General features: G+C 43.2%; 1 protein-coding gene and 6 non-coding genes across 7 annotated transcripts; 5 read left to right on the plus strand and 2 right to left on the minus strand.

Moving 5' to 3' along the window:
• Positions 1–14116: 14116 nt before the first annotated feature.
• trnak-uuu lies at positions 14117–14189 on the plus strand. The gene has a single exon. It is a non-coding gene; the product is annotated as a tRNA-Lys (tRNA).
• Positions 14190–25613: 11424 nt separating this feature from the next.
• On the minus strand, positions 25614–25686 carry trnak-uuu. Its single transcript has one exon. It is a non-coding gene; the product is annotated as a tRNA-Lys (tRNA).
• Positions 25687–27894: 2208 nt separating this feature from the next.
• Positions 27895–27971, plus strand: trnak-uuu. The gene has a single exon. It is a non-coding gene; the product is annotated as a tRNA-Lys (tRNA).
• Positions 27972–40034: 12063 nt separating this feature from the next.
• trnas-acu lies at positions 40035–40108 on the plus strand. Its single transcript has one exon. It is a non-coding gene; the product is annotated as a tRNA-Ser (tRNA).
• A 1048-nt stretch (positions 40109–41156) lies between these two features.
• Positions 41157–41230, plus strand: trnak-uuu. Its single transcript has one exon. It is a non-coding gene; the product is annotated as a tRNA-Lys (tRNA).
• A 15373-nt stretch (positions 41231–56603) lies between these two features.
• LOC119968006 (C-C chemokine receptor type 5-like) lies at positions 56604–62909 on the minus strand. Its single transcript, XM_038801107.1, has 2 exons — positions 62819–62909; positions 56604–57532 (listed from the first exon to the last, which is right to left on the minus strand). Exons 1-2 carry the CDS (start codon positions 62907–62909, stop codon positions 56604–56606), a joined length of 1020 nt encoding a protein of 339 aa, XP_038657035.1.
• Positions 62910–69892: 6983 nt separating this feature from the next.
• On the plus strand, positions 69893–69966 carry trnat-ugu. Its single transcript has one exon. It is a non-coding gene; the product is annotated as a tRNA-Thr (tRNA).
• Positions 69967–72089: the final 2123 nt, after the last annotated feature.

Consider the following 72089-nt stretch of genomic DNA (forward strand, 5'->3'; position numbering starts at 1 on the left):
GTCAGATATCCAGTGAAACGCATATCATTGTTTTCATGTGCTGAGTCCAAGTTAGTAATCTGGGTGTTATTTTAGATTGATAAACACTGATACAGAATAAGACATAGGCACTGTGGTTTGGTGATCCACTACATTTAGTCACCTCATTCAGTAGAATTCTACAGCGACAGGGAACCGACTAATGCCTTCTTCTCATAGCTGCGATGTTCTTCTCATTGGTTTCCTGCTTCGCTATTTGATTCAACGGGACATAACATTACACTGAATGAAACAATTGTAACCTGGAGCAGTAGATGCAGCAGAATATAACCACACGGAGAATTCCCAAATTTTATTGCATTCATATTATTGAAGTGTGAGTGTATAACTGTAATAATTCGACCAAAGTTACCATAACAAGAATTCATCCACAGAATAATAGCACAAACACCACATACACGGGCTTAATTAACAAAATTTGTCTGTGGTACTTACCAGGCACACCAACAATTGCAAGAATCGGATAAAATATTTTTCTGACCCATTGAATTGGTCGATGCATTTTTGCGCCAATTCAATCTGTCCCTTTGAGCAGTCGACTGTGTTTTGTATTAAAGTCTGGGTGATATATTCCCTTTGCTCTAACTTTATACACTCCAGGATCTCCATGGAGTTACTGAGATTGCAAAATTATTCAGATTGTTTTTTATCTGAAAAGTTTAACACACAGATTACGACATCTGTGATAATTCTCTGTTGAGGTAATGTACATTGAGGCATCGGGATTTAATTGAACCACATTATTCCTCATTGACTGGACACATTCTAATAATTGGAAGGTGTGTTAAACAGCGATGGGGATTTTCCAGTAAACATCATGATCTCATACTGTCTCAGATATTTTTCATATAAATTTAAAATTCATATAAATATAAAGTTACTGTACCCAAATTGTTTTCAAGTAAGGAGAAATGTAGCCTGGCCTATCCCTGCATCTTTGTGTTTTGAGGGTGAGATCCACGCAGACACCTGGAGAATGTATACTGTTTCAGAGGTGGCATTCATTCTGATTGACCATTCTGTCATTAAATCCCTAACATCAGAGTCTCTTTTCAGACACTCTGTATTCGGAAAGGTGGCTGTTCTATTTACCTGGCCCAATTCATTTCAATTATTATTTGAATGGAAACAAATGACATCATGTTTGTAACTCTGCTGTTGGCCATTCTGTCCATTTGTCAATGTCGGCTCCCTGCAAAACCAACTCAGCTCAACTCACTTTCCAACCTCCTCATCGCTGTTTTGTGAATTGTTCCTTTTTCAATTTAATTCTGATTGAATATGGTTTCGCCACATTCTCAGGCCGTTCATTTTAAATTCTAACTATGCACCTTGTAAAGCCACCAGAGAAGGAGTGTAACAACGGTTCAGCAAACTTATTCCGGAGATCACTGTTTTAGGGAGACAGCTTGGGCAACCTCGGCCTCTATTCTCTCGAGTTTCGAAGAATCGGAGGTAACAGCATTGAAACCAAAAGAGTCCTTAGATCAAAGGACAGGTTAGATGCAGGTACGATGTTTCCAAAGTTTGTTGAGTCGAGGGGCACAATTTCACAATATAATGAATGGCACTTTTGAACAAGGTGAGTCGGAATTTCTTCACATAGAAGACTGTTAATCTTTGAAATTGTCTCCCCCCCCCCCCCCCCACACCAGAGGGCTGTGGAAGATCACTAACTGAGTATGGATAACGTAGACATTCATACGTTTCAGACTGACAATAACGTTAGGGTATTCTCATGGTCTTCCCACAATTTAGCTTCTCAGTGTGCCCCGCATCTCTATCTCTCTCCAGCCCCCACCCTTCCAACATACACATAATGGCCTGGGCCCCACGCTGCAAGGCTCTGTGCTTCTTTTTTTCCTCAAAATTTAGGGTACCAAATTATTTTTTTTGCAAATAAGGGGCAATTGAATGTGGCCAATCTACCCACCCTTTGGCTTTGTGGTGGTGAGACCATGCAGATGCGGGGTACGGGGAGATTGTGCAAACTCCACACGGACAGTGACCCGAGGCCCGGGTTGAACCCGAGTCCATAGCGTTGTGAGGCAGCACAGCTAATCCTGTGCCGCCACCGCTGTGTGTCTAATTGAAGGTGCGCCGTTTCTCCATGGGAGACACACTATCCAATTTCTCTGGCTCCATCTTTGGCAGATTGCACACTGTCCGATATCACTGGCTCCATCCTCCCCGGGTTACACACTGCCTGATCACACTGGCTCCATCCTCCCCGAGTTAAACACTATCTGATCTCACTGGCTCCATCCTCCCCGGGTTATACACTGTCTGATCTCACTGGCTCCATCCTCCCCGGGTTACACACTATCTGATCTCACTGACTCCATCCTCCCCGGGTTACACACTGTCTGATCTCACTGACTCCATCCTCCCCGGGTTACACACGTTCTGATCTCACTGGCAAAATCCTCCCCGGGTTACACACTGTCTGATCTCACTGGCTCCATCCTTCCCGGGTTACACACTGTCTGATCTCACTGGCTCCATTCTCCCCGGGTTACACACTGTCTGATCTCACTGACTCCATCCTCCCTGGGTTACACAATGTCTGATCTCACTGACTCCATCCTCCCCGGGTTACACTGTCTGAACTCATTGGCCCCATCCTCCCCGGGTTACACACTGTCTGATCTCACTGTCTCCATCCTACCCGGGTTACACACTGTCCGATCTCACTGGCTCCATCCTCCCCGGGTTACACACTGTCTGATCTCACGGGCTCCATCCTCCCCGGTTTACACACGGTCTGAAATCACTGACTCCATCTTCCCCGTGTTACACACTGTCTGATCTCATCGACAACATCCTCCCTGTGTTACACACTGCCTGATCTCACTGGCTCCATCCTCCCCGGGTTACACACTGTCTGATCTCACTGGCCCCACCCTCCGCGTGTTACAAACTGTCTGATTTCACTGACTCCATCCTCCCCGAATTACACACTGTCTGATCTCACTGACCCCATCCTCCCCGGGTTACACACCGTCTGACCTCACTGGCTCCATCCTCCCCGGGTTACACACTGTCTGATAGGACTGGCTCCATCCTCCCCGGGTTACACACTGTCTGATCTCACTGGCTCCATTCTCCCCTGGTTACACACTGTCTGATCTCACTGGCTCCATCCTCACCGGGTTACACACTGTCTGATCTCACTGGCTCCATTCTCCCCGTGTTACACACTGTCTGATTTACTGACCCCATCCTCCCCGGGTTACACGCTGTCTGATCTCACTGGCTCCATCCTCCCCGGGTTACACACTGTCTGATCTCACTGGCTCCATCCTACCCGGGTTACACACTGTCTGATCTCACTGGCTCCATCCTCCCCGGGTTACACACTGTCTGATCTCACTGGCTACATCCTCCCCGGGTTACCCACTGTCTGAACTCACTGGCGCCATCCTCCCCGGTTTACACACTGTCTGAACTCACTGACTCCATCTTCACCGTGTTACACACTGATCTTACTGACTCCATCCTCCCTGGGTTACACACTGTCTGATCTCACTGGCCCCATCCTCCGCGGGTTACACACTGTCTGATCTCACTGGCTCCATCCTCCCCGGGTAACACACTGTCTGATCTCACTGGCTCCATCCTACCCGGGTTACACACTGTCTGATCTCACTGGCTCCATCCTCTCCGGGTTACACACTGTCTGATCTGACTGGCAAAATCCTCCCCGGGTTACACACTGTCTGATCTCACTGGCTCAATCCTCCCCAGGTTACACACTGTCTGATCTCACTGGCTCCATCCTCCCCGGGTTACACACTGTCTGATCTCACTGGCTCCATCCTCCCCGGGTTACACACTGTCTGATCTCACTGACTCCATCCTCCCCGTGTTACACACTGTCTGATCTCACGAAATCCATCCTCCCCGGGTTACCCACTGTCTGATCTCGCTGACTCCATCCTCCCTGGGTTACACAATGTCTGATCGCACTGACTCCATCCTCCCCGGGTTACACACTGTCTGAACTCACTGGCCCCATCCTCCCCGGGTTACACACTGTCTGATCTCACTGTCTCCATCCTACCCGGGTTACACACTGTCCGATCTCACTGGCTCCATCCTCCCCGGGTTACACACTGTCTGATCTCGCTGACTCCATCCTCCCTGGGTTACACAATGTCTGATCGCACTGACTCCATCCTCCCCGGGTTACACACTGTCTGAACTCACTGACTCCATCTTCCCCGTGTTACACACATTCTGATCTCACTGGATCCACCCTCCGCGTGTTACACACTGTCTGATCTCACTGACTCCATCCTCCCCGAATTACACACTTTCTGATCTCACTGACCCCATCCTCCCCGGGTTACACACCGTCTGATCTCACTGGTTCCATCCTCCCCGGGTTGCACACTGTCTGATCCGACTGGCTCCATCCTCCCCGGGTTACACACTGTCTGATCTCACTGGCTCCATTCTCCCCTGTTTACACACTGTCTGATCTCACTGGCTCCATCCTCCCCGGGTTACACACTGTCTGATCTCACTGGCTCCACCCTCCCCGGGTTACACACTGTCTGATCTCACTGGCTCCATCCTCACCGGATTACACACTGTCTGATCTCACTGGCTCCATCCTCCCCGGGTTACACACTGTCTGATCTCACTGACACCATCCTGCCCGGGTTACACACTGTCTGATCTCACTGGCTCCATCCTCCCCGGGTTACACACCGTCTGATCTCACTGGCGCCATCCTACACGGGTTACACACTGTCTGATCTCACTGACACCATCTTCCCCGGGTTACACACTGTCTGATCTCACTGGCTCCATTCTACCCGGGTTACACGCTGTCTGATCTCACTGGCTCCATCCTCCCCGCGTTACACACTGTCTGATCTCACTGGCTACATCCTCCCCGGGTTACCCACTGTCTGATCTCACTGGCTCCATCCTCCCCGGTTTACACCCTGTCTGATCTCACTGACTCCATCCTCCCTGGGTTACACACTGTCTGATCTCACTGGCTCCATCCTCCCCGGATTACACACTGTCTGATCTCACTGGCTCCATCCTCCCCGGGTAACACACTGTCTGATCACACTGTCTCCATCCGACCCGGGTTCCATACTGTCTGATCTCACTGGCTCCATCCTCCCCGGGTTACACACTGTCTGATGGGGCCTCACGGTAGCATGGTGGTTAGCATCAATGCTTCACAGCTCCAGGGTCCCAGGTTTGATTCCCGGCTGGGTCACTGTCTGTGCGGAGTCTGCATGTCCTCCCCGTGTGTGCGTGGGTTTCCTCCGGGTGCTCCGGTTTCCTCCCACAGTCCAAAGATGTGTGGGTTAGGTGGATTGGCCATGCTAAATTGCCCGTAGTGTAAGGTTAATGGGGGGATTGTTGGGTTACGGGTATACGGGTTACGTGGGTTTAAGAAGGGTGATAATTGCTCGGCACAACATCGAGGGCCGAAGGGCCTGTTCTGTGCTGTACTGTTCTATGTTCAATGATCTAACTGTCTCCATCCTCCCAAGGTTACACACTGTCTGATCTCACTGACCCCATCCTACCCGGGATACACACTGTCTGATCTCACTGACTCCATCCTCCCCGGGTTACACACTGTCTGATCTCACTGGCTCCATCCTCCCCGGGTTACACACTGTCTGATCTCACTGGCTGCATCCTCCCCGGGTTACCCACTGTCTGATCTCACTGGCTCCATCCTCCCCGGTTTACACCCTGTCTGATCTCACTGACTCCATCCTCCCTGGGTTACACACTGTCTGATCTCACTGGCCCCATCCTCCCCGGGTTACACACTGTCTGATCTCACTGGCTCCATCCCACCCGGGTTACACACTGTCTGATAGGACTGGCTCCATCCTCCCCGGGTTACACACTGTCTGATCTCACTGGCTCCATTCTCCCCTGGTTGCACACTGTCTGATCTCACTGGCTCCATCCTCACCGGGTTACACACTGTCTGATCTTACTGACCCCATCCTCCCCGGGTTACACGCTGTCTGATCTCACTGGCTCCATCCAACCCGGGTTGTACACTGTATGATCCGACTGCTCCATCCTCCCCGGGTTACACATTGTCTGATCTCACTGACTCCATCTTCCCCGGGTTACACACTGTCTGATCTCACTGGCTCCATCCTCCCCGGGTTACACACTGTCTGATCTCACTGGCTCCATCCTCCCTGGGTTACACACTGTCTGATCTCACTGGCTCCATCCTCCCCGGATTACACACTGTCTGATCTTACTGGCCCCATCCTCCCCGGGTTACACACTGTCTGATCTCACTGGCTCCATCCTCCCCGGGTTACACACTGTCTGATCTAACTGGCACAATCCTCCCCGGGTTACACACTGCCTGATCTCACTGGCTCCATCCTCCCCAGGTTACACACTGTCTGATCTCACTGACTCCATCCTCCCCGGGTTACACACTGTCTGATCTCACTGACTCCATCTTCCCCGTGTTACACACTGTCTGATCTCACGAAATCCATCCTCCCCAGGTTACACACTGTCTGATCTCGCTGACTCCATCCTCCCTGGGTTACACAATGTCTGATCTCACTGACTCCATCCTCCCCGGGTTACACACTGTCTGAACTCACTGGCTCCATCCTCCCCGGGTTACACTCTGTCTGATCTCACTGGCTCCACCCTCCCCGGATTACACACTGTCTGATCTCACTGGCTCCATCCTCCCCGGATAACACACTGTCTGATCACACTGTCTCCATCCGACCCGAGTTCCATACTGTCTGATCTCACTGGCTCCATCCTCCCCGTGTTACACACTGTCTGATGGGGCCTCACGGTAGCATGTGGTTAGCATCAATGCTTCACAGCTCCAGGGTCCCAGGATCGATTCCCGGCTGGGTCACTGTCTGGGCGGAGTCTGCACGTCCTCCCCGTGTGTGCGTGGGTTTCCTCCGGGTGCTCCGGTTTCCTCCCACAGTCCAAAGATGTGCGGGTTAGGTGGATTGGCCATGCTAAATTGCCCGTAGTGTAAGGTTAATGGGGGAATTGTTGGGTTACGGGTATACGGGTTACGTGGGTTTAAGTAGGGTGATAATTGCTCGGCACAACATCAAGGGCCGAAGGGCCTGTTCTGTGCTGTACTGTTCTATGTTCTATGATCTAACTGGCTCCATCCTCCCAAGGTTGCACACTGTCTGATCTCACTGACCCCATCCTCCCCGGATTACACACCGTCTGATCTCACTGGCTCCATCCTACCCGGGATACACACTGTCTGATCTCACTGACTCCATCTTCCCCGGGTTACACACTGTCTGATCTCACTGGCTCCATCCTACCCGGGTTACACACTGTCTGATCTCACTGGCTACATCCTCCCCGGGTTACACACTGTCTGATCTCACTGGCTCCATCCTCCCCGGTTTACACCCTGTCTGATCTCACTGACTCCATCCTCCCTGGGTTACACACTGTCTGATTTTACTGGCCCCATCCTCCCCGGGTTACACACTGTCTGATCTCACTGGCTCCATCCTCCCCGGGTAACACACTGTCTGATCTCACTGGCTACATCCTCCCCGGGATACACACTGTCTGATCTCACTGGCTCCATCCCACCCAGGTTACACACTGTCTGATCTCACTGGCTCCATCCTCCCCGGGTTACACACTGTCTGATCTCACTGGCTCCATCCTCCCCAGGTTGCACACTGTCTGATCTCACTGGCTCCATCCTCCCCGGGTTACACACTGTCTGATCTCACTGGCTCCATCCTCCCCGGGTTACACACTGTCTGATCTCACTGGCTCCATCCTCCCCGGGTTACACACTGTCTGATCTCACTGGCTCCATCCTCCCCGGATAACACACTGTCTGATCACACTGTCTCCATCCGACCCGAGTTCCATACTGTCTGATCTCACTGGCTCCATCCTCCCCGTGTTACACACTGTCTGATGGGGCCTCACGGTAGCATGGTGGTTAGCATCAATGCTTCACAGCTCCAGGGTCCCAGGTTCGATTCCCGGCTGGGTCACTGTCTGGGCGGAGTCTGCACGTCCTCCCCGTGTGTGCGTGGGTTTCCTCCGGGTGCTCCGGTTTCCTCCCACAGTCCAAAGATGTGCGGGTTAGGTGGATTGGCCATGCTAAATTGCCCGTAGTGTAAGGTTAATGGGGGAATTGTTGGGTTACGGGTATACGGGTAACGTGGGTTTAAGTAGGGTGATAATTGCTCGGCACAACATCGAGGGCCGAAGGGCCTGGTCTGTGCTGTACTGTTCTATGTTCTATGATCTAACTGGCTCCATCCTCCCAAGGTTGCACACTGTCTGATCTCACTGACCCCATCCTCCCCGGATTACACACCGTCTGATCTCACTGGCTCCATCCTACCCGGGATACACACTGTCTGATCTCACTGACTCCATCTTCCCCGGGTTACACACTGTCTGATCTCACTGGCTCCATCCTACCCGGGTTACACACTGTCTGATCTGACTGGCTACATCCTCCCCGGGTTACACACTGTCTGATCTCACTGGCTCCATCCTCCCCGGTTTACACCCTGTCTGATCTCACTGACTCCATCCTCCCTGGGTTACACACTGTCTGATCTTACTGGCCCCATCCTCCACGGGTTACACACTGTCTGATCTCACTGGCTCCATCCTCCCCGGGTAACACACTGTCTGATCTCACTGGCTACATCCTCCCCGGGATACACACTGTCTGATCTCACTGGCTCCATCCCACCCAGGTTACACACTGTCTGATCTCACTGGCTCCATCCTCCCCGGGTTCCACACTGTCTGATCTCACTGGCTCCACCCTCCCCGGGTTACACACTGTCTGATCTCACTGGCTCCATCCTCCCCGGGTTACACACTGTCTGATCGCACTGGCTCCATCCTCCCCGGGTTACACACTGTCTGATCTTACTGGCCCCGTCCTCCCCGGGTTACACACTGTTTGATCTCACTGACTCCATCCTCCCCGGGATAGACACAGTCTGATCTCACTGGCATTATCCTCCCGTTACACACTGTCTGATCTCACTGGCTCCATCCTCCCCGGGTTACACACTGTCTGAACTCACTGACTCCATCTTCCCCGTGTTACACACTGTCTGATCTCACTGGCTCCATCCTCCCCGGGTTACACACTGTCTGATCTCACTGCCTCTATTCTCCCCGGGTTACACACTGTCTGAACTCACTGACTCCATCTTCCCCGTGTTACACACTGTCTGATCTCACTGACTCCATCCTCCCTGGGTTACACACTGTCTGATCTCACTGACTCCATCGTCCCTGGGTTACACACTGTCTGATCTCACTGACTCCATCCTCCCTGGGTTACACACTGTCTGATCTCACTGGCTCCATCCTCCCCGGGTTACACACTGTCTGATCTCACTGGCTCCATCCTCCCCGGGTTACACATTGTCCGATCACACTGGCTCCATCCTCCCCGGGTTACACACTGTCTGATCTCACTGGCTCCATCCTCCCCGGGTTACACACTGTCTGATCTCACTGGCTCCATCCTCCCCGGTTTACACAATGTCTGATCTCACTGGCTCCATCCTCCCCGGGTTACACACTGTCTGATCTCACTGGCTCCATCCTCCCCGTATTACACACTGTCTGATGTTACTGGCCCCATCCTCCCCGGGTTACACACTGTCTGATCTCACATACAACATAGAACATAGAACACTACAGCGCAGTACGGGCCCTTCGGCCCTCGATGTTGCGCCGACCTGTGAAACCATCTGAAGCCTATCTGACCTACACTATTCCATTTTCATCCATATGTCTATCCAGTGACCACTTAAATACCCTTAAAGTTGGCGAGTCTACTACTATTGCAGGCAGGGCGTTCCACACCCCTACTACTCTCTGAGTAAAGAAACTGCCTCTGACATCTGTCCTATATCTCTCACCCCTCAATTTAAAGCTATGTCCCCTCGTGTTGGTCATCACCATCCGAGGAAAAAGACTCTCACTGTCCACCCTATCTAACCCTCTGACTATCTTATATGTCTCTATTAAGTCACCTCTCAGCCTTCTCCTCTCTAACGAAAACAACCTCAATTCCCTGAGCCTTTCCTCGTAAGACCTTCCCTCCATACCAGGCAACATCCTAGTAAATCTCCTCTGAACCCTTTCCAAAGCTTCCCATCCTTCCTATAATGTGGTGACCAGAACTGCACGCAGTACTCCAGGTGTGGCCGCACCAGAGTTATGTACAGCTGCAGCATGACCTTGTGGTTCCGAAACTCAATCCCCCTGCTTATAAAGGCTAGCACACCATATGCCTTCTTAACAGCCCTATTGACCTGGGTGGCAACTTTCAGGGATTTATGTACCTGGATGCCGAGATCTCTCTGTTCATCTACACTACCAAGAATCTTGCCATTAGCCCAGTACTCTGCATTCCTGTTACTCCTTCCAAAGTGAACCACCTCACACTTTTCCGCATTAAACTCCATCTGCCACCTCTCAGCCCAGCTCTGCAGCTTATCTATGTCCCTCTGTATCCTATAACATCCTTCAGCACTATCCACAACTCCACCGACCTTCGTGTCATCTGCAAATTTACTAACCCATCCTTCTACACCCTCTTCCAGGTCATTTATAAAAATGACAAACAGCAGTGGCCCCAAAACAGATCCTTGTGGTACACCACTAGTAACTGAACTCCAGGATGAACATTTGCCATCAACCATCACCCTCTGTCTTCTTTCAGCTAGCCAATTACTGATCCAAACCGCTAAATCACCTTCAATTCCATACTTCCTTATTTTCTGCAATAGCCTACCGTGGGGAACCTTATCAAACGCCTTACTGAAATCCATATACACCACATCAACAGCTTTACCCTGATCCATCTGTTTGGTCACCTTCTCAAAAAACTCAATAAGGTTTGTGAGACATGACCTACCCTTCACAAAACCGTGTTGAGTATCGCTAATCAACTTGTTCTTTTCAAGATGATTATAAACCCTATCTCTTATAACCTTTTCCAACATTTTACCCACAACCGAAGTAAGGCTCACAGGTCTATAATTACCAGGGTTGTCTCTACTCCCCTTCTTGAACAAGGGGACAACATTTGCTATCCTCCAGTCTTCCGGCACTATTCCTGTCGACAAAGACGACATAAAGATCAAGGACAAAGGCTCAGCAATCTCCTCCTTGGCGTCCCAGAGAATCCTAGGATAAATCCCATCTGGCCCAGGGGACTTATCTATTTTGACATTTTCTAAAATTGCTAACACCTCCTCCTTTTGAACCTCAATTCCATCTAGCCTGGTCGACTGAACCTGAGTGTTCTCCTCGACAACATTGTCTTTCTCCAGTGTAAACACTGACGAAAAATATCCATTTAATGCTTCCCCTATCTCCTCTGATTCCACACACAACTTTCCACTACTATCCTTGATTGGCCCTAATCTTACTCGAGTCATTCTTTTGTTCCTGATATACCTATAGAAAGCCTTAGGGTTTTCCTTGATCCTATCCGCCAACGACTTTTCGTGTCCTCTCCTCGCTCTTCTTAACTCTCCCTTTAGGTCCTTCCTGGCTAACTTGTAACTCTCAAGTGCCCTAACTGAGCCTTCATGTCTCATCCTAACATAAGCCTTCTTCTTCCTCTTGACAAGTGCTTCAACTTCCTTAGTAAACCACGGCTCCCTTGCTCGACAACTTCCTCCCTGCCTGACAGGTACATACTTATCAAGGACACGCAGTAGCTGTTCCTTGAAAAAGCTCCACATTTCGATTGTACCCATCCCCTGCAGTTTCCTTCCCCATCCTATACCTCCTAAATCTTGCCGAATAGCATCATAATTGCCTTTCCCCCAGCTATAATTCTTGCCTTGCTGTATATACCTATCCCTGCCCATTGCTAAAGTAAACATAACCGAGTTGTGATCACTATCACCAAAGTGCTCACCTACATCTAAATCTAACACCTGGCCGGGTTCATTACCCAGTACCAAATCCAATGTGGCCTCGCCCCTTGTTGGCCTGTCTACATACTGTGTCACTGGCTCCATCCTCCCCGGGTTACACACTGTCTGATCTCACTGGCTCCATCCTCCCCAGGTTACACACTGTCTGATCTCACGGGCTCCATCCTCCCCGGGTTACACACTGTCTGATCTCACAGGCTCCATCCTCCCCGGGTGACACACGGTCTAATCTCACTGACTCCATCCTCCCGGGTTACACACTCTGATCTCACTGACTCCACCCTCCCCGGGTTACACACTGTCTGATCTCACAGGCTCCATCCTCCCCGGGTTACACACTGTCTGATCTCACTGACTCCATCCTCCCGGGTTACACACTGTCTGATCTCACTGACTCCATCCTACCCGGGTTACACACTGTCTGATCTCACTGCATGCATCATCCCCGGGTTACACACAGTCTGATCTCATTGACTTCATCCACCCCGGGTTACACATTGTCTGATCTCTGCTTGTGAGGAAAATGAGCTGGAGAGGCTGAGTTAACAATGAAGAAAATTAAAAAGATACAATATGGGAGTTTGAAGTGAGCAATCAGGTACTTTTATGAATGGGACCTGGTAGCTCAGTCGGAAAAAAGAATTAAAAATGCAGGATGATTTATGAACAGTGGAAGAATCGTGACAATGTTGTCTTTGCCAAATTGCAACAGCCATCAATAAGTTTTGCTAGATTTTCGGTTAATGTAAAAACTCGCTCCTGGTCTTGTCCTGTCATTATACCACTATAGTTTTCTGGTCATGTTTAATCACTTCAAAATTCGTCAAATATTTCCTAATTGTTTACTTCTTCCTGCAGAACTGCTATAATTAATAACTTTCAGAAATAACTGCAATTTTTACAGTTTCAAAAGCCCATTGCAGATGATTATTTTAATTTGCACTCTCAATGTCAGCATGAGACATCAACAATACTGATGTTTAATCAAAATAATTGAAATCTCTTCTAAACTTGCAAACCCACTTTTAAGGTTGATGCTGTGGCTTAGATGGTTAGAGTGCCTGACTACTAAACAGAAGATCATGAGTTCAAGTCTCAGCTGTGTCTTTGGGTCAAAGCTAGGAGCCTGTGAAGAAATGCTCCCAATTCAATGGTGAATATAGAATATGTTGGCAAAATGTCTGGGGCATTAAACTTCTAGATTGCTTTACCTTGATTTTTGTGAAACTTTATTCAACATTCCAGAGCTCCCATATTTCATGCAACTTTCATTTTCCTCACCTACTCCATTGCATGTACTCCTCGCTTCAGCTCTGAGTAAAGATCACACGGATTTGAAACATTAACACTGTGTCTGGCTCCAAAGATATCCTCTCATTTTCTGAGCCTCAATCCTATCATTTTTAGCTTCTCACGCAGAGTCGCAGCTTCCGCAGTAATTTCCTTTGAATGCATGACAGGATTTACCTGAGGAATTCCAGAAGGAGCATTTTGACTGTTTCTCAGCGATATCTGTGAGCAACGATTGAATGATTAAATGCTTTACTCTGATGAAGAGTGACACAGCCTCGAAATATTAGCTTGGTTCTCTCTTCACAGATGCTGCCAGACCCACTGATATTTTCCATAATTTCCTGGTTTTTTTTCCCGATTTCGCATCCACAGTAATTTGCTTTTATCATGAACGATTTATGTTGCTGTATGTTAGCAAGAACGAATCGGGCGGGATCAATGATGGGACGTTTTCCATGAAGATGTCGTGCAGACACACTTTTACACCCTGAAACTTCAGATGACACCCTTTATTCTATCTCTAAAAATAGAATCTTATGTCTCTGTAGCTTCCCACTCATCTCTTATCAAACTAAATGTAATCTTCAATGTCTCGAAGTACCAGTGCAGGTCCCTGGGTAACAACAGTTGTCACATCACAAGTCACTGGTGAAAAGCAAGTACAAGCTGAAGAATTGGAGAAACGAAGCCAAAGGAAGGCTGCTGCTCTGCTTGTGATAAAATGAGCAGGAGAGGCTGAATTACCAAATAAAAAAATTCAAAAGGTACAATATGAGAGTTTTAAGTGAGCATTGAGGAATTTTTAAAAATGGGCCCTGGTAGCTCAGTCGGTAGAGCATCAAACTTTTAATCTGAGGGCCCAGTGTTCAAGTCCCTGTCAGGGTTTTCATTTTGTCTCAAGGCGCTTGCTTCCCAATGAACAGTAGGAAAAAAGTATAAAAAATGCAGGATGATTGATGAAAAGTGGAAGAATCGTGACAATGTTGTGTTTGCCAAATTGCAACAGACATCAAGAAGTTTTGCTAGATTATCGGTTAATGTACAAACTCGCTCCTGGTCTTGCCCTGCATTATACCACTATAGTTTTCTGGTCATGTTTAATCACTTCAAAATTCGTAAAATATTTCCTGTATACAGAACTGCTATAAATTAATAACTTTCAGAAATAACTGCAATTTTTACACTTTCAAAAGCCCATTGCAGATGAACATATTAATTTGCACTCTCAAAGTCAGCATAAGAAATCAACAATACTGGTGTTTAATCAAAATAATTGAAATCTGTTCTAAACTTGCAAGCCCACAATCGCAGTTGGTGCTGTGGCTTTGATGGTTAAAGCGCTTGTCTTGTGAACTGGAGTTCTTGAGTTCAAATTTCAGCAGTGCCTTTGGATCAAAGCTTGGAGCCTGTGAGGAAATGTTCCCAATTCAGTGGCGAATGCAGAACGCGTTGGCAAAATATCTGTGGCATCGAACTTCTAGTTTGCTTTACCTTGATTTTTGTCAAACTTTATTCAACCTTCCATAGCTCCCATATTTCATGCAACTTCCATTTTCCTCACCTACTCCATTGCATGTACTCCTCGCTTCAGCTCTGAGTAAAGATCACACGGATTTGAAACATTAACACTGTGTCTGGCTCCAAAGATATCCCCTCATTTTCTTACCCTCAATCCTATCATTTTTAGCTTCTCACGCAGAGTCGCAGCTTCCGCAGTATTTTCCTTTGAATGCATGACAGGATTTACCTGAGGAATTCCAGAAGGAACATTTTGATTGTTTCTCAGCGATATCTGTGAGCAACGATTGAATGATTAAATGCTTTACTCTGATGAAGAGTGACCCAGCCTCGAAATATTAGCTCGGTTCTCTCTTCACAGATGCTGCCAGACCCACTGATATTTTCCATCATTTCCTGTTTTTTTTTTTCAGATTTCACATCCACAGTAATTTGCTTTTATATTGAACGATTTATGTTGCTGCATGTTAGCAAGAACGAATCGGGCGGGATAAATGATGGGGCGTTTTCCATAAAGATGTGGTGCAGACACACTTTTGCACCCTGAAACTTTGCAATTTGCATAGTTTGCTCCTTTACTAGATGGGTTTACTTGTGTTCACGCTCTGCCACAACAAACATCAGATGACACCCTTTATTCTATCTCTAAAAATAAAATCTGTGTCTCTGTTGCTTCCCACTCATCTCTCACCAATCAAAATGTAATCTTCAATGTCTCGAAGTACCAGTGCAGGTCCCTCGGTAACAACAGTTGTCACATCACAAGTGTAGAAGTCAGGTATTTTAAATACACTTAATATAGGTAAAAAGGCAGTTTAGAGCATAAATATTAAATCCCAGTTTTAAGATGTTTGAAACATACAATTCCCAAACTCAGACATGAGTTTGGGAAAAACAGAACCACTGATAAAAACATCACATTCTTTCAAGGACAGCAGCTAAATCCCATGGGCTGTAAGGTGGAGTCATTAAAGGCTCCATTGTTCTGATTTCAGGCCACTTGTGATAACAGCCTGAACCACATTCCATAACGTATGCAAGCCGAAACATTTTAGACTGTGTCAAAAAACAGTTTAATAGTATGATGAGATGACTAACGTCTCAATTATTGCAGATAAGCAATAATTGGAAGTGGCGTTGCATCGTGAGGATGGACGGCTTGTTATCAAATCAAATGTGTTTTGAATATAGCTTAAACCATTTAGGATTATATTGGGGTGTGATCGGATCGCTTAAGACAGATATGAAAGAGTATATCCATGGATGATTTGGCCACCATTTTAGACAGAAAGAAAGAAAGACAGGAAGACAGAAAGACAGAAAGAGACAGAGAGAAAGGGACAGGAAAGAGACAAAGAGAACAAGACAGAAAGAGAGAGAGAGAGAGAAAGTAAAGGAAGAGAATTAGAAAAGAGTTCTGTATTCCTATTTCATTTTCCTACTTTGACTTCAGCCTTTGACTTTTAAAGTTGTGTTCAGGCTATTGTCTCAGAAGATAATTCCTGTGATTCTTTGAAGAAAATTAAATTGTCTACAAACTACCTTTTAAATCATTTTCAAGTTGTAACCAATGAACTTCAAATAAAACAATTCTTATTTGCACCTGACAAGTTTTTAACTTGAATTTCTACTGAGTTTCAGCAATGTCTCAAGAACAACCGGCAACCGTAAATTGAATAACCTTCACAAATAAAGAGATATAACACTTGGCGTAGTCAGGCAGCGGGGGAAGAGTTCTGAAACGACCTTCGGAGAGGTTCGGAAAGCTTCGTGAGAAATCGGAGGAGGACCAGGCCATGACGGAAGCTTCGGGAATAATCGGAAGAGATCGGAAGACAGTCGGAGTCCACGGCTAGACTGGGGTAAGAAATATCTTTTTCACCCATTAAAAGTCTTAAAGCCGCATCAATCAGTGCTTCGACCCCTGTAAAGGACATTCTTATAGACTGTATTAAATCAATGGTTGTTGAGACTAACGCAGCCTACATACAAAAAGTTAAGTGAAAGGTTGAATTTATGGCTGATCCAGTTGAAAGTATAGATTTAGACCCTTTAGAAGGCAGAAATTTACTCCCTACGACGGTAAAAGGAGGAACTGGGATACCAGATGTTTCCATTGAAGATATGTTGGGGGATTTTGGGTCTTTCTTTCGTAAACAATTTGACCTATGTGAAACCTCAAGAAAAATTGAATCAAAGTATAATATTCGCAGAGGACAGTGGTCCTTTGATAATATCAAGAGAGCACGGGGAAAAAGCACACGATTGCACAGTGCAGAACGTGTTAAATGGTCCCTGGCAATTATGGGACAATTACGCAGACAGCAAGAGATAATTAGTAAAAATAAAACTGATCATGAATATAGGACCACTAAAGGCCAACTAATTGCAGTTGTTGAAGAATTGCAAGATGCAAAAGCAAAACTTCAATCTGACGATGAAACTAGAACTGATTTGGAAAACAAAATCTCTGAACTCCAGCAGTTGCCTGTTCAAATAGCAGATGTACAAAATCAAATTTTTGAAGTGGAATCAAAAAACCAACAGCTGCAATCAAAAACTGAGCAAATTGAACTTGAAAAGTACAAGTTAATTGAAGAAAAATGTGTTTTAGAAAAAGAATTGCGAGATGCAGAATTCAGTTTTGAACAGGATGATGCCAAATGCCAACAGTTATCTGTTCTATTAGCAGAATTACAAAATCAAATTTTTGAAGTGGAATCAAAAAACCAAAAGCTGCAAGCAAAAACTGAGCAAATTGAACTTGAAAAGTACAAGGTAATGGAACAAAAATGTGTTTTAGAAAGAGAATTGCAAGCTGCAGAATCTAAACTTGAACATTATGATGAAATTGGAACTGAATTTCAAAACAAAACCTCTAAACTCCAGAAGTTATCTATTCAAACAGCAGAATTACAAGATCAAATTTTTGAAGTAGAGTCAAGATATCAAAGGTTGCAATCAAAAACTGAGCGAATTGAATATGATAATTGCAAGTTAATCGAAGAAAGATATGTTTTAAAAAAAGATTTAAACCCTGCCACTGAAAGCGGTAAGGTCCTAAAAGACTGGATTCAAACAGCAGCTGAAGTAACACAAACTCAACAAGCAGCCCACCTAGTGGCACAATTGGCAAATGCACAGCCGAGATCAAGTGTCATGAATAAATTAATTCCTCTGCCAAATGAATCAGACGAAGATAGTGTTCCTACAAAGCGTAATACTAAATTAATTCAACTAGCCCCTTTAAAACGCAAACGGGTTAGAGTTGGAAGCAAAAAAAAAGAGGAAGAAGGTGAAACTATCTCTAGAAACATATTTGATCATCAATGGACTCAGGAACCAGCAGAGCCTGCACAAATTGACGAATGGTCCAAAAATCTCCCACATCCTAAAAAGGGTGGTATGTCCACATGGAATGGAATTAACAGATTAAAATCCATTTACAGTCTCCACCCATTTGATGGAGTACAAGTTCTAACTATCATGCTTGGTATTCGCGTAATTTCAACCCTTAGAACTGAGGTGGAATATGCCCTTGGAGACGATTTGCAAAATTTAGACGCTGGTTGGCTAGCAATCAGGGATTGGCTATTAACATATCGCCCCCCGAGGACCGATTGGTCTAAGATCACATCTTGCATTCAAAAAAGTAATGAAGATATTCAGGATTTTGAGGACAGATTTTTACAGACTTGGATGGAATATTCGGGAATGACACTTACAGACGAAACTGACACATGGGATGCAAGCAATTTAAATCCATTAAAAACGGCTTTTGTAGCCGGTGTTAAACCTGAAGTTTCTGATGCCTTGAATTTGGTTTTACCATCTTGGGCCAAAACTGGCACATACCGAGACATAGTTGACCGGTGCATTCAGATAGATCGCGGTTTACGCAATTGGACAAGTACATCAGCAGTGACTAAAACACCACCACAAGATTCAGGGCAAACATGTACCCTGGCTCCATTAAAATCACGTAAGGAAAATATACCACAATGTCTTTACTGCGGTAAAGTAGGACACTGGATGGCAAAATGCTATCTTAAACCACGGATGGATTCGAGAGATGATAATGAGGTAGACAATTTTCACTACAATACATTTCCACCTCGTGGTCAACCACGTAATGCGCACAAACAAGATACACCTAGGGTAACGTTCCAACAAGACAGACCCAGACTTACGTACAGGGATTCTAAACCCTCCCAACCTTATCCACGTAGGGAGGAACCTTATCCACGTAGGGAGGAACCTTACCCACGTAGGGAGGAACCTTACCCACGTAGGGAGGAACCTTACCCACGTAGGGAGGAATCTTACACATGTAGGGAGAAATCTTACCCACATGGGGACGAACCGTACCCACGTAGGATTCTGCACGATGATAACAATGCTATGAATGAAATGTTAAACAGCTGCCCTCCAGCTCAAAGACGTTCTCTGTGTGATAATTCAAAAAACTACTAGACCCCACTCTTGATGATTCTCTCCATTTCTCTCTACATGCACTTTTGCAGCAGAAAAATGATGGATTATATATTTCATTAAGAGTGGAAGGTATTGATATTGATTTTCTATTTGATTCTGGAGCTGAACTTACCTGTGTTACTGAACAGAATGCTGCTTTCTTTCACCTGACTTCAGAGAAAATTGAAGCTTTGGCTGCAGGAGGAGACTCTGTCCCTCTTCGGAAGACTATACCACTGCTCTTAGAATTTGGACCACATCAACTGATAGCGTCAATATGGGTAGGTCCGGTAACACAAGCACTTCTAGGTATGGACATCTTATCACAACTAAATTCTTCACTCAATTTCAATAATGGGAAAATTACCAGGTCCATTAGACACATAAAAAAAGATGAAATACAACATCACCCAATTTGGGCAATTGACAAAAATGATTGTGGTCTTTTGAAAATGGACCCAGTTACTTTCATGGGATCAGCTCCACCTTGTACCAAACAATACCCCATTAGCAAAACGTCAATTCAAGGTATTCTACCTATAATAAAACAACTTGAAGAAAGGGATATTTTAGTGCGTATTCACAGTTCATCAAACAGCCCTGTATGGCCTGTGAAAAAGGCTAATGATACATGGCGCCTTACTATTGACTACAGAAAGGCAAATCAATTCATTGTCAGAAAAGCTCCTTTAGTGGCAGATCCGTCTACAATTTTTAACTCTTTAACTCCTGACCTTCAGTGGTTTTCAGTCATTGATATGGCAAATGGCTTCTGGTCAGTACCATTAGCTAAACAAGTACAACCATGGTTTGCTTTTACAGTCAATCGACAACAGTACACATGGACTAGACTACAGCAAGGTTTTTACAATAGCCCAACTGTTTACCACATGGCTCTGCAGAATCACATCAGGGAACTGCCTGATCTGCCTTAAACCATTATTCAGTATGTAGATGATGTTCTGTTAGCCTCCATCAATAAAGATGACCATGAAAAGGACTTACGGGTGGTCTTGAACCACCTCAGTGCAAATGGTCACAAAGCTAGCTTTGCAAAAGCACAAATTACCCAGGAAGAAGTTGTTTACTTGGGACAGAAAATTTCCAAAGGCAAAAGGGAACTTACTCAGAACAGAACAGCTGCCATCAAAGCAGCTAAAGAACCCTCAACTGTACAGGAAGTCAGATCTTTCTTGGGACTCTGTAATTTTAACAGAAATTGGATTGATTCTTATACTCAGTTATGCCAGCCATTGAATGATCTTCTAAAAGGAAACAGAAAATCAAAAGATCGAGTTAAACTCAATTCTGTACAAAAACAATCATTTCTGAATTTGAAAAAGGTTCTGTGTTCAGCGCCAGCCTTAGGTATTCCAAACAACGGAAAACCTTTTACCATGTTTGTTCATGAAAGAGATGGTTACATGACTGCAGTACTAGCTCAAGAACATGGTGATCAGTTAAGACCAGTTGGGTACTATTCCCTTAAACTTGACAATGTGGCACTAGCATTTGGCAGTTGCTTACGAGCCATGGAAGCTACATGTCGAGCTGTAATGATTACATCTGGACTTGTTCTAGACCAAAAGTTAATCATTAAATGTCCACATTCAGTCCATTCTCTATTATCCATGAACAGAGTGTCACAAGTTACATCAGCTAGATGGACTAGATGGACAGCAGTTTTGGAAGCTCCCAACCTATATTTTCACAAAGCCAGTCCTGTAAACCCATCGTCCTTGCTCCCGCTTCCCGAGGAACAAGGGAAGGGAGAGAGAGAAGTGCATGACTGTGTGAAAATAATAGAGGAAATGGAAGAAGTACGCTTAGTAGAAGAAGAGCCACTACAGAACCCAGATTTAATCCTATTCACAGATGGTTCCTCTTTTATTGACAAGGGTATCAGGAAAGCTGGGTGGGCAGTCACAAGCCCATACGAAGTATTAGCTGAAGGAAGTTTGCCCCCAGCTACATCAGCTCAGCAGGCCGAATTAAAGGCACTTACAGAAGCATGTCATGTGGCAAGAGATAAAACTGCTAACATCTATACTGACTCCAGATATGGTTTTGGAGTAGCACATGATGTTGGCCAACTGTGGAGAAAAAGAGGATTTCTCACAACAGCAGGTACACCTATCCGAAATGGAAAGGAAGTACGAGATCTTCTAGAAGCTATGACCTTGCCCAAAGAAGTATCAGTTCTAAAATGTAAAGCCCATACTCATGAGGACACTATGGAAGCAAGAGGAAATGCTCTTGCGGACCAAGCAGCAAGGGAAGCTGCCTCCCTTTGTGCCTCTCATTGGCATCAGGAATCCAGTCACATTTACAAATTGGGAGTAACCACCTTATTACATGATTTACGTGAAATGCAGAATGATTGTACAAAGGAAGAAAAATGGAAATGGTTAGAATCAGGTATTCAACCGTATGATGATGAAATTTGGAGAGAAGTTCAAACTTGTAAACCAGTCGCACCGCAATCACTAATGCCCTTCTTAGCTCAACAAATTCATTCATGGGGACACATATCACCTCAACAAATGATGGATCGATTCCATAGAAGTTGGTGTGGTAAAGGATTCAAAAAACATGCACAATTGGTAGCAAACCGATGTGTAACCTGTCAAAAGAATAACTTGGGTCCTATAACATCAATGCCTCAATTAAGAGCTCCTGCTCCTGCAGGTCCATTCCAGGACTTACAAGTAGATTACATCACTCTTCCTAAATGTCAACAGTACAATGACGTCCTTGTAATAGTGGATACATTCTCCAGATGGGTGGAAGCTGCTCCAGCTAGAAGAGGGACAGCTGCCCATACAGCCAAAGTGCTATGCAAAGACTTTATTCCCAGATGGGGAGTACCAGCTAGCATTGACTCAGACAATGGAACCCACTTTACAGGAGCTGTTTGTAGGGAAGTCTGTAAACTACTAAACATTAACTGGAATTTACACTGTCCTTATCATCCACAATCATCAGGACAAGTGGAACGTATGAATCGAACTTTGAAAGAAAGACTGTCTAAATACAGCCAGGAAGGCATGAATTGGGTCCAAGCTTTGCCAATATTATTATGCAGCATTAGAGCAACACCAAATAGAACAACAGGCCTGAGCCCTTTTGAAATCATCACAGGCAGACCAATGTCTCTGCCAGGAACTATTGACTTGAGGAAAGCAGACTGTCATTTAATGAGTGATGCTTTGCTGTCTTACTGTCAAAATCTAACAAATGCTGTGAGCTTTGCTTCTCAACAGGTGTTAGCTGCGTGGCGTGATCCTCCGGAGGGTGGACACGACCTGGTGCCCGGTGAAGAAGTGTACGTCAAAAAGCTGCAAAAGGAACCTTTGGGATCAAAGTGGGAAGGTCCTTTTGTAATCCTTCTCACCACCCAATCCGCTGTTAAGTTAAAAGGAAAGAAAAGTTGGATTCACGCATCGCACGTGAAGCGCGCGTACAAGTAAAATGTTTGCCGCAATTTTAATTTTCAGTTATTTGATTGACTTTGTGAATGTTGTATCAGAAATGAATAAGAACACATTCCTTTACACAGCTAAGATATATGCTGAAAACTTTAACATTTCTAATTGTTGGGTATGCATTGCAACCCCTACTAGCTCAGGGGAGGGTATTCCCTTTCTAACTATTCCCTTTAATGCTTCAGAAACAGCAGAATGGTACATCTATCAAAGTGTCCCTAGCTCTGTGGTGACCCGTTCTGGAGCATATACATGTGAAAATGGGAGGTACCAGGTTGACATCCAAAAATCTATTAACTTATGGAAATCTGCAGGCTATCCACTAAACACCTTTTCAGGATGGCACCAACTTCAATTTAACCCTGACAAAAAACCTCAACATCTTAACCTCCCAACTAATATTAAACAAAAAGGATCAATTTGCCTCATCAGTAAGGACCCTAAAGGGATACCAATGGGTAATAGTAATTGTACTAACTATGTAGATGTTAACACAGCTTTTAAATGTACTAACGACCGCTTAGAAAGAGTTATGCGGTCCTCAAGGATAACAGGCATACCTAACCTCAGAAATAATAAAACAAATAAATAAAACACAGAAATAATGTAAAAACTAGCTCCTGGTATTGTCCTGCATTATGCCACTATAGTTTTCTGGTCATGTTTAATCACTTCAAAATTCGTAAAATATTTCCTGTTTGTTTACTTCTTCCCTGCAGGACTGCTATAAATTAATAACTTTCAGAAATTACTGCAATTTTTACACTTTCAAAAGCCCATTGCAGATGAATATTTTAATTTGCACTCTCAGAGTCAGCATACGAAATCTGGTGTTTAATCAAAATAATTGAAATCTGTTCTCAACTTGCAAGCCTGCGATCACAGTTGGTGCTGTGGCTTTGATGGTTAAAGCGCTTGTTTCGTAAACCGGAGTTCTTGAGTTCAAATCTCCGCAGTGCCTTTGGGCCAAAGCTTGGAGCCTGTGAGGAAGTGTTCCCAATTCAATGGAGAAGACAGAACATGTTGGCAAAATATCTGTGGCACCGAACTACTAGTTTGCTTTACCTTGATTTTTGTCAAACTTTATTCAACCTTCCATAGCTCCCATATTTGATGCAACTTCCATTTTCCTCACCTACTCCATTGCATGTACTCCTCGCTTCAGCTCTGAGTAAAGATCACACGGATTTGAAACATTAACACTGTGTCTGGCTCCAAAGATATCCCCTCATTTTCTTACCCTCAATCCTATCATTTTTAGCTTCTCACGCAGAGTCGCAGCTTCCGCAGTATTTTCCTTTGAATGCATGACAGGATTTACCTGAGGAATTCCAGAAGGAACATTTTGATTGTTTCTCAGCGATATCTGTGAGTAACGATTGAATGATTAAATGCTTTACTCTGATGAAGAGTGACCCAGCCTCGAAATATTAGCTCGGTTCTCTCTTCACAGATGCTGCCAGACCCACTGATATTTTCCATCATTTCCTGTTTTTTTTTTCAGATTTCACATCCACAGTAATTTGCTTTTATATTGAACGATTTATGTTGCTGCATGTTAGCAAGAACGAATCGGGCGGGATAAATGATGGGGCGTTTTCCATGAAGATGTGGTGCAGACACACTTTTACACCCTGAAACTTTGCAATTTGCATAGTTTGCTCCTTTACTAGATGGGTTTACTTGTGTTCACGCTCTGCCACAACAAACATCAGATGACACCCTTTATTCTATCTCTAAAAATAAAATCTGTGTCTCTGTTGCTTCCCACTCATCTCTCACCAATCAAAATGTAATCTTCAATGTCTCGAAGTACCAGTGCAGGTCCCTCGGTAACAACAGTTGTCACATCACAAGTGTAGAAGTCAGGTATTTTAAATACACTTAATATAGGTAAAAAGGCAGTTTAGAGCATAAATATTAAATCCCAGTTTTAAGATGTTTGAAACATACAATTCCCAAACTCAGACATGAGTTTGGGAAAAACAGAACCACTGATAAAAACATCACATTCTTTCAAGGACAGCAGCTAAATCCCATGGGCTGTAAGGTGGAGTCATTAAAGGCTCCATTGTTCTGATTTCAGGCCACTTGTGATAACAGCCTGAACCACATTCCATAACGTATGCAAGCCGAAACATTTTAGACTGTGTCAAAAAACAGTTTAATAGTATGATGAGATGACTAACGTCTCAATTATTGCAGATAAGCAATAATTGGAAGTGGCGTTGCATCGTGAGGATGGACGGCTTGTTATCAAATCAAATGTGTTTTGAATATAGCTTAAACCATTTAGGATTATATTGGGGTGTGATCGGATCGCTTAAGACAGATATGAAAGAGTATAGCCATGGATGATTTGGCCACCATTTTAGACAGAAAGAAAGAAAGACAGGAAGACAGAAAGACAGAAAGAGACAGAGAGAAAGGGACAGGAAAGAGACAAAGAGAACAAGACAGAAAGAGAGAGAGAGAGAGAAAGTAAAGGAAGAGAATTAGAAAAGAGTTCTGTATTCCTATTTCATTTTCCTACTTTGACTTCAGCCTTTGACTTTTAAAGTTGTGTTCAGACTATTATCTCAGAAGATAATTCCTGTGATTCTTTGAAGATAGATCGTTTTTTGAAGAATAAAGGGATTAAGGGTTATGGTGTTCAGGCCGGAAAGTGGAGCTGAGTCCACAAAAGATCAGCCATGATCTAATTGAATGGCGGAGCAGGCTCGAGGGGCCAGATGGCCTACTCCTGCTCCTAGTTCTTATGTTCTTACGTTCTTATTTTCTATTCTTTTTTCCTACTGGTCATTGGGGAGCAAGCGCCTTGAGACAAAATGAAAGCCCTGACAGGGGCTTGAACCCTGGGCCCTCAGATTAAAAGTCTGATGCTCTACCGACTGAGCTACCAGGGCCCATTCTTACAAATTCCTCATTGCTCACTTCAAACTCTCGTATTGTACCTTTTTACATAAGAAATCAACAATACTGGTGTTTAATCAAAACAATTGAAATCTGTTCTAAACTTGCAAACCCACAGTCAAGGTTGGTGCTGTGGCTTAGATGGTTAAAGCGCCAGTAGGAAAAAAGAATAGAAAATATGAACATAAGAACATAAGAACTAGGAGCAGGAGTAGGCCATCTGGCCCCTCGAGCCTGCACCGCCATTCAATTAGATCATGGCTGATCTTTTGTGGACTCAGCTCCACTTCCCGGCCTGAACACCATAACCCTTAATCCCTTTATTCTTCAAAAAACTATCTATCTTTACCTTAAAAACATGTAATGAAGGAGCCTCAACTGCTTCACTGGGCAAGGAATTCCATAGATTCACAACCCTTTGGGTGAAGAAGTTCCTCCTAAACTCAGTCCTAAATCTACTTCCCCTTATTTTGAGGCTATGCCCCCTAGTTCTGCTGTCACCCGCCAGTGGAAACAACCTGCCCGCATCTATCCTATCTATTCCCTTCATAATTTTAAATGTTTCTATAAGATCCCCCCTCATCCTTCTAAATTCCAACGAGTACAGTCCCAGTCTACTCAACCTCTCCTCATAATCCAACCCCTTCAGTTCTGGGATTAACCTAGTGAACCTAGAAAATGCAGGATGATTTATGAAAAGTGGAAGAATCGTGACAATGTTGGGTTTGCCAAATTGCAACAGCCATCAAGAAGTTTTGCTAGATTTTCGGTTAATGTAAAAACTCGCTCCAGGTCTTGTCCTGCATTATGCCACTACAGTTTTCTGGTCATGTTTAATCACTTCAAAATTCGTAAAATATTTCCTGTTTGTTTACTTCTTCCCTGCAGGACTGCTATAAATTAATAACTTTCAGAAATTACTGCAATTTTTACACTTTCAAAAGACCATTGCAGATGAATATTTTAATTTGCACTCTCAAAGTCAGCATAAGAAATCAACAATACTGGTGTTTAATCAAAATAATTGAAATCTGTTCTAAACTTGCAAATGCACAACCAAGGTTGGTGCTGTGGCTTAGATGGTTAAAGCAGCTGTCTAATACACAGGAAATCCTGAGTTCGAGTCTCAGCAGTGCCGTTGGGTCAAAGCTAGGACCTTTGAAGAAATGTTCCCAATTCAATGGTGAATGCAGAATGTGTTGACAAAATATCTGTGGCACTGAGATTCAAGTTTGCTTTACCTTCATTTTTGTCAAACTTTATTCAACCTTCCATAGCTCCCATATTTCATGCAACTTCCATTTTCCTCACCTACTCCATTGCATGTACTCCTCGATTCATCTCTGAGTAAAGGTCACACGGATTTGAAACATTAACACTGTGTCTGGCTCCAAAGATATCTCTCATTTTCTGAGCCTCAATCCTATCATTTTTAGCTTCTCACGCAGAGTCGCAGCTTCCGCAGTATTTTCCTTTGAATGCATGACAGGATTTACCTGAGGAATTCCAGAAGAAACATTTTGACTGTGTCTCTGCTATATCTGTGAGCAACGATTGAATGATTAAATGCTTTACTCTGATGAAGAGTGACCCAGCCTCGAAACATTAGCTCGGTTCTCTCTTCACAGATGCTGCTAGACCCACTGATATTTTCCATATTTCCTGTTTTTTTTTCTGATTTCGCATCTACAGTAATTTGCTTTTATATTGAACGATTTATGTTGCTGCATGTTAGCAAGAACGAATCGGGCGGGATAACTGATGGGGCGTTTTCCATGACGATGTGGTGCAGACGCACTTTTACACCCTGAAACTTTTCAATTTGCATAATTTGCTCCTTTACTAGATGAGTTTACTTGCGTTCACGCTCTGCCACAACAAACATCAGATGACACCCTTTATTCTATCTCTAAAAATAGAATCTGTGTCTCTGTAGCTTCCCACTCATCTCTTATCAAACTAAATGTAATCTTCAATGTCTCGAAGTACCAGTGCAGGTCCCTGGGTAACAACAGTTGTCACATCACAAGTCACTGGTAAAAAGCAAGTACAAGCTGAAGAATTTGAGAAAGGGAGCCAAAGGAAGGCTGCCGCTCTGCTTGTGAGGAAAATGAGCTGGAGAGGCTGAATTACCAAATAAGAAAATTCAAAAGGTACAATATGAGAGTTTGAAGTGAGCAATGAGGAATTTTTAAGAATGGGACCTGGTAGCTCAGTCGGTAGAGCATCAGACTTTTTATCTGAGAGCCCAGGGTTCAAGTCCCTGTCAGAGGTTTCATTTTGTCTCAAGGCGCTTGCTCCCCAATGTACAGTCGAAAAATGCAAGATGATTGATGAACAGTGGAAGAATCGTGACAATGTTGGGTTTGCCAAATTGCAACAGCCATCAAGAAGTTTTGCTAGATTTTCGGTTAATGTCAAACCTCGCTCCTGGTCTTGTCCTGCATTGTACCACTATAGTTTACTGGTCATGTTTAATTACTTCAAAATTCGTAAAATATTTCCTGTTTGTTTACTTCTTCCCTGCATAACTGCTATAAATTAATAACTTTCAGAAATTACTGCAATTTTTACACTTTCAAAAGCCCATTGCAGATGAATATTTTAATTTGCACTCTCAATGACAGCATAAGAAATCAACAATACTGGTGTTTAATCAAAATAATTGAAATCTGTTCTAAACTTGCAAATCCACCGCCAATGTTGGCGCTGTGGCTTAGATGGTTAAAGCACCTGTCTAGTAATCAGGAGATCCTGAGTTCAAATCACAACAGTGCCTTTGGGTCAAAGCTAGGAACCTGTGAAGAAATGTTCCCAATTCAATGGTGAATGCAGAGCATGTTGGCAAAATATCTGTGGCACTGAGATTCAAGTTTGCTTTACCTTGAATTTTGTCAAACTTAATTCAACCTTCCATAGCTCCCATATTTCATGCAACTTCCATAGTCCTCACCTACACCATTGCATGTACTCCTCGCTTCAGCTCTGAGTAAAGATCACACGGATTTGAAACATTAACACTGTGTCTTGCTCCAAAGATATCCTCTCATTTTCTGAGCCTCAATCCTATCATTTTTAGCTTCTCACGCAGAGTCGCAGCTCCCGCAGTATTTTCCTTTGGATGCATGTCAGGATTTACCTGAGGAATTCCAGAAGGAACATTGTGACTGTTTCTCTGCTATATCTGTGAACAACGATTGAATGATTAAATGCTTTACTCTGATGAAGAGTGACCCAGCCTCGAAACATTAGCTCGGTTCTCTCTTCACAGATGCTGCCAGACCCATTGATATTTTCCATCATTTCCTGTTTTTTTTTCAGATTTCGCATCTACAGTAATTTGCTTTTACATTGAACGATTTATATTGCTGTATGTTAGCAAGAACGAATCGGGCGGGATAACTGATGGGGTTTTATCCATGAAGATGTGGTGCAGACACACTTTTACACCCTGAAACTTTGCAATTTGCATAATGTGCTCCTTTACTAGATGAGTTTACTTGCGTTCACGCTCTGCCACAACAAACATCAGATGACACCCTTTATTCTATCTCTAAAAATAGAATCTGTGTCTCTGTAGCATTCAAACAGCATTCATTAGGTAAGCAAAACTGAACTTTATTCACTAATTAGTACTGACTGCTAGCAGTAAATAGCTGAGATTTGAAGGCGTAAAGCAGTCAATTACAAACTGCTGAGTCCGTCCCAAGTCTGCGATCTCACAGAAGAATAAGATGATTTTTATACATTATAGGATCAAGATAACATGAATACAGCTTGGTCAGGAATTTGATCAAAAGTAAAACATAAGTAATAATCGTTACAATGGCGTCACCTTGCTGACCTTTAGGGGAATGGAGTTTCATATCATTATCTTGTCTTTGTTTTAAGAACTGGACAAACTTGTTTACATACAGGAAGAGACAGTTGTTCAGCTTGTAATTTATTGAGACTGCTTCTAAGTTCAAGCCTTATCTAGACTCTCAGGTCATGCTGTCTATGTGTATTCTGAATCGGTGTCTTAGGTTAAATTCAATTGTACCAAGAAGACTTGACTAGTTTTCCCATCATGCCATTATTTGCTTCACACAATACCACACTCCCCACTTTTGTCATATCATGACAACTAGCTAAATAGGTATATCCATGATTCGTTTGAAAAAGCATTTACACAAGCAGGCAAGAAATCCTATCCCTGGTAGCATTAGTAGTAGTAGAATAAAGGTCTTAAAGATCCAGTCAAATAATCCATGACCCAACCACCCTAGCCAACCCGGCGGGTTATAGTCGTGAAATTCACTGCCAATTTCTTGAATTTGAGCAGCTGTTTCTTAATATGGTCGGCCAGGTTAGTGATATTTTCAGAGTCATCTGGAATGTAAGTACAGCACTCTTGGCCTACACTACCGCGCGTTCCTCCCTGCGATGCTAACAGATAATCCAAAGCCAGTCGATTTTGTAATGCCACGGTCCGGACAGCCACTAGCTCAGCTGAGACCTCGGCCAGTGCCTGTCCAGTGTCCCTGGCTTCTGTTGCAGTTACGTTTGCCAGATGTTCCAATGCTGAGGCCACGTAGATCCGTTCGTTTATGCCTTGCCCGTTCCGTTTTAGAAATTGTTATTTTTGCTCGCGAGGGGGAGTGCTTAAGGGTGGATCGGTGATGCATTTGGGGTATGACATATCCCAAAAAGCAGGATCCTGTCCAATCAATGGGGACACATGGATATGCTTTAGTGCCGCATATGAAATAGGTTCCATTGTAGGCTGTAAAATCATCAGCTGATGTCATCCAGGGGATTGTATTGGTAGGTTGCATCTACTTTGCCCCATTAACTTTCCTTTCCCTGATTTATTAAAGCATATGGAACCTTGAACATTATACGAGTGGACAGTGAGGGAGGGTGGAGTTAAGGCACGATTATAGGTAGGTTGATACAAAGCTGAAAATTTAGTCATGTCATAGCCAACAGATCTCCATATTTTCATATTCCCCCTATCTCCCCTGATTCCTGTTTGATTTTGTCGTAAAATCCATTCAACTGTTTCTGCGGTATGAAAGGCGAGGGATTGGAGAGGTATTCCTTCCCTTGAATGGACAGGGATATGGGTGCAAACCCAACACTTGCTAATATTCAATTTTTCGGCGTAAAGATATGACATATGTAAATAGGTATTGGAAGGCAGGTCTCGTTTAGTTCGTTTTTTTACTACCGAGTGGCCATTAAGGCTAAATAGTCCAGAAAGTCCAAAAATTATACTGAAGATCTTCATCCTGTGTTCTCGTCTGGGTTGGAGACTATCTTCTTGCAATCGGATAGATGTATCCAACTTGAACGTCCTTCAAGTTTGACCGTAGTTGGCGTCGTCAGTAGTACGAGGAATGGTCCGCTCCAGCGTTGTCCTAGTTTCTTTCTGTCCCTGTTTTTTACCAACACGAGGTCTCCGGGTTTGACCACTGGATATCGAGGGACGGCTGTCCCTGTCATTACTGGTAGATGTACCTGTGAGTGAAGAAACTTCAAAGAAAGTGTTAATTGATTCAAATAGTTCTGCATTTGTTCCCCCATCACATGGAGGTCTACTCCCTCTAGGGGTTTTTCATGGGCATCCCAGGGAGTCCTCATTGGCCGACCAGAGACTATCTCTGCAGCTGACAGTCCGGTCCGCGAATGGGGAGTCACTTGCATGTGAAACAGTGCCAAGGGTAATACTTTTCACCAATTTTACCCAGTTTCTTCAGTTAATTTAGATAATTTTTCTTTTAAAGTCCCGTTGGCTCTTTCCAGAATTCCTGCTACCTGCGGGTGATATGCGCAGTGCAGTTGCTGTTTAATTACAAGTGCTTTGCACAATTCAGTATTGATCCGAGCTACAAAATGTGGTCCATTGTCTGAGCTCACCATTTTGGGTACCCCAAAACGAGGAATGACTTCCGTTAACAACAACTTCACTACTGTATGTGCCATACAATTAGTGGTGGGGAAGGCTTCAATCCATTTACTAAACACATCGATTATTACTAAACAATATTTATAACACTGCTTTTGGCAATTCAATAAAATCAAGCTGTATACAAGCAAAAGGATCATCTGGCAAGGGGATGGTTCCCGGAGGGCATTTAATACCTTCACCCTTATTATGTTTCATGCAAATGACGCATCGATCCAGCCGCGTTTGCGCTGCTGTATTCAAATCTGTGTGCCACCAAGTTTTTAGGAGTAGCTGTACCACTCCCTCCTTGCCAAGATGGGTACAAGAATGCAAATAATTAACAAGTAACGGCAATAAAGAATTCGGAATACAAACTTGACCAACTGGAGTCAGCCAGAGGTCTCGTGTCAAGGTGTGAACACCTCATTGACTTCCATATTGTTCGCTCAGAATCAGAGGCGTCCCTCTGTAAATTTTGAACTTCAGTTATCTCTGGCATGCCCTTCGTCCGTAATGCAGGTACCTGGTTTAGAGCCTGATTAGCCCCACTGGGAACAATGAAAGAGGTTGATGAAGCTGCAGTTTTAGCAGCTGAATCAGCAAGGGCATTCCCTAATTGAACAGGAGTGTCCATCTTCGTCTGCGCAACACATTTAATAACTGCCAATTGACGGGGAAGCTGAATAGCATCGAGGAGATTTTTAACCCAAAGTGCATTTTGAATGGGAGTTCCCACAGAGGTGAGAAAACCTCGCTGTTGCCAGAGGCGGCCGAAATCATGGGGTCATGCCAAAGGCATATCTAGAATAAGTGTAAACATTAGTACTTTTGTCTGTGGCCAAAATACATGCTTGAATAAGGGCGAATAGCTCGGCTTTTTGTGCAGAGACAGGGGTCTGGAAGGCTGCTACTTCCTGCACGTCAGTGTCGGTTACCACAGCATATCCCGACTGTGGGACGGGAAATGGGGAAATGGAAGAACTGCCATCAACATAAAAAATTAGATCTGGATTATCAATAGGCCTGTCTGTTAAATCCGGGCGAGGTGTGGAAAGGAAGTGATTCCGAAGTAAACAATCGTGTGGTGGTTAAGGTTATCGGGGGGCTGTTCGAGGAACACAGCAGGATTTAAGGTTGAACAATAATGAAAAGAGATGTAGGGGTTTTGCAATAGTGAAACCTCATGGTGGCTCAATCGCGCTTGAGTCAAATGCTGGGTTTGCTGAGACGTTAGGAAAGCCACGATAGTGTGAAGTATGCACTTGTACTGGTTGGTGAAGGGTTAGATTAGAGGCTGCCTGGACTAACAAATGGACAGCAGTAAGAATTTGGGTGAAAAGGTCTGTCATACATAGTTCGTCCTAGCACTGGGGCGTTAGCTAGGGTGTTTTTCAGAGTAATAAAAGATTGCTTTGCTGAATCAGGTAGTTCAAACTTAAGAGGAGCATTTTGAGAGGAGTACGGAGTTAATTCTTTAGTATATACAGTAACATTCAGAATCCATTGTCTGCAAAAGTTCACTAATCCTAAAAAGGCTCGCACCTGCTTGGGCGATGTAGGAAATGGGGTCTGCAGTATAGGAGTAATGCGTTCCTGAGTAAGGGAGCGATCAGTAGCACTAATTAGGACATCCAAAAATTTGACTTGTCGTTGGCCTTTATGAACTTTAGCGGGCGGGATCACATATCCCCATGAATGGAGACTGATGAGCAGGTAAAAAGGTGTCACGCTGGTTAGCGATGAAATCAGGGCGGGCAAGCAGTAAGTCATCAACATATTGAATGATGGTGGAGCCACCAGGAGGTGCTAATGTCGCTAACTGGGAGTGACCAAATGCCATTCGGATGGTCTACCTATCTTAGGAACAGGAAGAATCGGGGTATTACAGGGGGATTGGCATGGTATCAGAATTCCCTGTTGAAGGAACGATTGAATCATGACCGAGACTCCTTCTTCAGCCTCGGGACGCAAAGGGCACTGTGAAATTGAGGGCAAGGGCATATCAGGTTTGATTCTAAGAACAACAGGAGGGACATTAGTGAGACCAACTTAGTGTTTGGAGGCTGCCCATAAATCTGCGGGTAGTTCAGAAGTCGTAGATTGGGTTGAATGATGATGGTGCAGTGTGTCAATGTGGACAAATGGGCGTTTAAAATATTCTAAAGTGCCTGCGGGTAGGGTTTGACTATTATTAAGGAAAGGATCAGCTTGTCCTCGTAGTGCAGCTGCCAGAAATCCCAAGGACTTGGCACTGTAGCCTTCGTTGACAGAAAGGGTCACGTGGGGTGATACAAGTCTCGACTGATGCCATAGGCTGTGGGGTAAATCGACAAGAAAGGCAGACCCTTCTTTTGTCTTGGTAAATGCTCTCCAAATCGGGCAAGCATACTGTATGATCGTAGCAAAGAGTGACATGTGGATTGGGAATATCTAAGGGAGGTGAAAAGTGTGAGGGAGCAAAATCAATCGACCACCGCTGTGGAGTAGTGAATAGGGGAAAGTTTCAAAGCTGGGCCTGCGGGATAGGTGATATGGTAATGAGGTTATCAAGGCTTGGGTCACTATATTCTCTCATCTGGACTCTATCGGGTGTTTTAAACAGTGGTACTCAGGGTTAACGTTAGCTGCCAGCATAGAACACAGAGCAATCAGGCGCAGGCACAGAAGTTATTAAATCTTGCAGCTGGTGACCTCGTATTTGAGACAGTTCTATAAACATTCCATTATCAATGCACTGTATTACCGCTCCGAATTTGCAGTGTCTGTCTGCCTAATAAGGTCAGGTGTCGCTAGTTGAGGTACATCCTTCCTGGGAGAGGGCTATGAGTAGCACTTATTTAAGTCAATTTTCAATGTTTGCTATTTACCCAGATTTTTTGGAAAGAGACATTACTGGATGTTTATTATTTATTTTTATTTCAAATGAACTGAACCACCGCCGAGTCGATCTGGACAGCCTGAAACGACCTGAAGTTATTTTAGACAAGAATCCATTGTTAAGTTCCTAACCGTAATCTTGTATTAACTTTGCTTCCCTTTTTTCATTTTGGGAGATTTGTTATCCTCAGATATTCTTGAACAAAAACTAATGGAGTGTTTTAGCAACTTTCTAATTAAGGTGGATAGCCTAACTTGGTTCTTTTCCATATGCGCACTCCGTTTTCAAGACCTGTCAATTCTATACTCAATTTTAATTCTTTATCCTGCCAGCTGGCTAACAAGGAAGCATCCTTCAATTTTGGACAATATTCCCTCCATAGAGCAACTAACTTTTTAGCAGTTGACGCCCTATTATTTTCCTAAATCACTTGTTGAGCTTCTATTACTGTTGATAGGTCTTTAGTTGTTCACACAGCATTTACAGTACGCTGCCATTTAAAAAAGTTGTATCTAAAGTTTTACCCATTGCACACTTTGTCTGATGCCAGATGGTCCTTCTGATTACAATTTTAACAATTGAGTAAGGAAATTACATGTGTGATGTTTTATGTCAGGGTACGCACGCTTTTTGCCCTGTTTGTGTTATTAAGCAGAGTTATCCGCATCTGCAGGAGATTATAATTTAAATCACGGAGTAATCGCGCTCCGTACAAACCAATTAACAGCTCGAAGGTGACACCGTAAAGATTCTATGTCACCCGCCTTACAAAGTTAACGGGAACCTTTTATCGCGAAGGTTTCAAGTAATAACAAGGATCATGTTGGCATCGATATCTCTTTACCTCTTTCAAATAATCACAGCTTGAAACATAATTTTTAAAGTCAAAGTCTGAAAAATGAAATATGAATTCTTTCCCTCTCTCTTATCTATCTCTCTCCCTCTCTACATAACTCTGTCTGTCTTTGGAACTCTTGTTGCTCTTTCTCTTTATCTACCTACCTCTCCATCTCTGCCTCTCACTGACTCGCTCTCTCTCGCTCTCTCTAACAGTTCCTGTCTCTTGTCGCTGGCTCTCTCTCTCTCCTTCAATCTCTTCCTCTGTCTCTCTTTCTCCCTCTTGGATTCAGTCCTTGTCCTTCGGGGACAAATTTTGAACAAAAATTTTTCATTCTCCTTCGAAAACTTTATCTGTGTTATTCCATTTAAGTCAATTTGCACTGATTAATTTTAGAGGCAATAGCTATTCTTAGAGACGTAATTTTTTTGTCAATTCAGAAAAGACCAACTGTCTGCTGAAATGGTTAATGTTTCCTGCAGAATCTAAGGGGCGGAGAACTTGGCGTGATGCCATTTACGTCTTTTCACGCAATCTAAAAACTTATTCATATTTCAGTTACTCTTATTTGTAAAGTTACTTTCTTTTAAACTGATATAGTGTGAACTGAACAACTTTGGAACATTTTGGGAAAATTGGGAACATTTGCAAGAGGGAATATGAATGTTTTGCCATTAGTTTAAAACAATTCGAGTATGCATATTGTTGTCCTTCAGAAGAACCACTTGTTATCATAATAAGGCCAGTACAACACTCCAAGCAGTAGTTAGTTAACATGATCTGATCTACTAAATTTCGTTCAAAAGCAATGTTAAACTTTAGTCATTATTGCCAGCATGCTTCTAAATCGGTAACTCATTAACTTCACGTCTATAATTCCCTTATTGTGGATCGTTTAATCAACATCTTTTAGTCAATTATCATGTTTTCCGTAGAGAAGGGTTGTTCGATATTTACGGCTTGCGTCTGTGACCGAGTGCGTGTCGCTGGGGGGGGATACGTTAGCAGGAGTTTCATTGGTAATGGGATCAGAAGGGGGAGTCAGGACTTGGGAAAGTGGAATTGTAAGATCGGGGAGCGCAAAATGAGGGTGGGGTCCAGGGTTCAAATTCTCCTCGTCTTCCGTATCGCTTGAATAGGGGAACATCGGCATGCCAGAGCAACTGGGAGGATCCTCCTTTCCTATAATCTTACGAGCTAGCCCTATTTGCCTGGTGAGAGGAGGTTTCTTATTGCCGAATTGCTTTTTTAGTGTTTTGACTGTTTTCTATCCCAAAGCTCACATTACAATTTTAAAGTCTTCCAATCTTTCGCTTTACCGTTCACACACTCATTAATCGCTTTTGCGGGTGTTATCTCTCAAACTCATTAATAGTGATTGTTCATTGCGTTAAGTGGACTGTTTTTTTTTCCACTGTAAAATTAAACAATTTGAAGCCGGCATTTTTTATTCCAGATTGCTTTTTTTTCTGCATCAATGCTATTGTCAAAGTTCCAAGATCCCTGTGTAACCTAGTGGCCAGATATCGTTACCTAATTTATTGTTTAAAGCAGCGCTGCAGCCAATCTTCGAATATTACGTTCTTGAGAAGTGATTTCTAAACACATGAAAAATAGAGGGGAATTGCCGCTAGGTTTATCTAAAGTTTGTCCCATAATGTTAGTAAAAATGTGCCCCAGGCAAAAATGTTCAAAAAAAATTTCTGGTACCAAATCAAATTGGAGAGTCCTTGACCCCAAAAAATTACTGACAGGGTCCCTGACCCGAAAAAATTATTGACAGCCTGTATAAATCTGATGCGGATGAAAAACGAGATCAACAAGGTCCCTGACCTGCTGCTAATTACACAAAACAAATGTACTCACAGTCAAATTTAGATTCGAGAACCGTCACCTGTTTAGTTACTTCCGTCAGGGATGAGGGGTCGCAGCACAGATCCGAGAGAGAGAGAGACCAAGGTCAATCTTACCTTGTGCCGGTGTCTGTCTCTTTACTCCGGTCGTGGCCTTGATCACTTTTTCTCAGTCCCTCATGGAAGCTCACTTCAGGATATTGGATTTTTTCTCGCAGCGCCAAATGTTGTATTTTATATTTTCCCCGCTTGACTGTGATAGAGAAATTCAAACAGCACTCATTAGGTAAGCAAAACTGAACTTTATTCACTAATTAGAACTGACTGCTAGCAGTAAATGGCTGAGATTTGAAGTCGGAAAGCAGTCAATTACAAACTGCTGAGTCCGTCCCAAGTCTGCGATCTCACAGAAGAATAAGATGATTTTTATACATTATAGGATCAAGATAACATGAATACAGCTTGGTCAGGAATTTGATCGAAAGTAAAACATAAGTAATAATCGTTACAATGGCGTTACCTTGCTGACCTTTAGGGGAATGGAGTTTCATATCATTATCTTGTCTTTGTTTTAAGAACTGGACAAACTTGTTTACATACAGGAAGAGACAGTTGTTCAGCTTGTAATTTATTGAGACTGCTTCTAAGTTCAAGCCTTATCTAGACTCTCAGGACATGCTGTCTATGTGTATTCTGAATCTGTGTCTTAGGTTAAATTCAATTGTACCAAGAAGACTTGACTAGTTTTCCCATCATGCCATTATTTGCTTCACACAATACAACACACGGGAGGAAAAAATAATAAAAAATGCAAGATGATTGATGAACAGTGGAAGAATCGTGACAATGTTGGGTTTGCCAAATTGCAACAGCCATCAAGACGTTTTGTTAGATTTTCGGTTAATGTAAAAACTCGCTCCTGGTCTTGTCCTGCATTATGCCACTATAGTTTTCTGGTCATGTTTAATCACTTCAAAATTAACAAAATATTTCCTGTTTGTTTACTTCTTCCCTGCAGGACTGCTATAAATTAATAACGTTCAGAAATTAATGCAATTTTTACACTTTCAAAAGCCAATTGCAGATGAATATTTTAATTTGCACTCTCAAAGTCAGCAGAAGAAATCATCAATACTGGTGTTTAATCAAAATAATTGAAATCTGTTCTAAACTTGCAAATCCACAGTCAATGTTGGCGCTGTGGCTTAGATGGTTAAAGCACCTGTCCAGGAGATCCTGAGTTCAAATCTCAGCAGTGCCTTTGGGTCAAAGCTAGGAGCCTGTGAAGAAATGTTCGCAATTCAATGGTGAATGCAGAACATGTTGGCGAAATATCTGTGGCACCGAGGTTCAAGTTTGCTTTACCTTGATTTTTGTCAAACTTTATTCAACCTTCCATAGCTCCCATATTTCATGCAATTTCCATTTTCCTCACGTACTCCATTGCATGTACTCCTCGCTTCAGCTCTGAGTAAAGATCACACGGATTTGAAACATTAACACTGTATCTGGCTCCAAAGATATCCTCTCATTTTCTGAGCCTCAATCCTATCATTTTTAGCTTCTCACACAGAGTCGCAGCTCCCGCAGTATTTTCCTTTGAACGCATGACAGGATTTACCTGAGGAATTCCAGAAGGAACATTTTGATTGTTTCTCAGCGATATCTGTGAGCAACGATTGAATGATTAAATGCTTTACTCTGATGAAGAGTGACCCAGCCTCGAAACATCAGCTCGGTTCTCTCTTCACAGATGCTGCCAGACCCACTGATATTTTCCATCATTTCCTGTTTTTTTTTCAGATTTCGCAACCACAGTAATCTGCTTTTATATTGAACGATTTATATTGCTGCATGTTAGCAAGAACGAATCGGGCAGGATAACTGATGGGGCGTTATCCATGAAGATGAGGTGCAGACACACTTTTACACCCTGAATCTTAGCAATTTGCATAATTTGCTCCTTTACTAGATGAGTTTACTTGCGTTCACGCTCTGCCACAACAAACATCAGATGACACCCTTTATTCTATCTCTAAAAATAGAATCTGTGTCTCTGTAGCTTCCCACTCATCTCTTACCGAACTAAATGTAATCTTCAATGTCTCGAAGTACCAGTGCACGTCCCTGGGAAACAACAGTTGTCACATCACAGGTCACTGTTAAAAAGCAAGCACAAGCTGAAGAATTTGAGAAAAGAAGCCAAAGGAAGGCTGCCGCTCTGCTTGTGAGGAAAATGAGCAGGGGAGGCTGAATTACCAAATAAGAAAATTCAAAAGGTACAATATGAGTTTGAAGTGAGCAATGAGGAATGTTTAAGAATGGGCCCTGGTACCTCAGTCGGTAAAGCATCTGATTTTAATCTGAGGGCCCAGGATTCAAGTCACTGTCAGGGCTTTCATTGTGTCTCAAGGCGCTTGCTCCCCAATGAACAGTAGGAAAAAAGAATAAAAAATGTAGGATGATTGATCAAAAGTGGAAGAATCGTGACAATGTTGTGTTTGCCAAATTGCAACAGCCATCAAGAAGTTTTGCTAGATTTTCGGTTAATGTAAAAACTCGCTCCTGGTCTTGTCCTGCATTGTACCACTATAGTTTTCTGGTCATGTTTAATCACTTCAAAATTCGTAAAATATATCCTGTTTGTTTACTTCTTCCCTGCAGGACTGCTATAAATTAATAACTTTCAGAAATTACTGCAATTTTTACACTTTCAAAAGCCAATTGCAGATGAATATTTTAATTTGCACTCTCAAAGTCAGCATAAGAAATCAACAATACTGGTGTTTAATCAAAATAATTGCAATCTGTTCTAAACTTGCAAACCCACAAGCAAGGTTGGTGCTGTGGCTTAGATGGTTAAAGCACCTGCCTACTAAACAGGAGATCCTGAGTTCAAATCTCAGCAGTTCCTTTGGGTCAAAGCTAGGAGCCTGTGAAGAAATGTTCCCAATTCAATGGTGAAGGCAGAACACGTTGGCAAAATATCTGTGGCACAGAGATTCTAGTTTGCTTTACCTTGATTTTTGTCAAACTTTATTCAACCTTCCATTGCTCCCATATTTCATGCAACTTCCATTTTCCTCACCTACTCCATTGCATGTACTCCTCGCTTCAGCTCTGAGTAAAGATCACACGGATTTGAAATATTCACACTGTGTCTGGCTCCAAAGATATCCTCTCATTTTCTGACCTCAATCCTATCTTTTTTAGCTTCTCACGCAGAGTCGCAGCGTACGCAGTATTTTCCTTTGAATACATGACAGGATTTACCATACCATTTTGACTGTTTCTCAGCGATATCTGTGACCAAAGATTGAATGATTAAATGCTTTACTCTGATGAAGAGTGACACAGCCTCGGAATATTAGCTCGGTTCTCTCTTCACAGATGCTGTCCGAACCACTGATATTTTCCATCATTTCCTGTTTTTTTTTCAGATTTCACATCCACAGTAATTTGCTTTTATATTGAACGATATATGTTGCTGCATGTTAGCAAGAACGAATCTGGCGGGATAAATGATGGGGCGTTTTCCATGAAGATGTGGTCCAGACACACTTTTACACCCTGAAACTTTGCAATTTGCCTAATTTGCTCCTTTACTAGATGAGTTTACTTGTGTTCACACTCTGCCACAACAAACATCAGATGACACCCTTTATTCTATCTCTAAAAATAGAATCTGTGTCTCTGTAGCTTCCCACTCACCTCTCACCAAACTAAATGCAATCTTCAATGTATCGAAGTACCAGTGCAGGTCCCTGGGTAACAACAGTTGTCACATCACAAGTCACTTCTAAAAAGCAAGTACAAGCTGAAGAATTTGAGAAAGGAAGCCAAAGGAAGGCTGCCGCTCTGCTTGTGAGGAAAATGAGCTGGAGAGGCTGAATTACCAATGAAGAAAATTCAAAAGATACAATATGAGTGTTTGAAGTGAGCAATGGGGAATTTTTATGAATGCAATTGGTAGCTCAGTCGGTAGAGCATCAGACTTTTAATCTGAGGGCCCAGGGTTCAAGTACCTGTCAGGGCTTTCATTTTGTCTCAAGGCGCTTGCTCCCCAATGAACAATAGGAAAAAATAATAAAAAATGCAGGATGATTTATGAACAGTGGAAGAATTGTGACAACGTTGTGATTGCCAAATTTTAACAGCCATCAAGTAGTTTTGCTCCATTTTCATGTTTAATCACTTCAAAATTCTCAAATTATTTCCTGTTTGTTTACTTGTCACCCGCAGAACTGCTATAAATTAATAACTTTCAGAGATAACTGCAATTTTTACAGTTTCAAAAGCCCAGTGCAGATGAATATTTTAATTTGCACTCTCAAAGTCAGCATAAGAAATCAACAATACTGGTGTTTAATCAAAATAATTGAAATCTGTTCTAAACTTGCAAACCCACTTTCAAGGTTGGTGCTGTGGCTTAGATGGTTAAAGTGCTTGTGCAGTAAGTAGGAGATCCTGAGTTCAGATCTCCGCAGTGCTTTTGGGTCAAAATTAGTAGCTTGTGAAGAAGTGCTCCCATTTCAATTCAATTCGGCGGTGTCTGAAATTGCGCCGCCCCGGTCGGCCGGCCCCCCGCGCTGCTTGGCGTGCTCCCCGCGGCGATGTTCCGGCCTGCGATGGGCCGAGGTCCTGCTGCTGACAGGCCTCTCCCGCCGGCGGGTATCAAAACACCTTTGGTGCAGGCGGGCTGCGGTGTCCTGTGGAGGGCGTGGGCCTGTCTGACCCCAAGGGGTTCCCCCGCGGTTGCCTGGCCCGCGATTGGGCCCACTGATCAGCCAACTGGCTTGTGCTGTGGGGGCACTCTTTTTCTTGTGCCCCGCCGTGGCATTCACCGTGGTCGGGGCAGAAGAGACGCGCTCACTTGCGCATGCGCCGGTATGACATCAGCAGTCTCTGACGCACCGGCGCATGCACGGATTTCCGCCAGCTGGCGAAGGCCTTTCGGCCCCAGCTGGCGGGGCACCAAATGCCATTCGTGCCGTTCGGCGGAGCGTCAACCACTCCGGTGCGGGCCTAGCCCCTCAATGTGAAGGCTTGGCCCCTAAAGGTACGGAGAATCCACATGTGTGGGTAGGCCCGGCGCCGGTGTGGTTGATGCCACTCCTATACGCCGGGACCCCCCCCCCCCCGCCCCGCCGGGTAGGGGAGAATCCCGGCCCTGTTAGGAAAGTCCAGTGAAGACTGGTGAAGTTGGTAGGAGAGGTAATCGAGAAACTATCTTGTCCAGGAATACAGTTTATCTTGGGTTATGATATACCAGCCTTCCCATACCAGCCTCCCCGAACAGGCGCTGGAATGTGGCGACTAGGTGCGAATCTATAGGGTCTGGTTTAGCTCACTGGGCTAAATTGCTCGCTTTTAAAGCAGACCAAGCAGGCCAGCAGGACGGTTCGATTCCCGTACGAGCCTCCCTGGACAGGCGCCGGAATGTGGTGACTAGGTGCTTTTCACAGTAACTTCATTGAAGCCTACTCGTGACAATAAGCAATTTTCATTTTTCGTTTTCATATTGCTGGATCGCAGGTGGAAGTGATGCCTACAGTGGTTTATAAGCCAGTGGAAAATCAAACAACTGAAGTGTTGAAGAACGAGTATCCTGGGATTTTTCCGGATTGTATAGTAACAAGGTTGCAAAGTCACAGTTTCAGACAAGAGGAGAAATTAGAGAATGAAGGTAAAGTTGAAGTGCCATTATCAGAATCGATTTTTGATCAGATGTTCAAATTAGAGCAAGAACAAGTGCAGGATGAGGCGGATGTTTTTTGTTCAGAAAAATTGGCTGAGTAACAACAGAAAGTTTTAGAAGTAAAACGGATGTATTCGAATAGTACACGGAAGAGGAATCTGCGTGTATACAGGAATGTTATTACCGTAAAAATAATGTCTTAATGATAAAATAGAAACCTTCAGATAGGCAGGTGGATGAAATGTGGGCCGAAGTTTTTCAAGTGCTATTGCCGGTAGGGTAGAGAAAGGAGATGTTGCGAGTAGCACTTGAGGTACCAGTGGGACGTCATTTGGTAGTAAGGAAAACGCAAGCTGAAATCCAAAAACATTTTTATTGGCCTGGACTACATACAGATGTAGTTAAATTTTGTCGATCAAGTCACACATGTCAACTGATAGGGAAACCTCAAGCAGTGATAAAACCAGCGCCCCTAATACCCATTCCAGCATTTGATGAACTTTTTACAAGGGTCTTAATTGATTGCGTAGGACCGCTTCCTAAAACAAAAAGTGGGAATCAATATCTTTTGACTATAATGGGTGCATCTACTAGGTTTCCAGATGCCATTCCAGTACATAATAGCACAGCGAAATGGATTGTGGAGGAGTTACTTCAATTCTTTAATAGATATGGACTACCCACAGAAATTCAATCGGATCAAGGATCGGATTTTACTTCAAAGTTATTCAAAGAAGTTATGGATAGCTTAGGAATAAATCAACTTAAATCAACTGTGTACCATCCAGAATCACAGGGCGCATTAGAAAGGTGGCATCAGACACGAAGACAATGTTGAGGGCTTATTGTCAAGAATTTCCAGAGGATTGGGATAAAGTAATTCCATTCATACTGTTTGCAATGAGGGATGCACCGAATGAGTCAACCAATTTCAGTCCTTTTGAACTAATTTTTGGTCATGAGGTAAGAGGACCACTTAAATTGATTCAGGGAAAATTGGTGAGTGAGACAACTGAACTTACATTATTGGATTACGTGTCAAATTTAGGGCACGATTAAGTTGAACAGGTGAATTGGTGAGACAGCATTTAAAAAAATGCACAACATGTCATGAAGCGGGTAGTGGACAAGAAATCCTAAGTTCGTAGTTTTTCCAGTGGAGATCAAGTTTTAATATTGTTACCAGTGGTAGGTGAACCTTTAAAAGCAAGGTTTTGTGGATCTCATCAAATGGAAAGGAAATTAAATGAGGTGAACCATGTGGTAAAAACGGCAGATGGAAGGACAAATTACCGAGTGTGTCATGTAAATATGTTTAAAAGGTACTTTGAAAGGGAAGGAGAGCTAAAGCGTGAGATTTTAATGATTCTAACAAACTGACGAACCAAATCCAGATGACTTTGATTTTGACATACCTCAAATTAAATTGGGAAACGAGGATGTTCTTAAAAATTGGGATAAATTGTTGAGGTACCTTCCAGAAAAACGGGCTGACCTGAAAGCGTTACTGATGTCACATGAACAATTTTGCGGAGATACGTTGGAAGCACTAAAATGGCTATCCATGATGTAGATGTGGGAAATGCTGTTCCAATTAAACAACATCCATATGGACTTAACCATTTCAAACTGGGACAGGTTAACAAGGAAATTGAGAGTATGCTTACAATTGGCATAATTGAAGTGGGTTGTAGCCAATGGAGCTCACCCATAGTGATGGTACCTAAACTAGATGGTAACCAACGGTTGTGTGTGGACTATATAAAAGTTAATGCAGTTACAAGAACGGACTCTTATCCAATCCCACGTTTGGAGGATTGCATTGAGAAAGTGGGACAATCAGCTTATATTTCCAAACTGGATTTGCTTAAAGGTTACTGGCAGGTGCCTTTATAGAAAAGGGCCAAGGGTATTGCAGCTTTTGTGACTCCAGATGATATATACCAATTCAAAGTTATGCCATTTTGCTAAAAAATGCCCAGCCACATTTCAACGGTTAAATAGAACATAGAACATAGAACATAGAACAGTACAGCACAGAACAGGCCCTTCGGCCCTCGATGTTGTGCCGAGCAATGATCACCCCGCTTAAACCCACGTAACCCGTATCCCAACAATCCCCCCATTAACCTTACACTACGGGCAATTTTAGCATGGCCAATCCACCTAACCCGCACATCTTTGGACTGTGGGAGGAAACCGGAGCACCCGGAGGAAACCCACGCACACACGGGGAGGACGTGCAGACTCCACACAGACAGTGACCCAGCCGGGAATCGAACCTGGGACCCTGGAGCTGTGAAGCATTGATGCTAACCACCATGCTACCGTGAGGCCCCCTAGGGTTGTTTCAGTATTACCCAATTGTGTGGGTACCAAATCGACGATCTGGTAATTTTCAGCCAGACATGGAAAGAACATTTAAAATATCTGATGGAGCTATTTGATCGACTTCAGGAGGCGGGTTTGGAGATGAACCTCGCCGAAAGTCAATTTGGAAAAGCCCAAGTCACTTTCTTGGGCCATACAATCGGCCGGGTCGAATGGACCCAAGGGATGTGAAAACAAAAGTTATTGGGGAGTTCCCAATACCATCGACACAAAGGGAAATAATGCAATTTCTTGGCATGAGTGGATTCTATTGGAAATTTGTGCCAAATTTTAGCAGTGTGGTTGCTCCACTGACCGACTTGCTAAAGAAGGGTAGCATATTTAAGTGGACAGGGAAGTGTCAACAGGCATTTGATTGCCTGAAGGCTCTATTAACCACTACTCCTGTGTTTGCCATCCCAAATTATACCAACCCATTCAAAGTGGCTGTTGATGCGAGTGATGTGGGCGGACGTGAAGTGCTATTGGTTATTTTTCAAATAAATTGAATTATGACCAGAAAAAGTTTTCAACGATTGAGAAGGAGACTTTGAGTTTGGTGCTGGCTTTGCAACATTTTCACATTTATGTGACCAGCAATCCGTCTGACACAACTATATATACTGATCGAAATCCATTGATGTTTTTGGAGCGTTTTTGGAAAACAATGCAAGACTGTTTCGATGGAGTTTATTGTAACAGTCATTTAATTCAAAAATAATATGTAGCAGAACGAGAAAACGTGATAGCCAATGCTTTGTCACGAATGTTCTGAAAAGAAGCAGGTTTGGTGAAGGAAGAAGAACTAAAATTGTCAAGGTTATTATTAAATGTTTGCGTGTTTTATTTTTTGAAAAAAAAAGTATATTCACTGTCAATGTTACTTAAAGGATAGTGAAAAGGTGAAATAAGAAACCATCTTGAAGTTGATGGTTTATTTTCTTTCTAGAGGGAGGTGTCATGTGAGAGAACCTTTCAGGTCTGGGTGCTTATGAAATTGCTGTAGTGGATGTACCTTTAAGAAATGTGTGTTTATCGAATAGCTGCAGTGATGTCAGAGAGTGGGTGGAGCTGGGCTGTCTGTCTGCTTTTCCTTTCGCTTTGGACTGTCTGCTACAGGGTGTGTTTAATTTTGTTTCGAGAGCTGGATAGCTACAGGAAAAGCAAGCAGCTGCACAAGACTCTCTCTGGAATCTAAAGACTTTCTCCAGATCATATGTGTGATTTTATATCAATCATCGATTATTGTCACACTTAGGATTCAATGAAGTTACTGTGAAAAGCCCATAGTCGCCACATTCCGGCGTCTGCTCAGAGAGGCCGGTATGGTAATTCAATGTGATAACTGCTGTCAGTAGAGAATTCCACCCTGATCTCTGTGTTAAAAAGGTATTTTGTCTTCTGGATGTTGCAGGGAAAGGTTAAGGGTTACTTATAGAATTTTATACCTGTGGGATGATTGGTGTTGATAGTTGATCAAATGTTTACTGTGGGTTTATAAAGTGTTCACTGATTTCATAAACAAACAGTGTTTTAATTTAAAAGTACTTTAACTCTGTTGCACCACCCCTCTAAAGTAGGCCCGTGTGCTCCCCATAACCACAATCTATTGAATGTGGTGGGTCAGGTGAACACCATGATACACTTTGGGGTTCTCTGAACCCTGGTCCATAACAGTATACAATGTCCCCAACAACCCCCTCCCAGCGGTCCCAGTCCCTTCTTTCCCATGAAGGCCTCTATCAGTTCTGGCATATCTAGAAACTGATCTTTTAACTCCACCTTACTCTCACTCACGCCGGACACACCACCCCAGACCGGACTCCTTTGCAGAAAAACACACCGTCACCTTGTTAAAGGCCGCACGTCTCATTTTCAGTTAATGTCCCGGTTCTTCCTATCCCTCTGCAGTATTCCTCCTATGTCTGGAAACAATGAAAGCGGATAATCACTGTACGTGGCATCTCAATTAGCTGTGGCTTCTGCCGAAGTGCCCAATGGGTCCTCACCATCTCCGGAGAAGTAAACACCTTATCCCACGCCCCCACCCCCGACCCGCCACAACCACCAGCCGAGAGACCATCTCCGAGAAGTATTCGGTTGGCATCGAGCCCTCCACTCTCTCCAGCAGTCCGGCCATCCTGAGGTTCTCTCGCCTGGACCTGTTGTTCAGATATTCCACTGTTGCCTTCAGGCCCTTGTTACTCTCCAGCACAAACAGCAACTGTTCTTCCAACGAGGCAAACCACCCCTCATGCTCCGACACAGGCTCCTCCAGGCCCTTCAACACCTTACCTTGCTCTTTGACAGCCTCCGATATCTTACCCAGCTGCTCCTCAATTGGGCCCAATTTCACCTTGATAGCGGCATTAAAAGGTACCTTCATCTCTTTACCTTCAAGCTCAAACTGTATGTCCACCTGATTCCCAAATTCCTCCAGTTCCTGCACCATTACTGCAGCTAGCTCCACTGCAATGTTAAGGAATGGGTTAAGAAGCATTTCAATAAGATGTCTCGTTGATGCTAAGTATCCAATAATTGACACTGATATGTAAAGGGGTTGCAGGTGGCGCTTGTGACATGTGATGTGGTGATATAATTTTGTATAGAGTGCGTTCAAGGAAAATAAAGGTATTCGTGAAAAGGAGCAGAACTCTTGACTCTTTACTCAACAGCAGCCAGAAGCTAATATGTAATGGCCGCAGATACTTCCAGCACCTTTTCCCAATCAGATACCTTTGTTCGAGTACCAGCCATCGTTTCCTTCCCAGTGGGGTCTTTCATAGTAATGTTCCCGACATCAGCCAAGTGGGCGTGGGCACAGAAATCCCGAAAGACGGGCAAAAGGGATCAGGAAAGAAAGACCCTGGCAGGTGCAACATTTACATAGAACATACAGTGCAAAAGGAGGCCATTCGGCCCATCGAATCTGCACCAACCCACTTAACCCCTCACTTCCACTCTATCCCCATAACCCACTTAACCTCTCACTTCCAATCTATCCTCATAACCCAATAACCTCTCCTAACCTTTTTTGGACAATAAGGGCAATTTATCATGGCCAATCCACCTAACCTGCAAATCTTTGGACTGTGGGAGGAAACCGGAGAACCCGGAGGAAACCCACGCAAACATGGGGAGAATGTGCAGACGCCGCACAGACAGTGACCCAGCGGGGAATCGAACCTGGGACCTGGTGCTGTGAAGCCACAGTGCTAGACACTGTGCTGCCGTGCAGCCGTCGTGCCTTTCGTGGGACTTGCTCTCACATAACGTCACCTGAAGTCCAATATATCCAGATTTGAACAGTTTTATCAAATATTCATTTTAAATTCAAGTTAACAACAACCTCAGATTTTCTATTCCCGCCCAAAGAGAGTAGAAAGTCATATATCAGGCAATATTTCAACAAATATTATTCTCTGTTGTGGATGACAAAGAGTTTGAGAAGGATTTACCATAACTTTCTTGATTGTGGTTGTGATTCCTCACTGTCTTCTCAACTTACCGGTCAATGAACAAAGAACAAAGGGAAGTACATTGCGCCAACATGCCATTCATCCTTCGAAGCCTGCGCCAGCAATGTTACCCTTCTAACCTAGAACCGTCTCCACATCTATGGTCCATATCCCTCTGTTCCCATCTATTCATGTATTTTTCAAGACGGTCCTGAAAGGTCCCTATCAACAACGTCAGGGGTCTTGAGGGGTCATCCCAAGGAGGAGAAAACATGTTCAGGGGAGAAAATGGCAACCATGGCAGACAAGAAAAGTCGAGGACAGCATAAAAGCAAAGGAAAAAGCATACAATGTGGCGAGGATTTGTGGTAAACCAGAGAATTGGGATACCTTTAAAAACAAGCAGAGGACAACTAAGAAAGCAATAAGGCGGGGTGGCGGGGGGGGGGGGGGGGGGGAGATAGAATATGAGTGTAATCTTCCTAGTATTATAAACAAAGATTGCAAGAGTTTTTTTTATTGAAGAGTAGAAGGTAAGTGAAAGGAAAGTATGGACCACTGACAAATGAGGCTGGAGAGGTAGGAATAGGGAACAAAGGAGCGGCAGAAGAACTGAATAGGCACTCTGAGTCAGTCTTAACAGCTGAAGACACCAGTGGCATATCTGAACTTCAAATGTGTCAGTGGAAGAGTTGAGTAAAGCGGCATCACTTCGAAGAAAGTCCTCGGGATACTGAAAGGTGTGAGGTTGCATAAATCACCGCAGGGCTCTGGAGGCCATGGCTGAGGAGATTACTGAGACATTGCTGGTGGTCTTCTAGGAATCACCGGATGCAGGAAGGTATCCAAATGAATATGGCTAATGTAATACCTCATTTTAAAACAGGCAGAAAAGAGGAAATTATAGACCATTTAGCCTGACTTCGGTTGTTTTAGGATTTTGAAGTCTATTATTAAAGTTGCGGTTGCGGATTACTTCGAAGTTCATGGTAAAATAGGACTCAGTCAGCACGGCTTCATCAAAGGAAGGTCATGCCTGACAATTCTATTAGATTTTTTAAGGAGGCAACGAGGAAGTTGGACAAAGGAGAACCAGTGGATGTTATCTATTTGGACTTCGAGAAGGCCTTTGACAAGGTGCCATACAAGAGGCTGCTACATAAGAAAAGAGCCCATGGTGTTATGTGGAAGGTACGGACATGGATAACAGATTGGCTGATTGACAGAACACAGAGACTTGGGATGAAGGGGTCCGTTTCAGGATGGCAGCCAGTGAATAGTTATGTTCCGCAGGGGTCAGTGTTGAGACCACAGATTATCAGGAGATATATGAATGAGCTGGAAGAAGGAACTGAGGGTATTGTTGCAAAGTTTGAAGATGATTCAAAGATACAGAGAGGGACAGGTTGTTGATGAAGCAGAGCTTTTGTATTCTTCCGTTAAATTGACTACACCCCCACCCACACACACACACACACACACCACCGCTATTTAGTTTGAAGCCTTATCTACAGCCCTAGTTATATGAGTCGCCAGGAATCTTCAGAAGGACGTGTACAAGTCTGGGAACTGGGCAAAGAAGTGGAAGAGTGAATACAATATAGAAATATGTAATGTGCACATTGTTCAGAACAATAGAAGCATCGACTGTTTTCTAAATGGCTTCTGCAATCAGAAGCACTCTGGGACTTGGGCGTCATAGTTCAGAATTCTCTTAAGATTGACATGCAGGTTCAGATGGCAGTTAGGAAGGCAAATGCAATGTTCGCCTTCATGCCACTCGGGCTAGAATACAAGAGCAGTGATGTTCTATTGAGGCCATTTAGCCCTGGTCAGACCCTAACTGGAGTATTGTGAGCAGTTTCGGACCCGTATCTAAGGCTGTGCTGGCCTTGGAGAGGATCCGGATGAGGTTCACAAGAATGAACCCGGAATGAAGGACTTGTTATATGAGGAGCAGTTGTGGATTCCGGGTCTGTACTCGATGCAGTTTGGAAGGATGAGGGGCAATCTCATTGAAACTTACAGAAGACTGGGAGGCCGAGATAGAGTGAGGGTGTTGAGAGTTCACAGCTCTATTAAAAGGCCTCATAGCTTCAGAGACCCCAGTTCAATTCTGGCCTCTGCTGAGTGTCTGCTTTGAGTTTGCTCTTTCGCCCCGTGTCTGCGTGGGCTTCCTCGGGGTGCTCCGGTTTCCACCCACGGCCCAAAGATGTGCAGGTTAGATGGATTGGCAATGACAAATTATCCCTGTGTCCAAAAGAATAGGTGGCTTAAAAGGAGGCGTGGGCTTGAGTAGGGTGCTCTAACGAAGGGCCAGTGCAGCCTCGATGGGCCAGTTGGCATCCTTCTGCACTGTATGGATTCTATGGATTTGTGACTGGCGGGACAGGCTCGATGGGCTGATTGGCTTAATTCTGCTTGCGTGTCTTTCGGTCTTATGGCCTAAGATAGCGTATTCAGGTGATTTACTATTTCTTGCCTGGACACACTTCAACAGACGGATGGAGGTCATGGCGGTAAAAGACGATTCATCATAATGGAGAAAGAAAGCCTATCCAGAAAAAGTAATATAAGCAAGAGTCAACACAGTTGCAATGTTTTTGTAGCTGTCAGAAATTAGGGGGAAATGCCACATAGGTGGCTAAACAGAAAGGTTTTGGCTGGTGGAGGATATTTTTGGGTGTAGTCAGATATCCCCAATGGGGGTCAGCCAACATAATCACACAGATGGATCTGCACAGCAAACATCCGAGCAGTGGGACATATAAGATCAAGGGCAGATTAGGGACTTGCAGATTTCAAGGATGCTGAGGAGATAAAAGGCCAGAGCGCAAATGCCCACAGTATGAGTAGTAATGTTGAATATTTTGTTGTTTTCTTGGGAGTGAAAGTAAGTAGGCATAGGCACTGCATTACTGAAGGACGATCACCTCCAAGAGGGAAGAGGTTCTCAAACCTTTGAAAGAGGAATGAACGCATTGGAAGTTAGTAAATGTACCCATTGTTTCAACGGTGTGTCCAGAGTATGATTTATTTCGATCAATTTGTGAATGCTGAGGTTTCTCCAGCTGAAAGTAGTTTTTGCTTTTTTCCCAGCAGTGCCATAATCTCTTGGGCATATTTGTGATGAGTGTTGGCAGCTTCCTCATGCGTGTACCGGCGAGTTTGAATCATAGAATCTACGACATGGATCCAGGCCCTTCGGCCAAAACTGGTCCATGACAATCAAAACGTCCATCTAAGCTAACCCTATTTCACTACATTTGGCCCGGAGCCCTCTTAACCTTTCCTATCCACGTATCTGGCCAAATGCCTTTTAATAGATACATAGAACCCACGGCACGGAGACATGCCCTCCAAAACATTATTATCATTAGGATCCGAACACAGACTAAGGTGGAGAGAGAGAAAACAAGATAAAGGGATAAAGGAGCAAGAGGAGAGAGATAAATATAAGGGAGCGATGTAGCGGTGAGTGACTGAGAGGTGTGGAGTGATAAATATAGCTATAGACGTTATTGGGAGAAGGGGAAGAAATGTGAAAAGAGAGAGTTGCGAGACAGAGACAAAAGAGCGCCCGCAGGGCAGAGGATAAAGCTGAGTGAATTTGGAAAGGATAGGGAGCAGTGCAGGATGATGGAGGGGGTCGGGGGGGGGGGGGGTGGATGGAAGAGGTGGGAATTCGTCAGCAATGAGTAAACGAGAAATACAGTCAATAGCAAAGGTAGAACTGAAGAGGGACGGATACAAATTGAAAGGAAAAGTGTGATCGAGGCAGATTGAGAGAGGAGTCAGAGGAGAGAAAGAGAGGGAGTAAACAGGGAGGGGGAGGAGAGAAATGATGGGAGAGAAAACAGAACAGAGAAGTAGAGAAAGAGAATCGAGATATGGGCAGACGGATAGAGGCGGAGAATCAGAGAAAATAAAGATATACGAGAAAGAGAAAGAGAGAAAATGTGTTTTAAAAAGCAGGCAGTGAAACCTGAAGGTAAGACGAGTGGAAATGTGGCTGCATGGAAAACAGATGGAAAGAATCGTGTGGAATGTGAGACACAAAATGGACAGGTGAGAAAGAGATGGGAAGTGAATGATAGCGGGTGAATGAACGCGTCAGAGAGATACACAAGTGTCAGAGATAATGGGAGACATGAAGAGAGAGAGAGATAGGAGGTACAGACGGTTTCAGTTGAAAACAGCGAATATTGATTGGACTAATTTCTTGCAGTAAAACATTTTAAGACTCCTCAGGAAATTTATAAACAGTATAATCTTTATACCAATTGTAAGGACATGTTATGGTGGAGAGAAGGATGTTATGATGCTCACTATATGACAGCAAGGAAGGGGTTGAGGTTGTTGCAGATGGAATCCCAGGGCTTGTCTGTCAAACTGCTGCAGGAATGCCCTCCAATGGTGGAGCGATTAGTGATGAAGATATGGGGAGGCATAATAGCGATGCACAGATATCCTGGATTGTTGTCAGGACTCGGAAGTGTACAGAGAGTGTGAGAGTTGTGGTGAGCAGCGGAGATTAGAAAGATACAGAAATAGTGGAGAGGCTCGAGGAGGGCCTACAGATAAAGGAAGATTTGAAGGGGTTGCAGGAGGTTATGCAGATTCAGGGAGAGTGGTAGGGCCTTGACGACTTTACAGATACAGGGAGAGTTGGAGGTTGGAAGATATCACAGAGATAGAAGTGGTTGGGACGACGCTAAAAATAAGATAGGATCTTTAGGTATCCAGCAGTTTGCAGAGACGAGGAAATTGTCGGGAATGCAGTAGGTTACAAAGGAATGGAGTGTAATAGCATCAGAAGGAGATGGCAAATAAATGTAGGATTATAGGTGCTGGACGGTGTTGCGAAGGTGGGCAGGGCAGTGGGGCCTAGAGGAGCTAATACAACTTGTTAGAATTATATGGTCTGGAAAACCTTCCAACGCCATTCATTTCTGTAGGACTCCGGAACGTGAAAGAGAAAGGGAGGATTTACGAACAGCGTAATTGTAACTGTATTCCAGGGGGGAGGCATGGGGCGGTGCGCAGCCAACAACAAAGGCTGAGGGAAACAATTACCTCTCATTGCCCACCACTCCCAGCCCCGGATCTCACACCTCCCACTTGGACTGCGGACCTTACCACGCAGCCAGGTTCTGCCGCTGATATGGGGAGGGGAGGTTGGGGAAGGTCGGGGGGGGGGGGGGGGGGTGGGCTGCGTTAGGAGGTGGGCAGCAAAGAGATTCGAGATTTACAAGGGCAAAGTATTTTGTTCAGTACTACTCCAGATCTACACCAGTACTAACAAATCAAGTGACCAATTCAGTCCATAGATCGGGGACTCTGAAAAAGAACTCTCACCAGGGAAGTGGAATTGAGAACATTGTTGTGTCTGCGGGCAGACACATCCTGGGACCCAAATGCACCACATACGAAATGATGGAGAGAAGTGACCAGTGAGATAGTTGATGCATTGCTGTTAATTTTACAAAATCCCTTAAATTAGGGAAAGTTTCCATTAGATTGGAAGATAACAAATATAACGCCTCTATTCAGAAATGTCGGGAGACAGAAGACAGGAAACTGCAGATCAGGTAACTCAAAAGAAATCAGAGGGAACAGATTATAAACTATTGTTTGATATGTTATCGCATGGCACCTAGAAATAATCGAGACAGTCAGGCACCATCAGTACGGTTTTGTGAAAGAGAAATCGCATTTAAACAGCTTATTGCTTCTTTTATGGAACAATGTGCTGTGGATAGAGAGGAACTGTACTGCACTGAGATTATTGGAATGAATTTGATGAGGTGTTCTTTAAAGGTTATTGTGGGAAATAGAAACTCATGACGAAGTAACCTTTCATCGTGGATAGAAGATTGATTACCCAACAGGAAATAGAGATTTTACATAAATGAATCATTTTCTGGTTGGCAGAATGTGACTGGTAATGTGCACAGGGATCACTGCTGGTAATTTTTAGAGTTTCTTTTAACGGACTTGGATGAAGGGACTGAAGGTACTTTTGTGAAGTTAGCTAACCACAGAAATGTAGGTCAGGAAGTAATTTCAGAAGAGGACATAAGGAGGCTGCAGACGGTCATGGTTGGGTAAATTGAGTTGGCAAAGATCTGGCAGATGGGTCCAATGTGGAAGAAAAACAGTTTTCCGTTTTTGAAGACAAATAAAAATTAAGCTAATCATCAAATTGGTCAGAGATTGCAGAGCACTGAGATGCGGAGGGAGCTGGATGTCCTAGTGCATGAATCACAAAATATTAGTATATGTGTACAGGAAGTTATGAGGAATGTAACAGAATGCGATTGCCTGTTGGGAGGCAGTTGTTTCCAAAAGCCAGGATTTATACTCCACTTGCGGAAGGCATCGGTGAGACTGACTTTGGAGTGCACGGTATATGGCTCCGTATTTCAGGAAAAATGAAAATTCATTAGATGCCGTTCAGGGAAGCTTTACTGGACTAATAACAGGAATGAGTGGGTATCTGATGAGGAAAGCTTTGAGTTGTTAGGTTTCTACACATTAGAGTTTAGAAGAGTAAGAGCCGTCTTGATCAAATCTTTTTAAGATCCAGAGGGTTGTTGACAGCGTAGATATAGAGAGGATGTTTCCTCTTGTCAGAAAATTTGGATCTCGGGTTACTGTTTAAATCTAAGGTGTAGCTCATTTGGATTTAAGTCTTTCAACTCTCATCCTCTAAAGGCAATAGATGTGGTCTTTGAGTGTTTTTAAGGCTGAGCTGGATACATCCTTGATTTTCAAGGGGAATGGCAAGAATGTAGGGTCAGGTTCAAATCAGTTGATCCATGATTCACTGGAAGGATGGAACAGTCCGACTCGCTTATTTTAAACATTGGCCTCTAGTTCCAGATTCTCCCACACGAGGAAACATCCTTTCCAAATCCACCCAGTAAATACCCCTCAGGATCTTAAAATATTCCATCAAGTCGTCCTTCAGTCTTTTAAACTCTACTGGATGCAAACCTAACTTCGCCCAGTTTTCCTCATCAGACAATTCGCCCAGTCCTGTTATTCTGCCAGTGAAATTTCTCCAAACTGTTTCTGATGCATTTGCATCGTTCCTTAGATAATGAGACCAATGCCATCCAGCCCAGAGGTGGTCTCACCGATGTCCCGCATGACTGGGAGGGACAGGCAGAGGGAGGGAGAGAGGGAGGGAGAAATGGACGGAGGGACAGACGGGGTGTGGAATGGGCAGAAAGAGGGAGGGGCGGAAGGATGAATAGATGGACGGACAGACGGGTGGGCAGAAGGACGGAGACAAAAAATTAAAGTAGTATTTTGCCCAAGCAAGCTTCATTCAGTTTCACACTTTTGTCTTTGTACGAACGATTTTTCTTGTATGTTGAGAAGGTATCAGGAGATGGGAATGGAGCCAGAGGAGGAGTTGGGGAGACCGTGTTCACTGTTTTACCTCCTGTCCGTTTGGGGAGTTTTCTGATTATCCTCCTGGCCCCATTATGTACACTATCCCAAAGATCATCTCTCATCCTTTGTTTCTGCTTCCTCGCCCGCCTGGATACTCCTGTTAACGTATAACCGGGATACCACATGTCATCTGTCGCCATCGTCCCTCTGCCCTCTGCTGTCTGTGACTCTGCTGCAGGGTCACTGCAGGTGATCTGAAATCTTCCTTTGTGCTTGGACCACTGCCCAACACTGTGTCAGATCACTTTGGCTCCTTTATTTCAGGTCCCTGAGTGTCTGACTTCCTCCGGACTCACTGCTGCTCGGTGTTTGACATACCTGCTGCTAATCTCCTGATCCTCTGTCACTCTGTTCCTCTTCCCCTGAAAACACTTTGATGTTTTTAATCCTACTGACCTTTTCTTTTAGTCCTTCAGCAGTCACCTCTTGCTCCACAACTCTGGATCTTTGAGCTGCTTTCCATTTTTGTCTTTATTAATTAATTTAATAATTGATGCAAACGGATATTTCACTGCGTTCTTCAAATACTCTCTGAATTTGGACTGAGTTGTCACATAAATAAATGTGTTTGTGCAGCAACTTAAATTCCGCAGCATATAAGCGATGTTCTCAAAGGTATAAAAATCATCGTCATCTAATCCGCTTTCTACATTAAAAAAATATAAAATGTACAGCAACCACAGGAGTATGAAGCTGCCGGATATGCTGAAGAGTAAAGCAATAGACTTCTTTCTGCTCTCCATCTCTGGGTCATGGTGATTCTCTGTCTTGCTCTGACTCCTCAGTGTTTTACGGACTCGACTGGTCACTAAAATGTGATTGACTGTCAGAGCATTAAGCAACAGAATTAACCCGAATGGTATCAATGGGGTTAGTATCTTCTCAAACTTGCGAAAACCAATCCATCTCGGGTCAGTAAAATAGCTTGGTTTGTTAGAACAGTAGAATGGCACATTGTAGACGATAAACTTGGGTTTAAATCTGAAATAGATGGGAATATTTTTTAAACAGAGCAAAATGCCGGTTGTTGCCAGTATCACCGCCGCTGTTCTCTTGGTGCAATATTTCGATTTCAGCTTCAGCCAGCAAATGGCCACAAATCGATCAAAAGTGAAAGCGACGGTAAACCAAACAGAACAGTCTAGTGTCGCACGGACATGGATAACACTGCACACAGGGGTGATTCTGAGGAGACTTATTGGAAAATAATAACTATTGATTCGGTTGAAAATAACCTCAGTGTTAATGACCAGAAGATCCGCCATCGCCATTGCCACCAAGTATCGAGTGGTGCCGGTGGAGAGGCCAATATTTCCATGGGACAGGATCACGATTGCGACTCCGTTAACTGTATGGAAAGGCAGGCAAATTTCATGACAAAAAATCATTTTCTAAGTATACACAGCGTGGAATTTGATATTCAATAATTATGAGTTATAAATGTCAGAGGTTAACAAATTTCAACCATGATTTCAGCTTGCATCAGGTTCACCTCGAAATCCCTCTCTCGACTCGGACATCAACCACCAGATCAGTGGCAATTCATCAGACAGAGAAATTACATACATCTCGGATCATTGAGAGTGACAGTTGTACGTGGTAACAGATGCATTAGTTATTACACTTCGGAAGAAGTACGCCTGCAAACTTATCGCTGTAAATGTAAATGTTTTCAAAGCACTGGAGTTCATTGCTGCTGGAAGTTCACAAGAAGACAGATTGAATTATTTTTATGGGCCTGCAATTAAAGCCACGCAAGGTGCTTCCCATCACAATACAAATTGTTGAGAATGTGACACATGTACACATCGTCTGTATGAACAAAATAACAGAACGATGAGGCGAGAATTAACAGGAAATATGCCCCTTGCATAGAGAAGGCTGATGTGAGAGCTAATGGTGGTCTTTACAATTCCAAAGAGGTTTGAGAATGGAAGTATGGAGAGGTTACCTGAGATTCTGTGCATGAGTCCAATTATGAATTACAGAAATATGAAGCTAAAATCCACATAAATCCACAAAATTCATCAAGAGAGAATGTTTTACTCGGAAAGTGGTGAGAATGTGGATATACTACTGATTGGGGTAGTTGGGATGGAAACCATTTCAGAAGAAGCAACGTTTTTACTTGTGTGAGAAAGGAATAGAGGTCAAATGAGCTCGGCTGCATCCTGAAGACACATTGAAACCATTTCTGGACGTATTTCCCGGCTGTGAAACCTGTAACTTGAGTTTTAATTGATTATAGTTATCAGTATAAATCTGTGATATTCCAGCAGATTATTTAGAAAAAGACTGCACAGAACCCAATGCGCTCAGCACTGTCCTTTCGGAACGACATTGATCAGTACCAGAAAGAGCTGTCATTAACTCTGCTTGGTGTAAGTATTCAAACACTAAATACAATTGTACAATGTCAATCGCCAATGAAACGTGTATCATTGGTTTCATGCGCTGAGTCCAAGTTAGTAATCTGGGTGAAATTTTAGATTGACAAACACTGATACAGAATAAGACATAGGCACTGTGGTTAGGTGATCCACTACATTTAGTCACCTCACTCAGTAGAATTCTTCAGCGACAGGGAACCTTAAATGCCTTCTTCTCATAGCTACGATGTTCTTCTCATTGGTTTCCTGCTTCGCTATTTGATTCAACGGGACATAACATTACACTGAATGCAACAATTGTAACCTGGAGGAGTAGATGCAGCAGAATATAACCACACGGAGAATTCCCAAAATGTATTGCATTCATATTATTGAAGTGTGAGTGTATAACTGTAATAATTCGACCAAAGTTACCATAATAAGAATTCATCCACAGAATCATAGCACAAACACCGCATACACGGGTTTACTTAACAAAATTTGTCTGTGGTATTTACCAGGCACACCAACAATTGCAAGAATCGTATAAAATATTTTTCTGACCCAATGAATTGGTCGATGCATTTTTTGCGCCAATTGAATCTGTCCCTTTGAGCAGTCGACTGTGTTTTGTATTAAAGTCTGGGTGATATAGTCCCTTTGCTCTAACTTTATACACTCCAGGATCTCCATGGAGATACTGACATTTCAAAATTATTCAAATTGTTTTTTTTCTGAAACGTTTAACACACAGATTACGACATAAAACAGTACAGCACAGAACAGGCCCTTCGGCCCTCAATGTTGTGCAGAACCATGATCACCCTACTCAAACCCACGTATCCACCCTATACCCGTAACCCAGTCCCCCCCCCCCCCCTTAACGTTACTTTTATTAGGACACTACGGGCAATTTAGCATGGCCAATCCACCTAACCCGCACATCTTTGGACTGTGGGAGGAAACCGGAGCACCCGTAGGAAACCCACGCACACAGGGGGAGGACGTGCAGACTCCACACAGACAGTGACCCAGCCGGGAATCGAACCTGGGACCCTGGAACTGTGAAGCATTTATGCTAACCACCATGCTACCCTACTGCCCCTGCACATCTGTGACAATTCTCTGTTGAGGTAATATACGTTGAGGCGTCGAGATTTAATTGAACCACATTATTCCTCATTTACTGGACACATTATAATAATTGGAAGCTGTGTTAAACAGCGATGGGAATTTTCCAGTAAACATCATGACTCCCATGATCTCATACTGTGTCAGATTTTTAAATCTTTTTTAAAATAAATTAAAAATTCATATAAATATAAAGTTAATGTACCCAAATTGTTATCAATTAAGGAGAAGTGTAGTCTGGCCAATCCCTGCATCTTTGTGTTTTGAGGGTGAGACCCACGCAGTCCCCTGGAGAATGTATACTGTTTCAGAGGTGGCATTCATTCTGACTGACCATTCTGTAATTAAATCCCTAACATCAGTCTCTTTTCAGGCACTCTGTATTCGGAAATGTGGCTGTTCTATTTACCTGGCCCAATTCATTTCAATAATTATTTGAATGGAAACCAATCACATCATGTTTGTAACTCTGCTTTTGCCCACTTTGTCCATTTGTCAACGTCGGGCCCCTGCAAAACCAACTCAGCTCAACTCACTTTCCAACCTCCTCATCGCTGTTTTGTGAATTGTTGCTTTTTCAATTTAATTCTGATTGAATATGGCTTGGCCACATTCTGAGGCCGTTCATTTCAGATTCTAACCAAGCACCTTGTAAAACCATCATAGAGGGAGTGTAACAATGATTCACCAGACTTGTTCCAGAGATGACTGTTTTAGGGAGACAGATTGGGCAACCTCGGCCTAAATTCACTCGAGTTTCGAAGAATCGGAGGTAACAGCATTGAAATCAAAAGAGTCCTTAGATAAATGGACAGGGTAGATGCAGTTTTATCTTTTATCTCTCTGACTCCCGAACAGCCCCTCAAATTTGGATAAAAATAAATTACTGTGGATTCTGGAAGCTGAAAACAAATGAGAAAATCTCTGCAGTCTTGCAGCACCTGTTGGGAGGGGGGGGGGGGGGGGGGGAGGAGGAGGAGGAGGGTGGGGGAGGGGGAGAAAAGAGCTAAAGTTTCGAGTCCAAATGACCCTTTGTCAAAGCTTTAAGAAAAGCTCTTTTATCTCTCTACACATGCTGCCAGACCTGTTGAGATTTTCCAGCATTTATTTTTTTGCCCTCAAAGTCAGATGTGTCTAGAGGTGCCGAGATGTGAACTCACCATCGCGATCTGGTCTTCTGATTCTCCACTTCCATGTCCAAAAAAAAACAAGTCTATGATATGAAATGCAAACAACCACAATCTATGGACAATAGAGGTCGTCAGACGCCGTAATGGGCTCACGCTGGTTCGAGGAGAGTGTAGCGGAGGACAATGGATCTTTACTGAATACCTTCAGCTGAAAACAGTTATCCTGTTAATTCCCTTTTAATGATTTTAAGTATGAAAGGGACTCAGGCCAGGTGTGGGTCCCCAACATCACAGATGTCAGCCTACAGCTGAGACGATTCACTCCACATGCTATCAAGAAACGACTGAAGGCTGTGGATACTCAAGTTGTGGGGTCCTGACGATATTTCGGCAATAGTCCTGTGCTCAGAACTTGCCGGAATACGAGTTCAGCTGTTCCAATGCAGCTACAACACAGTAATCCATCCAACAATGTGGAAAATTGCTCATGTGTGATATGTAGATAAGAAAGATAACAAATCGAACCCAGTCAATTACCTCCCTATCAGTCTACTCTTCATCATCAGCAAAGTGATGGTAGGAGCCAGCAACAGGGCGATCAAGCGGTATTTACTTATCAATAACCTGCTCACAGACGCCCAGACTTTTTACTGCCAGGTCACTCAGTCCTGACTTCATTGCAACCTTCATCCAAAAATGGACAGAAGAGCTGAATTCCAATGGAAGGTGTGAGTGACAGGCATTGACACCAGGACAGCATTTGACTGGTTCTGGCATCAAGGAGCCAGACCGAAACAGCACTCACTGGGGATCAGGGGAAAACACTCCACTGGTTGGAGTCATCCCTTGTACAAAGGAAAATGGTTGTGCTGGTTGAAAGTCAATCATCTCAGCTCCAGGACATCACTGCAGGAGCTCCTCAGGGTAATGTCCTAGGGCTGTCCATCTTCGGCTGCTTCATCAATGACCTACCTCCCATCATAAGGTCCAAGTGGGGATGTTCGCAGATGACTGCACAATGCTCAGCACCATTCGCTACTTCTCAGATAATGAAACAGTCCACGGCCGAAATGCAGCCAGATCCAGACAATATCCAGGCTTGGGCTGACAAGTGTCAAGTTACATTCGCACCACACAAGTGCCAACCAATGACCATATCCGATAAGAGGGGATCTAACCATCGCCCCATGATATTCATTGGCATTACCATCACTGAATCATCCACATCAAGATATTGGGGATGTCCATTGATCACAATTTAAATTGGAGTAGCCATATAAAGGCTTTGGCTACCAGACCAAATCAAAGGCTCGGAATTCTACGGCGAGTAACTCACCTGACCCCTCAAAGCCTGTCCACCATCTGCAGGAGTGCAAGGAAATAATCTCCAATTGCCTGGATTAGTACATTTCCAACAACAACATCCAGCTCAACATCATCTAAAACAAAGCAACTGGTTTAATTGCTATCCCTTCCACAACCATTTAATCCCTCCACTTCGATTAACAGTGGGAGCCACGTGTACCATCCACAAGATGCACACCAGAAATTCTCAAGTCTCCTTTTCCAGCAACTTCCAAACTCACGGCCACAACCACTGAGGAGGACAAGAGCAACAGGTACTTGGGAACCCCAACAATTGAACCTTCCCCTCCAATCACTCACCACCCCCTTGGAAATAACACCATTCATTCAATGTCACTGGGTCCAAATCATATGTCCTCTCCCTTCCAACAACTCAGTATCTGCAGCGCTTCAAAAAGGCAGGTCACCATCACCTCCTGAAGGGCAAGTAGGGATGGGCAATAAATGCTGGCCTCACCAGTGATACCTCCGTCCTGTAAAATTAAGACAGCTCTCTACCCCATCTGCACTTTACGAAATCCTGCATTTACAATGTACTGACTTCCCATATTTGTCCTTCCAACGTTTATTATTTCATTTCTTACTTCCTCGTGTTACATTTTGTGTATTTTACCATGTTATTATTTGTGTGTGTCTCACTTTCTGATTCATTTCTGAGCGGATTTTTGTCATTCTGGATTCCTTTCCCTTTGTCACTTTCAGCTAACGAAGTGATGCGACAGTGACCCATTTCTCTGTCTTGTATTTTCTACCTGACACCTTTTGAAGGTCTGTTTGTTTACTCTCTGTTTTCCTCTCCTTGATCTCTCCGTGTAATGACTAATTGTTCAAATCAGACGAATGAATTAAACCAGGACTCTTCCCTTACCCCTTGCAATCCTCAACGTTTAATACTCTTTATATATCATCTTTTAATATCTTAAGAGCTCCGACCCCTCTGGAGTAGAGGATGTTAAAGATTCACAAATCTCTGATTGAAGACATTTCTCTTCATCCCTCATTATTATAAAGTTCAGAGAGTATGGACTCGTTTTTGTCAATGTCTCCTCATTACACAAAAGTAATCCTCCTCCAGGTACAAAAAAAAAGTCTCAAACGTCAAAGTTATTAATTTGTAGCCCCTTGGACAAAGGGAGAGAAATGTAAACAAATGGAGCACTGCGTTTTTGAAACCTGAAGAGTTTATCGCCAATGCGAAATTTTCAGCATTTTCAAATATAAACGAGCGTGGCTAAATTAGAAAATCTTCTAAAACCAGGAATCTCAAGAAGAAAAGAACTTGCAGTTCAGCAAAGGACAGAAAGCAGCAAACACAACAATCTGAAGTAAAAACAGAATGTGTGAAGTGCCAGAACCTCAGAATCTTCCTGTCACTGTCAGAGGCCGATGATCCTCCCGACCTTGGGTAGTAATGAACAATCTGATTGTGGTGTTTTTGGAACATACTTGGTGCTGCTTGTGTACAATGGTGCAGCAAAGGAATCAGCGAGAGTGGGTTGTTAAACAACATTCGGGAGAATCATTTCAGCCCTTAACATCAGCAATGGCGAATAGAATGTGTGTTTCCGGTTGTGTGGGTCGGAGCCTTAGGTCAGGAAATTGTGGAGTGTGCTTGCGGCAGCTGGCGGGGCGCCCTACAGTCGCTAACAAAGGGTCTGTGTGGCCACAATTGTAGCAACGCTCCTGGCTTGGTGAACACCTAGGGTCGGCTCAGGGCTGGTCTCTGCTTCTGGGATTGGGAGGAAGGTATGTGAATATGTCCCCTATTTCTGTCTCTCCCCTCCAAACAATTAGTGACCACAAGCACGCTATCTACCTTGGAAGACAGCCTGCCCGCCTCTTTATGGTCGGATACCCAATAAACTTTGCCTTCGGATCCCAGGTCTGATATCAGGGTGTTACACCATTCCATCCATCTGGGCCAATTCCTATTTAATAATTCGTGTGGATTTCGTCCCATTTGACACGACTGGCCACTCTCTCTCAGGTTCAACAAGGATGTGGAAGCATCAACCGGTAGACGGGTCCGATCAGTGGCGGACTGGGTCTAAAAATATTGGTTGCCAGGAGACAAAGGGGGCCCACCCACAACTACAATGCTATCATTTAATTTTCATAACGAATAAAGAAAATTTTCAAAAAATACATATGGAAAAAAGGGTACAATTAAAATATTTGTGGAAAAAAATGTGTATTTCTTAGTAATTACAGTGTACATGTACTGTACATATTACTGACAGTACATACCAAATGTAAATACAGAATGTTATAATTGAATTATTTTAAAAAAAATTAAGTAATTGGTTGATATTTTTAAATAGTTTATTGCACAATTTAGACATTAACAGATAGTTCAAAAGCACAATAGAGCATTGCATTCAGTCCACTATATTAAGAACAATCATTTGTGTTCGTTAGATGATTGTGCGAATCTCCCAATAATTGCCTCTGCATCCAATTCATCTAACAATTCATTTTCAATGGATAGCAACATGTATGATTCCAAATTCTCCTCAGACAGCAAATTTCTTAACCTTGTCTTTATGATCTTTAGCTTTGAAAATGTCCTCTCCAATTGGACTTGAGTAACTGATAGTGTGCAGATGACTTTATAAAGTTCATAAAGGTTATCATATGCCTTGTCATGAAGTCTGTTGGATGGCAGAATTTTTAGTACACACGATGGGCAAGTGCTGCAAATTTTACTTGTTGCAACTGGAATCCATATTCTCACCATCATTAAGCAATAGCTTTAATACATTAAAGTTTGAAGCAAAAGAAAACAATTCCAATATTACTTTATCTTTGCTGATTTGTGGAAACAGCTTAATAATACCTTCCAATGCTTCATCTGAAAGGCCCTTCTCTGCAATAGTTTTAAACTTTGCTGGGTCCAAGCAGGACAAATCTTTATACAACTATTTGTGTTGTACAAAGCGTGATTCTAGTGACTGGACAATGCGATCCATTATTAGGTTAAACACATTTACTCGAAAATCAGCTAGAGAATCTGAGGAATTTCTTTCATCATCAATAAGCTCATCTGCCATTCTTTTCTTCTTCCTCTGCCTCTTAACTGGCAATGCTGTTTCCAACGCATCAATTTCCAATGTTTGATTTTCATCCATATTCATCTGTGAAATCCTGTCATTACATTTACTTACAAATTCCAAAGCCTTGCTGTGAACGTTATCAAATGTTCTTGTCTGTTCCTTCAACTTTGTTGTAGCTGAATCTACCAAACTCCATGCAGTAAACACATCTAAACCACTTGTCTGTAGATAACTTGATAATGGGTTGTAGTTTCAAATATATACAAGTAAGTAAATGCTGTCAATATGGTTTTAAACTTTAGAAGACTTTGAAGTAAAACATTTGCTTCATATTTTGTTTTTACATCAACCCTTTCTGAATCTTGTATCATTGATAAGTATGTCAATAGATTTACGAAAGTACTGGCAGCGGCATCGTCAAAACGTCCAAATATAGTTGTTGCTGCATTGGATTTTCCTGACCATCTGGGCTCACCAATTAGCTTTAATCGTTTCATTTTTTCTTGTACTAGATGTTTTCCAACAACTTCTATCCTTACAGCCATTCTCTTGTAGGATGCTTTCACAAAAGTTGCTATATTCTGGATCAAATTGAAAAAAGAAACTGCAGGCACACAACATTTTGTTGTTTCAGTTATCACCAAATTCAAGACATGGGCACAGCACCATATATGAACATGTTGATCAGCCACATCAGCAATTTTACTTTGTAAACAATTATAAAGGTCATGGTAGCTTGCAGCGCCATCTGTGCTATCAGATAAACATTTTTGGGGGCCAATTTTAAAATGCTGTAATGTTTCAATCAATAGATCAAAAAGTCCCTGTCCTGTACCATCATTATTTGGCACAACTGAAAGTAGTCGCTCACAGATAATACCTTTAAGCACATACCGAATAATAATGCTAAACTGATCGATGGATGAATTATCTTGTGTTGAATCAACCTGAATAGAATAACATTTTGCTTGAGAAATTTCATGACTAATACTTTCTTGTATCATATTCTTCATAATTTTGATTAACATGTTTATCGTTGTTTTACTCAGGTATGTAACAAGTCCACCACGGCCTTTACTTTGAGCCTTTCCTTGTTGCTCTAATCGTTTGATTCTTTGTTTAGACTTGTTTTGCACTGCAGAATCGTGAGCTACCATAATGGGGTCATATTTTGCCATCAACTGCACTGTAGCTAAAAAATTGCCATGATTCAGAACCTCATTATCTAGAGTGTAGGCCGATTCATTTCTGTGACCTCGAAAAGGAAGTGCTTGCTTGTCTATCATCTTTATGATGTCTATAATCCTCATGACAATACTTCTCTGCTTCAATACTTCTTCATTCCTTTTAATTAGTGATGCTGCAAAAAATTTATCTAAGGTGCCATCATTAACCACATTGATATGTTGCTGAGCATTTCTGACATGTGTTGTTGTCGATTCATGTAAAGTCAAGCTCTGGCTAATACTCGTGTAGTCACTAAAGCCACGTACAAAGGGTGATGGATTACAAGTTTTGGGAAACCCAAAGGCTAAGCAGTATGAACAATATAAGCATCTATTTTCTTTGTTACATTTTAGCCATTTTCTTGGGACTGAGTCATTCATAATTTTCCTCTCATACAAACGAGCATCAAATGGCAGATCATCAAGTGTCTGAAGTGGATGTTCTGCAAAAAACTGTTTTAGCTTTGCTCGTGATGGATAGAACATAAACAGTACAGCACAGAACAGGCCCTTCGGCCCTCAATATTATGCCGAGCCATGATCACCCTACTCAAACCCACGTATCCACCCTATACCCGTAACCCAATAACCCCCCCCTTAACATTACTTTTTAGGACACTACAGGCAATTTAGCATGGCCAATCCACCTAACCCGCACATCTTTGGACTGTGGGAGGAAACCAGAGCCCCCGGAGGAAACCCACGCACACAGGGGGAGGACGTGCAGACTCCACACAGACAGTGACCCAGCCGGGAATCAAACCTGGGACCCTGGAGCTGTGAAGCATTTATGCTAACCACCATGCTACCCTGCTGCCCCTTTTTTTTAAACAAACAGAGAACAAACAGATATTGGAAGATTCCAGTAATTGATCTTTCAGTTTCTTGCGTAGGTTCATTTACAGGATGTGCTTCAGAAACCAAGTCATTTATGCTTGAAGGAATATCTGATTCCTTGTCGCGAGTTGAAGCTATGTGTTCAGATGTTGCAACTACAGGCAGTACAGATAGCGGAACAAGGAAGAAATATTGGGCCTGGGTTGATTAGTAATGGATGCACTTGTATTTGTCTCTACATTCAAAGTAGCTCTTCTCTGTTCTTGTAACTCGCATTTCATTGCATCATCACCACGAGCATTGTTTCTCGCTTCTTGATTATTTATTGCAGAACTGGATATTGATGTGGATTGTGCTTGTGGTATTATAAACTCTGTAATAGGCCTGCATCGCTTCGCTGATTCCTTCCTTTCTGCTTCTTTTTGTTCTTTGCGTTTTAGTGACCCAGTGTTATGCGTTTTCTTTTCCATGCTGGTAGGGGTAATATTCCTGAAATAAAAACTTAATTAAAAATAGCCTACATTGGGAAAAATGAATATTGATGATTGCAAGAATAACTTGAAGGAACGCCAGATAAACCCCTACTTGATAAAAAATATAAAATAACTTACTTACACTTCAATAGGCTATGTTCATTAGTCAATACTACTGTGGCCTATGCAGCTTCAGAAGAGGAGACAATCCACTGTCCAGTGTTCACACCAGCAAGCAACTGAGACAACTGTTGAAACTTAGAAGTTTGGTCCGACTATAGTAAGACATTAAGAATGGTCCCACCACCAAGGTTAACATGTCCAGTTTGATATCAGTGTAGTGTTACAAGTCGCAACCCTTTGAGTTTACCGATCATGGCTTATCACTTCAATATCTTTGACCCCATGATTCACGGTCAAAGGTACCGATTCTCCTTTTCGGTGACCTCACGACCCTATGTACTGCTTGATATCTTTTCAAGTTGCCGACCATCTCAAATCACGAATTGTAACTTTATCTTTAAATTCACACACTCTTGCTGAAAACATGGAATTTCCTTAATTATGCCCGACCCAGGGCCCCCTATTCCACATCCTTCAACCACCTCCCCTGCATCGTTCCTTTTCATGCACTGCTTATTTGTGACCTGTTCTCATTTTTTTCTAAAACAGTTGTCTGTGTTTGTTTCTTTATTGCATTTTAATTTGATATAGGGGGCCCACTTCATCAGGGGCGCACTTACCATCGGGCAAGCTAACACCCTGGCCAGTCCGACACTAGATTTGAAACATTAACACTGTGTCTGTCTCCAAAGATATCCTCTAATTTTCTGAGCTTCAATCCTATAATTTTTAGCTTCTCACGCAGATTCGCAGCATCCGCAGTATTTTCCTTTGAATGCATGACTAGATTGATCTGAGGAATTCCAGGAGGAACATTTTGAGTGTCTCTCAGAGATATCTGTGAGCAACGATTGAATGATTAAATGATTTACTCTGATGACGAGTGACCCAGCCTCGAAACGTTAGCTCAGTTCTCTCTTCACAGATGCTGCCAGACCCACTGATATTTTCCATCATTTCCTGTTTTTTTTTAGATTTCACATCCGCAGTAATTTGCTTTTATATTGAACGATTTATGTTGCTGCATGTTAGCAAGAACGAATCAGGCGGGATAAATGATCGTGCGTTTTCCATGAAGATGTGGCGCTGACAAATCTATTTACACCCTGAAACTTTGCTATTTGCATAATTTGCTAATTTACCAGTTGAGCTTACTTGCGTTCACACTCTGCCACAACAAACATCGGATGACACCCGTTATTCCCTCTCTCAAAATAAATTCGTGTCTCTGCAGCTTCCCACTCATATCTCACCAAACTAAATGTAATCTTCAATGTCTCGAAGTAGCAATGTTGGTCTGTGTGTAACAACAGTTCTCACATCACAAGTCACTGGGGAAAAGCGAGTACAAGCTGAAGAATGTGAGAAAGGAAGCCAAAGGAAGGCTGCCGCTTTGCTTGCGAGGGAAATGAGCTGGAGAGGCTGAATTAACAATGAAGGAAACTCAAAAGATACAATATGAGAGTTTGAAGTGAGCAATGAGGAGTTTCATTTTGCATGGGCCATGACCATCAGACTATTAATCTGAGAGTCCAGAGTTCAAGGCCCTATCAGGGTTTTCATTTTGTCTCAAGGCGCTTGCTCCCCAATGAACAGGAGGAAAAAAGAATAAAAAATGCAAGATGATTTTTGAGAAGTGGAAGAATCGTGACAACGTCGTGTTTGCCAAATTGCAACAGCCATCAAGAAGTTTTGCTAGATTTTCGGTTGATGTAAAAACTCGCTCCTGGTCTTGTCCTGAATTATCCCACTATAGTTTTCTTGTCATGTTTAATCACTTCAAAATTCGTAAAATATTTCCTGTTTGTTTAGTTGTCACCTGCAGAACTGCTATAAATTAATAACTTTCAGAAATAACTGCAATTTTTACAGTTTAAAAAGCCAATTGCAGATGAATATTTTAATTTGCACTCTCAAAGTCAGCATGAGAAATCAACAATACTGGTGTTTAATCAGAATAATTGAAATCTGTTCTATACTTGCAAACCCACTTTAATGGTTGGCGCTGTGGCTTAGATGGTTAAAGTGCCTGTCTTGTAAACAGGAGATCCTGAGTTCAAATCTCAGCAGTGCCTTTAGGTCAATGCCCATATCCTGCAAAGAAATGTCCCCACTTCAATGGTGAATGCAGGACACGTTGGCAAAATCTCTGTGGCACCGAACTCCTAGTTTGCTTTACCTTGATTTTTGTCAAACTTTATTCAACATTCCATAGCTCCCATATTTCATGCAACTTCCATTTTCCTCACCTACTCCATTGCATGTTCTCCTCGCTTCAGCTCTGAGTAAAGATCAGACTGATTTGAAACATTAACACTGTGTCTGGCTCCAAAGATATCCTCTCATTTTCTGAGCTTCAATCCTATCGTTTTTAGCTTCTCACGCAGAGTCGCAGCTTCCGCAGTATTTTCCTTTGAATGCATGACAGGATTTACCTGAGGAATTCCAGAAGGAACGTTTTGACTGTTTCTCAGCGATATCTGTGAGCAACGATTGAATGATTAAATGATTTACTCTGATGAAGAGTGACCCAGCCTCGAATGCATGGCATTAAGGGTAATGTAGTAGCATGGATAGAGGATTGGTTAATTAATAGGAAGCAAAGAGTTAGGATAAATGGGTGTTTCTCTGGTTGGCAATCAGTAGCTAGTGGTGTCCCTCAGGGATCCGTGTTGGGCCCACAATTGTTCACAATTTACATAGATGATTTGGAGTTGGGGACCAAGGGCAATGTGTCCAAGTTTGCAGATGACACTAAGATGAGTGGTAAAGCGAAAAGTGCAGAGGATACTCGTAGTCTGCAGAGGGATTTGGAGAGGTTAAGTGAATGGGCTAGGGTGTGGCAGATGGAATACAATGTTGACAAATGTGAGGTTATCCATTTTGGTAGGAATAAGAGCAAACGGGATTATTATTTAAACGATAAAATATTAAAGCATGCCGCTGTTCAGAGAGACTTGGGTGTGCTAGTGCATGAGTCACAGAAGGTTGGTTTACAAGTGCAACAGGTGATTAAGAAGGCAAATGGAATTTTGTCCTTCATTGCTAGAGGGATGAAGTTTAAGACTAGGGAGGTTATGTTGCAATTGTATAAGGTGTTAGTGTGGCCACACCTGGAGTATTGTGTTCAGTTTTGGTCTCCTTACTTGAGAAAGGACGTACTGGCGCTGGAGGGTGTGCAGAGGAGATTCACTAGGTTAATCCCAGAGCTGAAGGGGTTGGATTATGAGGAGAGGTTGAATAGACTGGGACTGTACTCGTTGGAATTTAGAATGATGAGGGGGGATCTTATAGAAACATTTAAAATTATGAAGGGAATAGATAGGATAGATGCGGCAGGTTGTTTCCACCGGCGGGTGACAGCAGAACTAGGGGACATAGCCTCAAAATAAGGGGAAGTAGATTTAGGACTGAGTTTAGGAGGAACTTCTTCACCCAAAGGGTTGTGAATCTATGGAATTCCTTGCCAAGTGAAGCAGTTAAGGCTCCTTCATTACATGTTTTAAAGGTAAAGATAGATAGTTTTTTGAAGAATAAAGGGATTAAGAGTTATGGTGTTAGGGCCGGAAAGTGGAGCTGAGTCCACAAAAGATCAGCCATGATCTAATTGAATGGTGGAGCAGGCTCAAGGGGCCAGATGGCCTACTCCTGCTCCTTGTTCTTATGTTCTTATGAAACATTAGCTCGGTTCTCACTTCACAGATGCTGCCAGACCCACTGACATTTTCCATAATTTCCTTTTTTTTCCAGACTTCACATCCACAGTAATTTTCTTTTACATTGAACGATTTATGTTGCTGCATGTTAGCAAGAAGGAATCAGGCAGGATAAATGATGGGGCGTTTTCCATGAAGGTGTGGTGCTGACAGATCTATTTACATCCTGAAACTTTGCGATTTGCATAATTTGCTACTTTACTCGATGAGCTTACTTGCGTTCACACTCTGCCACAACAAGCATCGGATGGCACCCGTTATTCCCTCTCTCAAAATAAATCTGTGTCTCTGCAGCTTCCCACTCATATCTCACCAAACTAAATGTAATCTTCAATGTCGCGAAGTACCAGTGCAGGTCCCTGGGTAACAACAGTTGTCACATCACTAGTCACTGGTAAAAAGCAAGCACAAGCTAAAGAATTTGAGAAAGGGAGCCAAAGGAAGGCTTCCTTGGGTCTACTTGGGTTGGGTTGGCAAATCAA

Source organism: Scyliorhinus canicula, chromosome 6 (assembly GCF_902713615.1).
Source record: "Scyliorhinus canicula chromosome 6, sScyCan1.1, whole genome shotgun sequence".
Lineage (NCBI taxonomy): Eukaryota > Metazoa > Chordata > Chondrichthyes > Carcharhiniformes > Scyliorhinidae > Scyliorhinus > Scyliorhinus canicula.

Coding starts and splice junctions, on each gene's coding strand:
- LOC119968006 (XM_038801107.1), bottom strand. CDS start 62,909: ATGGGTCACTGTCGCATCACTTCGTTAGCTGAAAGTGACAAAGGGAAA. Junction 57,533..62,818: donor GCTCAGAAATGAATCAGAAA/GTGAGACACACA, acceptor CTTTCCATACAG/TTAACGGAGTCGCAATCGTG.